Source organism: Musca autumnalis, unplaced genomic scaffold (assembly GCF_047663935.1).
Source record: "Musca autumnalis isolate F117 unplaced genomic scaffold, ASM4766393v1 scaffold_4, whole genome shotgun sequence".
Classification (NCBI taxonomy): Eukaryota; Metazoa; Arthropoda; class Insecta; order Diptera; family Muscidae; genus Musca; species Musca autumnalis.
This window is the reverse complement of record NW_027411977.1, coordinates 222,623,278-222,684,225: the sequence shown is the minus strand read 5'-3', so window position 1 is coordinate 222,684,225 and position 60,948 is coordinate 222,623,278. Positions and strand designations below refer to the sequence as shown.

At 37.0% G+C, this 60,948-nt stretch overlaps 2 protein-coding genes across 12 annotated transcripts; both read right to left on the bottom strand.

The window, feature by feature from the left end:
• Nucleotides 1-7,601: 7,601 nt before the first annotated feature.
• LOC141401578 (uncharacterized) lies at nt 7,602-9,100 on the bottom strand. Its single transcript, XM_073981890.1, has 3 exons — nt 8,641-9,100; nt 7,912-8,578; nt 7,602-7,853 (listed from the first exon to the last, which is right to left on the bottom strand). The coding sequence occupies exons 1-3, from the start codon at nt 9,010-9,012 to the stop codon at nt 7,618-7,620; spliced, it is 1,275 nt and encodes a 424-aa protein (XP_073837991.1). The 5' UTR covers nt 9,013-9,100; the 3' UTR covers nt 7,602-7,617.
• Nucleotides 9,101-18,690: 9,590 nt separating this feature from the next.
• Ir76b (Ionotropic receptor 76b) lies at nt 18,691-41,723 on the bottom strand. Of its 11 annotated transcripts, none has more exons than XM_073985577.1 (6): nt 41,606-41,723; nt 37,653-38,407; nt 37,251-37,590; nt 32,446-32,639; nt 32,066-32,367; nt 18,691-19,523 (listed from the first exon to the last, which is right to left on the bottom strand). In XM_073985577.1, exons 2-6 carry the CDS (start codon nt 38,100-38,102, stop codon nt 18,848-18,850), a joined length of 1,962 nt encoding a protein of 653 aa, XP_073841678.1. In that variant the 5' UTR covers nt 38,103-38,407; nt 41,606-41,723; the 3' UTR covers nt 18,691-18,847. The 11 variants fall into 11 exon arrangements, with proteins under 11 accessions (XP_073841678.1, XP_073841675.1, XP_073841680.1 ...); XM_073985574.1 differs by having other exon boundaries at nt 41,341-41,704; XM_073985579.1 differs by having other exon boundaries at nt 41,624-41,704.
• Nucleotides 41,724-60,948: the final 19,225 nt, after the last annotated feature.

Here is a 60,948-nt window from a genome sequence, read left to right as displayed (position 1 = left end):
CTTCCTGCAAGAAAGGGTGCTTCTATAGACCCTTCCTTTAAAAAAGGGTGCTTCCATAGTTCCTTCCTTTAAGAAAGGGTGCTTCTTTAGACACTTCCTTTAAGAAAGGGTGCTTCTATAGACCCTTCCTTTAAGAGAGGGTGTTTCTATAGACCCTTCCTTTAAGAAAGGGTGATTCTATAGACCCTTCCTTTCAGAAAGGGTGATTCTATAGACCCTTCCTTTAAGAAAGGGTGCTCCTACAGACCCTTCCTTTCAGAAATGGTGCTTCTATAGACTCTTCCTTTCAAAAAGGGTGCTTCTATAGACCCTTCCTTCAAGAAAGGGTTATTCTATAGACCCTTCCTTTCAGAAAGGGTGATTCTATAGACCCTTCCTTTCAGAAAGGGTGCTTCTATAGACCCTTCCTTTCAGAAAGGGTGATTCTATAGACCCTTCCTTTAAGAAAGGGTGATTCTATAGACCCTTCCTTTAAGAAAGGGTGCTCCTACAGACCCTTCCTTTCAGAAAGGGTGCTTCTATAGACCCTTCCTTTCAGAAAGGGTGCTTCTATAGACCCTTCCTTTAAAAAAGGGTGCTTCTATAGACCCTTCCTTTAAGAAAGGGTGCTTCTATAGACCCTTCCTTTCAGAAAGGGTGCTCCTATAGACACTTCCTGAAAAAAGTGTGCTTCTATAGACACTTCCTGCAAGAAAGGGTGCTTCTATAGACCCTTCCTTTAAGAAAGGGTGCTTCTACAGACACTTCCTTAAAGAATTGGTGCTTCTATAGACCCTTCCTGAAAGAAAGGGTGCTTCTATAGACCCTTCCTGAAAGAAAGGGTGCTTCTATAGACCCTTCCTGAAAGAAAGGGTGCTTCTATAGACCCTTCCTGAAAGAAAGGGTGCTTCTATAGACCCTTCCTGAAAGAAAGGGTGCTTCTATAGACCCTTCCTGAAAGAAAGGGTGCTTCTACAGACACTTCCTTAAAGAATTGGTGCTTCTATAGACCCTTCCTGAAAGAAAGGGTGCTTCTACAGACACTTCCTTAAAGAATGGTGCTTCTATAGACCCTTCCTGAAAGAAAGGGTGCTTCTATAGACCCTTCCTAAAATAAAGGGTGCTTCTACAGATACCTCCTGAAAGAAAGGGTGCTTCTATAGACCCTTTCTGAAAGAATGGGTGCTTCTATAGACACTTCCTGAAAGACAGGGTGCTTCTATAGACCCTTCCTGAAAGAAGGGATGTTTCTATAGACCCTGCCTGAAAGAAAGGGTGCTTCTATAGACCCTTCCTGAAATAAAGGGTGCTTCTATGGTCCCTTTCTGAAAGAAAGGGTGCTTCTTTATACCCTTCCTGAAAGAAAGGGTGCTTCTATATACCCTTCCTAAAAGAAAGGGTGGTTCTATAGACCCTTCCTTTCAGAAAGGGTGCTTCTATAGACCCTTCCTTTCAGAAAGGGTGCTTCTATAGACCCTTCCTTTCAGAAAGTGTGCTTCTGTAGACCCTTCCTTTCAGAAAGGGTGCTTCTATAGACCCTTCCTTTCAGAAAGGGTGCTTCTATAGACCCTTTCTTTCAGAAAGGATGCTTCTATAGACCCTTCCTTTCAGAAAGGGTGCTTCTATAGACCCTTCCTTTCAGAAAGGGTGCTTCTATAGACCCTTCCTTTCAGAAAGGGTGCTTCTATAGACCCTTCCTTTCAGAAAGGGTGCTTCTATAGACCCTTCCTTTCAGAAAGGGTGCTTCTATAGACCCTTCCTTTCAGAAAGGGTGCTTCTATAGACCCTTCCTTTCAGAAAGGGTGCTTCTATAGACCCTTCCTTTCAGAAAGGGTGCTTCTATAGACCCTTTCTTTCAGAAAGGGTGCTTCTATAGTCCCTTCCTTTCAGAAAGGGTGCTTCTATAGACCCTTCCTTTAAGAAAGGGTGCTTCTATAGACCCTTCCTTTCAGAAAGGGTGCTTCTATAGACCCTTCCTTTCAGAAAGGGTGCTTCTATAGACCCTTCCTTTCAGAAAGGGTGCTTCTATAGACCCTTCCTTTCAGAAAGGGTGCTTCTATAGTCCCTTCCTTTCAGAAAGGGTGCTTCTATAGACCCTTCCTTTAAGAAAGGGTGCTTCTATAGACCCTTCCTTTCAGAAAGGGTGCTTCTATAGACCCTTCCTTTCAGAAAGGGTGATTCTTTAGACCCTTCCTTTAAGAAAGGGTGCTTCTATAGACCCTTCCTTTCAGAAAGGTTGCTTCTATAGACCCTTCCTTTCAGAAAGGGTGCTTCTATAGTCCCTTCCTGAAAGAAAGGGTGCTTCTATAGTCCCTTCCTGAAAGAAAGGGTGCTTCTATAGTCCCTTCCTTTCAGAAAGAGTGCTTCTATAGTCCCTTCCTTTCAGAAAGGGTGCTTCTATAGACCCTTCCTTTCAGAAAGGGTGCTTCTATAGACCCTTCCTTTCAGAAAGGGTGCTTCTATAGACCCTTCCTTTCAGAAAGGGTGCTTCTATAGACCCTTCCTTTCAGAAAGGGTGCTTCTATAGACCCTTCCTTTCAGAAAGGGTGCTTCTATAGACCCTTCATTTCAGAAAGGGTGCTTCTATAGACCCTTCCTTTCAGAAAGGGTGCTTCTATAGACCCTTCCTTTCAGAAAGGGTGCTTCTATAGACCCTTCCTTTCAGAAAGGGTGCTTCTATAGACCCTTCCTTTCAGAAAGGGTGCTTCTATAGACCCTTCCTTTCAGAAAGGGTGCTTCTATAGACCCTTCCTTTCAGAAAGGGTGCTTCTATAGACCCTTCCTTTCAGAAAGGGTGCTTCTATAGACCCTTCCTTTCAGAAAGGGTGCTTCTATAGACACTTCCTTTCAGAAAGGGTGCTTCTATAGACCCTTCCTTTCAGAAAGGGTGCTTCTATAGACCCTTCCTTTCAGAAAGGGTGCTTCTATAGACACTTCCTTTCAGAAAGGGTGCTTCTATAGACCCTTCCTTTCAGAAAGGGTGCTTCTATAGACCCTTCCTTTCAGAAAGGGTGCTTCTATAGACCCTTCCTTTCAGAAAGGGTGCTTCTATAGACCCTTCCTTTCAGAAAGGGTGCTTCTATAGACCATTCCTTTCAGAAAGGGTGCTTCTATAGACCATTCCTTTCAGAAAGGGTGCTTCTATAGACCCTTCCTTTCAGAAAGGGTGCTTCTATAGACCCTTCCTTTCAGAAAGGGTGCTTCTATAGACCCTTCCTTTCAGAAAGGGTGATTCTTTAGACCCTTCCTTTAAGAAAGGGTGCTTCTATAGACCCTTCCTTTCAGAAAGGTTGCTTCTATAGACACTTCCTTTCAGAAAGGGTGCTTCTATAGACCCTTCCTTTCAGAAAGGGTGATTCTTTAGACCCTTCCTTTAAGAAAGGGTGCTTCTATAGACCCTTCCTTTCAGAAAGGTTGCTTCTATAGACCCTTCCTTTCAGAAAGGGTGCTTCTATAGTCCCTTCCTTTCAGAAAGGGTGCTTCTATAGTCCCTTCCTGAAAGAAAGGGTGCTTCTATAGTCCCTTCCTGAAAGAAAGGGTGCTTCTATAGTCCCTTCCTGAAAGAAAGGGTGCTTCTATAGTCCCTTCCTGAAAGAAAGGGTGCTTCTATAGTCCCTTCCTGAAAGAAAGGGTGCTTCTATAGTCCCTTCCTGAAAGAAAGGGTGCTTCTATAGTCCCTTCCTAAAAAAAAGGGTGCTTCTATAGTCCCTTCCTTAAAGGAAAGGGTGCTTCTATAGTCCCTTCCTGAAAGAAAGGGTGCTTCTATAGTCCCTTCCTGAAAGAAAGGGTGCTTCTATAGTCCCTTCCTAAAAGAAAGGGTGCTTCTATAGTCCCTTCCTGAAAGAAAGGGTGCTTCTATAGTCCCTTCCTGAAAGAAAGGGTGCTTCTATAGTCCCTTCCTGAAAGAAAGGGTGCTTCTATAGTCCCTTCCTGAAAGAAAGGGTGCTTCTATAGTCCCTTCCTTTCAGAAAGGGTGCTTCTATAGTCCCTTCCTGAAAGAAAGGGTGCTTCTATAGTCCCTTCCTGAAAGAAAGGGTGCTTCTATAGTCCCTTCCTGAAAGAAAGGGTGCTTCTATAGTCCCTTCCTGAAAGAAAGGGTGCTTCTATAGTCCCTTCATGAAAGAAAGGGTGCTTCTATAGTCCCTTCCTGAAAGAAAGGGTGCTTCTATAGTCCCTTCCTAAAAAAAAGGGTGCTTCTATAGTCCCTTCCTTAAAGGAAAGGGTGCTTCTATAGTCCCTTCCTGAAAGAAAGGGTGCTTCTATAGTCCCTTCCTGAAAGAAAGGGTGCTTCTATAGTCCCTTCCTGAAAGAAAGGGTGCTTCTATAGTCCCTTCCTGAAAGAAAGGGTGCTTCTATAGTCCCTTCCTGAAAGAAAGGGTGCTTCTATAGTCCCTTCCTGAAAGAAAGGGTGCTTCTATAGTCCCTTCCTGAAAGAAAGGGTGCTTCTATAGTCCCTTCCTGAAAGAAAGGGTGCTTCTATAGTCCCTTCCTGAAAGAAAGGGTGCTTCTATAGTCCCTTCCTGAAAGAAAGGGTGCTTCTATAGTCCCTTCCTGATAGAAAGGGTGCTTCTATAGTCCCTTCCTTTCAGAAAGGGTGCTTCTATAGACCCTTCCTTTCAGAAAGGGTGCTTCTATAGACCCTTCCTTTCAGAAAGGGTGCTTCTATAGACCCTTCCTTTCAGAAAGGGTGCTTCTATAGACCCTTCCTTTCAGAAAGGGTGCTTCTATAGACCCTTCCTTTCAGAAAGGGTGCTTCTATAGACCCTTCCTTTCAGAAAGGGTGCTTCTATAGACCCTTCCTTTCAGAAAGGGTGCTTCTATAGACCCTTCCTTTCAGAAAGGGTGCTTCTATAGACCCTTCCTTTCAGAAAGGGTGCTTCTATAGACCCTTCCTTTCAGAAAGGGTGATTCTTTAGACCCTTCCTTTAAGAAAGGGTGCTTCTATAGACCCTTCCTTTCAGAAAGGTTGCTTCTATAGACCCTTCCTTTCAGAAAGGGTGCTTCTATAGTCCCTTCCTGAAAGAAAGGGTGCTTCTATAGTCCCTTCCTGAAAGAAAGGGTGCTTCTATAGTCCCTTCCTGAAAGAAAGGGTGCTTCTATAGTCCCTTCCTGAAAGAAAGGGTGCTTCTATAGTCCCTTCCTTTCAGAAAGAGTGCTTCTATAGTCCCTTCCTTTCAGAAAGGGTGCTTCTATAGACCCTTCCTTTCAGAAAGGGTGCTTCTATAGACCCTTCCTTTCAGAAAGGGTGCTTCTATAGACCCTTCCTTTCAGAAAGGGTGCTTCTATAGACCCTTCCTTTCAGAAAGGGTGCTTCTATAGACCCTTCATTTCAGAAAGGGTGCTTCTATAGACCCTTCCTTTCAGAAAGGGTGCTTCTATAGACCCTTCCTTTCAGAAAGGGTGCTTCTATAGACCCTTCCTTTCAGAAAGGGTGCTTCTATAGACCCTTCCTTTCAGAAAGGGTGCTTCTATAGACCCTTCCTTTCAGAAAGGGTGCTTCTATAGACCCTTCCTTTCAGAAAGGGTGCTTCTATAGACCCTTCCTTTCAGAAAGGGTGGTTCTATAGACCCTTCCTTTCAGAAAGGGTGCTTCTATAGACCCTTCCTTTCAGAAAGGGTGCTTCTATAGACCCTTCCTTTCAGAAAGGGTGCTTCTATAGACCCTTCCTTTCAGAAAGGGTGCTTCTATAGACCCTTCCTTTCAGAAAGGGTGCTTCTATAGACCCTTCCTTTCAGAAAGGGTGCTTCTATAGACCCTTCCTTTCAGAAAGGGTGCTTCTATAGACCCTTCCTTTCAGAAAGGGTGCTTCTATAGACCCTTCCTTTCAGAAAGGGTGCTTCTATAGACCCTTCCTTTCAGAAAGGGTGCTTCTATAGACCCTTCCTTTCAGAAAGGGTGCTTCTATAGACCCTTCCTTTCAGAAAGGGTGCTTCTATAGACCCTTCCTTTCAGAAAGGGTGCTTCTATAGACCCTTCCTTTCAGAAAGGGTGCTTCTATAGACCCTTCCTTTCAGAAAGGGTGCTTCTATAGACCCTTCCTTTCAGAAAGGGTGCTTCTATAGACCCTTCCTTTCAGAAAGGGTGCTTCTATAGACCCTTCCTTTCAGAAAGGGTGCTTCTATAGACCCTTCCTTTCAGAAAGGGTGCTTCTATAGACCCTTCCTTTCAGAAAGGGTGCTTCTATAGACCCTTCCTTTCAGAAAGGGTGCTTCTATAGACCCTTCCTTTCAGAAAGGGTGCTTCTATAGACCCTTCCTTTCAGAAAGGGTGCTTCTATAGACCCTTCCTTTCAGAAAGGGTGCTTCTATAGACCCTTCCTTTCAGAAAGGGTGCTTCTATAGACCCTTCCTTTCAGAAAGGGTGCTTCTATAGACCCTTCCTTTCAGAAAGGGTGCTTCTATAGACCATTCCTTTCAGAAAGGGTGCTTCTATAGACCATTCCTTTCAGAAAGGGTGCTTCTATAGACCCTTCCTTTCAGAAAGGGTGCTTCTATAGACCCTTCCTTTCAGAAAGGGTGCTTCTATAGACCCTTCCTTTCAGAAAGGGTGATTCTTTAGACCCTTCCTTTAAGAAAGGGTGCTTCTATAGACCCTTCCTTTCAGAAAGGTTGCTTCTATAGACCCTTCCTTTCAGAAAGGGTGCTTCTATAGTTCCTTCCTTTCAGAAAGGGTGCTTCTATAGTCCCTTCCTGAAAGAAAGGGTGCTTCTATAGTCCCTTCCTGAAAGAAAGGGTGCTTCTATAGTCCCTTCCTGAAAGAAAGGGTGCTTCTATAGTCCCTTCCTGAAAGAAAGGGTGCTTCTATAGTCCCTTCCTGAAAGAAAGGGTGCTTCTATAGTCCCTTCCTGAAAGAAAGGGTGCTTCTATAGTCCCTTCCTGAAAGAAAGGGTGCTTCTATAGTCCCTTCCTGAAAGAAAGGGTGCTTCTATAGTCCCTTCCTGAAAGAAAGGGTGCTTCTATAGTCCCTTCCTGAAAGAAAGGGTGCTTCTATAGTCCCTTCCTAAAAAAAAGGGTGCTTCTATAGTCCCTTCCTAAAAAAAAGGGTGCTTCTATAGTCCCTTCCTTAAAGGAAAGGGTGCTTCTATAGTCCCTTCCTGAAAGAAAGGGTGCTTCTATAGTCCCTTCCTGAAAGAAAGGGTGCTTCTATAGTCCCTTCCTGAAAGAAAGGGTGCTTCTATAGTCCCTTCCTGAAAGAAAGGGTGCTTCTATAGTCCCTTCCTGAAAGAAAGGGTGCTTCTATAGTCCCTTCCTGAAAGAAAGGGTGCTTCTATAGTCCCTTCCTGAAAGAAAGGGTGCTTCTATAGTCCCTTCCTGAAAGAAAGGGTGCTTCTATAGTCCCTTCCTGAAAGAAAGGGTGCTTCTATAGTCCCTTTCCTGATAGAAAGGGTGCTTCTATAGTCCCTTCCTGAAAGAAAGGGTGCTTCTATAGTCCCTTCCTGAAAGAAAGGGTGCTTCTATAGTCCCTTCCTTTCAGAAAGGGTGCTTCTATAGACCCTTCCTTCCAGAAAGGGTGCTTCTATAGTCCCTTCCTTTCAGAAAAGGTGCTTCTATAGTCCCTTCCTTTCAGAAAAGGTGCTTCTATAGACCCTTTTTAGTTCTTAAGCCCACAAATAATATCTCAGTTAATTTTTTCCTAATTTATTTTTTATCATCTTGAGGCAGAGATATATCACAACTTCCTGCTGATGATACGGAAGAATTTGGGCGTGATGAGTTCAGTGAATTTGCACTGGAATAGTTTGAACTGTCGGAGGAAACCCAGGCATTGATGGGTGGTTGATGTTTGCGGCGTTGTCTTTGACGGGCCACTGATAACACGGATCCCATGACTGGCGAACCCGAGGATAGGGAACTGGAGCGGGAAGATAAGCTAACTGAAATTATATATTTTATTAAAATCTCCTCACTCAATGTGACCTTTGAATAACCTACCTGAATTTGGTCTGGTTACAGAAGTTGGTGAAGAAACCGTATTAGCCACTGCCACCGGAGCTGTGGCTGGCCTTGAAGTATTTGCCGAGGTCATGGGCAAAGAAATCGAAGCACTTGACAACGACGATACATCATCGGTATCTATGGAACTCAGTTGTTGCCCTCCACCATCTGCATTGATTGGCCTACCATCCAATATCTCCAGACTGGTTATGTTACGCTGCAAGGTCTGCCTATACAGAGGCAGATGACAGACCGGATTTCCTCTCAAGTCCAGTTCCAATATACTTGCATTCATTCCCAAAAATGTCAGGATACCCAGTTCACTAATGCGATTATTTCGGACACTTAAATGCTGTAGCAATGGCAAATCGGTAAGGGTTCCCGGACGTTGAATCATATTATCATCTGCCACCAGGACACGTAAGCCGGGAAAGCCACTGGTGCCATCAAAGCTATTTAAGCCACAATTGCTGACATTTAAGTGGGTCAGTTGGATTAGACCATAACCCAGGTCTCGTAAAGTGCACAAAACCGAACCGCTGAGGTCCAAGTGCTGCAGGCGTGGCAGAAACATGGCCAAGTGTGACAAGCTCAGGGTATAGGATATGACACGCAATCTAACCGTTTCCACATTGTGCAGATCCGTGCGATTTGTGACACGTCGCTGGAAGGAAACAAAATATGTTTTAGAGGTTTCCAGGTGTAGGTCCCCTTACTGGGACTTACCAGTAATTCATCCAGCGTGGGCTCTGGTGCCTGGGCTGGTGGCAATACCACCGGCAACATATGAACATAGGCTGGCATATAATTATCCTCTTCATTTTCAATAATATCCGGATCGAACTGCAAGGCTGGCAAATTCCTTAGCAGATTTTGGTTGTTCTGTTGCTGGACAGCCAAATCAATTCGTTGCGGAAACCTGGGCTCTGGAGTTGGCAAACGTATCTGGGCTGCTGCCACTGGTGCTATGGGCAAAGGTAACTGCAGCTGCTGTTGCTGTTGTTGGGCATTTGGTCCTTGATTGGGTAGAAACTCTTGATTCAAAGAAATATCTGGTGAAGATTCACTTAAATCCTGAGGAGCCTCCAAATGGGGCATTTTTCACAAATCTGGAGATTTCTTTACTTCGTTTTGAAATGTTATTACGTATTTTTTGTAAATAAACAGTTATCGATAAAACCAAAACGAAGCGTTACCATGGTAACGATAAAGGGTGGATGTCTTTGGTAGACCGCAGTAATCGGCACCCTGTTGCTATTTCCAACACTAAACAACAAAACAAACAACAATCCTACGACATCGGGTTCTTTCGTACCAGATTGACCCGAAACCATGGTGTTTCGGCCAGCGGCTACCAACTCAGCATAAGACTATGCTTCTACGTAGCGTTATATGCTGCTACAACAACAACACCCGCATGTAGATGGATTTCCATAGGAAATCGGCAATTCAGCCATATTCTCTCCTTCACAAAAATCCACATTTATTAAAAAAATCTTAATAAAATATTTTTTTTAAAAAATCAAGTTTATTAAACAAATATTTTTAAAAAATCTTAAAAAATATTTTTTGAAAATATGTATTAAAAAAACTACTTTTTGAATCCACGTTTGTTGGAAAATATTAAAAACATATATTTTTAAGAAATCCAAGTTCATTAAACAATTATTTAAAACTCCACATATTTTTAAAAATCCACGTTTATTCAAAAATATTTTTAAAAACAATCCACGTTTATTTAAAAATATTTTAAAAAAAAATCCACCTTTATTTAAAAATATTTTTAAAAAAATCCACGTTTATTTATAAATATTTAAAAAAAATCCACGTTTCTTGAAAAGTATTAAAAATCAACTCCACATTTATTGGAAAATATTTAAAAAATAAAAATCCATGTTTATTGAATAAAAATCCGCTTTTATTGAAAAAATATTTAAAATAATACTCGTTTATTGAAAAATAAAAAAAAAAAATTAAAAAATCCAAGTTTATTGAAAAATATTAAAAAATCCAAAAAATTAAAAAATCCAAGTTTACTGATAAATATTTAAAAAAAATTAAAAATCCACGTTTATTGAAAAATATTTTCAAAAAATACACGTTTATTGAAAAATATTGAAAAAAAAAAACATAAAAAATCCTCGTTTATTGAAAAATATTAAAAAAAAACATAAAAATCCACGTTTATTGAAAAATGTTTAAAATAAATTAAACAAATAAAGAATATTTTTTAAAAATATTTTCAATACTAACAAATATTTAAAAAAAAAAAACAACGTTTATTGAAAAATATTTTTAAAAAACCAAAATTTTTGAAGAAATATTTAAAAAAATAGTTTTAAAAATCTACGTTTTTTGAAAAATATCTTTAAAAACCAACTTTTTTGAAGAAATATTAAAAAAAAAACAATTTACTATTATTTCACTTTTATTAAAAAATATGTCTAAAACAGTTTTAAAAAATCCAATTTTATTGTAAAAAACTTTCTTTTTTAAATCCGCTTTTATTGAAAAATATTTCAAAAATAGTTTTAAAATGTCCACTTTTATTGAAAAAAATTACATTTTTTTAAATCCACCTTTATTGAAAAAATTAAAATTTTTTTATATCCACGTTTATTGAAAAAAATTTTAAAAATAATTTAAAAATATCCACGTTTATTAAAAAATATCTATAAAACCAACATTTTTGAAGAAATATTAAAAAAAATAGTCTTAAAAAATATCTTTAAAACCCCAAATTTTTTGATGAAAAAAATAGTTTTAATAAATCTACGTTATTTGAAAAGTATCTTTAAAAAACCAACTATTTTGAAGAAATATTTAAAAAAAAATAGTGTTGCAAATTCACTTTTATTGAAAAATATTAAAAAAAAATGTTTTAAAAAATCCAACTTTATTGAAAATAATTTAATTTTTTTTAAATCCACGTTTATCGAAAAATATTTTAAAAGATAGTTTTAAAATTTCCACTTTTATTGAAAAAAATTCAATTTTTTATTAACGTTTATTGACAAAAACATAAAATAAATCCACGTTTACTGAAAAGAAAAATTAAATTTTTTTAATCCACATTTATTAAAAAAATAAAAATTTTTTAAATCAACATTTATTGAAAAATATTTAAAAAATAGTTGTAAAAAATTCACGATTATTGAAAATATTCAAATAATAGTTGTAAATAAATCCACGTTTATTGAAAAACATTTAAAAAGTAGGTTTAAAAAATTCACGCTTATTGAAAAAATTTAAGAAATAATTTTTAAAATACATGTATTAAAAAATATTTTTAAAAGATCAACTTTTTTTATTAAAAAATCCACGTTTATTAAAAAAAAATTTAAAAAATTATTTTTAAAAACACTCTTTTATTGAAAAATATTAAAAAGGTGTTTTGTTTCATCAAAAATAGTTATAAAATAGTTTTAAAAAATCCAAGTATATTGAACAAATACTTAAAAAAGTATTTTCGATTGCTTGAGTGGAGTATTCCCCCATTGGCTCAACTTCATTTATTACCCTCTATTACAGAGAGTAATGTTTTTCAAAACGAACTGACAGTGTTGCAAATTTTTACTGATCGCTACCAATATCATGATTTCATCCCGGCGAAGGGAATTATCAATTGGCTTCTCAGTTTTTGAAATGATGCCTTTTTAGCGAAAAACCGAACTCTTTAAGTGTCTAGTATTCCCAAATGAATGAGAATCACACTCACTTTCGATCAGTAAAATTTTGCAACACTGTCAGTTCGTTTTGAAAAACATTACTCTCTGTAATAGAGGGTAATAAATGAAGTTGAGCCAATGGAGGAATGGAAATCAGAGCGATTAGAGAGATGGCCCTAAACTGAACTTTTCCGAAATTTTGTGTGGAGGTACCCGAAGGAGTGGGCCGATTGAGTCTATATTGAAACATTATCTAAGTTTGGTACACTTTTACGAAGGGTAAAGTATGGACCAAATCGGTTACTCCCTTCAAGAGTTATCGTGTGCACAAATTGTCCGAAAATTTTCAAACTTTTGTGGGGGAGGTACCGGAAGGAGTGGACCGATATAGCCCATCTTCGAAATTAAACTAAGTTTGGGAAAAATATTACGAAAGCCAAAATTTGAACCGAATCGGTTTATCCGTTCGAGAGTTATCGTGCGCTCCAGCCAGGCAGACAGATAGACAGACGGACGGACATTGCTCAATCGACTCCAAATTGTCTAAAACACATTTCGTCCAAGCATACTTGGGGTCTAAAACCATTATTTCGATGAGGAACATTTAGCCCGAATGGGTATATACCCTCGTTAGCATAAATGATGAGGGTATAAAAATGACTGCTTTTTATCAAAAAATCGGGCACAATTTTTTTTAAAAATCTGCCTCGCTTAATGACAAGGTTTTAATGTATTTAATAAGCTCACCAAGCTATATGAACATCGGTCAGTTCGGTTTCCACCTTTCGCGTTTATAGTTTTTCCGTGGTTATCGAGTTTGCAGTAATGCAGCAAGGTAAAGCTGTGTACACATTATGTGTGTTCGTTTACTGAAAATTTGTACAAATTGTTACTGGATGTTGTTCGTTTACTCTACAGTACAATGCAAAATAGCTTAGTCCTTTGCAAGAAGTTACTGGACTTGTACAAATTTGTGCAAATTATTGAGTAAACGAACACACCTATTGCCAGTTTTGAATGACAGATTAGCTCAAACATCGCTTCCTTGACAGTGTGACCATCCATGCTTGTCGGGTACACGTACATTTGGTTAATGGGCAGTCGAAAATCGACAAAAACTCTCATTTCAGAGCACATCGGTATTTTATCTTAAAAAATTTTCAAGGAAGATTTTCATCCATTAACAGGCCAACATATAAATTTTAAGCTGACGTAAATCCAAGATGAGGCAAAAACTATGAAAATACCTCTATTCCAGATATGTGCCTAAATAAAGCTAAACCGTGTCGAAATTGTTTAAAAACATTAAAAAGAATCATAAAATCGAGTTTCGAAAATTGCTTTACTTAAAGTCTTTCGTGAAATTCTGGTCAAAATATAGTTACCGTCTTTTATTTCATGCAATTCGGGATTACGTGAAAAATCGTCATTTTGGACCATAAAATCGTCAAATCGTAATTTTTCAATTTTGGGCCAAAAAATCGTCAAAATGACGATAAATCGTCAAATTCGGCAACACTGCCTCCATACCAACGATCGGTCTATAATTGCGGCCTGGAGTTTGATTACAATTTATAATGGACAGACGGACACACGGACGGATGGACGGACACACATCTCAAAATCGCTTTATCTCGCCGAGATATGAAGACTGGTATACCACATTGGGGGTCTCCGACGAATATTTCGCGGTGTTACATGAATTTTTCCCAAAACAAACTTATAATACCCTTTCCACATAGTGGTGTAGGGTATAATAAAAATCCACTTTCATTGAAAAAATATTTAAAAAGAAAAAAATCCAATTTTATTGAAAAAAATATTTAAAATAATCCATGTTTATTGAAAAATATTTAACAAAAAATTAAATAACAAAAATTAAAAAAAATTCGCGTTTATTGAAAAATATTTTAAAAATTAAAAATTCCACGTTTATTGAAAAATATTTAAAAAAAATTAAAAAAAAATCCATTTTAATTGAAAAATATTTGTACAAAATCCACGTTTATTGAATAAAATACTTCAAACAAATATTTTTAAACAATCCACGTTTATTGAAAAATATCTTTAAAAATCCAAATTTTTTGAAGAAATATTAAAAAAAAGTTTTAAACAATCTAGGTCTTTTGAAGAAATATTTAAAAAAAAAATTAAAAAATTCACTTTTATTGAAAAAATTTATTTTTTTTTAAATCCACGTTTATTGAAAAATATTTAAAAAATAGTTTTAAACAAGTAAAAAGTCGTAAGATCGGCCGGGCCGAACTTGTTATACCCTCCACCACGAGTTGTATGGAAGTAATGTGGAACAATTAGTTTCCTTTCGTTTATGAAGAAGACTAAAACTATGGGTCTAACTTTCAAAGTAGCGAAAATTCGGAGGCACCGCTCTATGGGGGCTATATGAAGGCGTGGAGCTATACATACAAAATTCTGGGGAAAAGTTGTATACCACAAACGAAGACTAAGTAACAAATTTCAGAAATTCCGGGGGAATATTGAGGCCACAACCTTCAAACTACCGGAAATCGGGAGTAATCGTTCTATGGGGGCTATATGAAGGCGTGGACCTATACAGACAAAATTCTGGAGGAAAGTTGTATACCTACGAAGACTACGAGCCAAAATTCAGCCATTTCGGTGAAATAATGAAGCTAAAACCTTCAAAATACCGAAAACGTGAGGTACCGTTCTATGGGGGCTATATAAAGGTGTGGACTTATACAGACAAAATTCTGGGGGAATGTTTTGTAGCCCCAACGAAGACTAAATACCAAATTTCAGCCATTTCGGTGGAATAATGAAGCTATAAACTTGAAAATACAGAAAATCGGGAGGTACCGTTTTATGGGGGCTATATAAAGGCGTGGACCTATACAGACAAAATCTCGGGGGAATGTTTTGTAGCCACAACGAAGACTAAATACCAAATTTCAGCCATTTCGGTGGAATAATGAAGCTATAAACTTGAAAATACCGAAAATCGGGAGGTACCGTTCTATGGGGGCTATATCAAAACGTGGACCGATATAGCCCATTTGCAATACCAAACATCCTAGGAGTAATAGAAACTACTATACCAAATCACAAAGCTCTATCTAAAAAATTGCGAGCTGTATCTTGATTTCAACAGACAGACAGACGGACGGACATGGTCAGATCGACTTAGAATTTTACCCTAATCAAGAATATATATACTTTATAGGGTCTCCGACGAATATTTCGATGTGTTACAAATGGAATGACAAATTTAATTATACCCTCCATAGTATGGTGGAGGGTATAAAAATACACGTTTATTGAAAAATATTTTTAAAATTTCCACTTTTATTGAAACATATTAAATTATTTTTAAATCCACTTTTTTTGAAAAATATTTAAAAAATAGTTTTAAAAAATCCACGTTTATTGAATAATATTTAAAAAATAATTGTAAAAAAATCACGTTTATTGAAAAACATTTAAAATAAATTATACAAATGCACGTTTACTGAAAAATATTTAAAAAAAATAAAAATCCACGTTTTTTGAAATAAATCCACGTTTATTAAATAAATAACTCAAAAAAATTTTAAAAAATCAAGTTTATTGAAAGATATTTAAAAAAAAAAAACAGAATTTTTGAAGAAATATTTTAAAAAATCTATGTTTTTTGAAAAATATTAAAAAAATAGTTTTAAAAATCCACATTTATTGAAAAAATTTAATTTTTTTAAATCCACGTTTGTTGGAAAATATTTAAAAATTAGTTTTAAAATTTCCATTTTTATTAAAAAAAAGTATTTTTTTTTAAATCCACGTTTATTAAAAAAAAATTAATTTTTTTTAAATCCACGTTTATGAAAAAAAATCAATTTTTTTTAATCCATGTTAATTGAAAAATATTTAAAAAATAGTTGTGAAAAATCAACGTTTATTGAAAAATATTTAAAAAATAGTTGTAAAAAAATCCACGTTTATTGAAAAATATTTAAAAAATAGTTGCAAAAAATTCGCGTTTATTGAAAAATATTTTAATTTCCACTTTTATTGAAACAAAAATTATTTTTTTTTTAAATTCACGTTTATTGAAAAATATTAAAATTATTTTAAATCCACGTTTATTATGAAAAATATTTAAAAAATAGTTTAAAAAATTCACGTTTATTAAAAAATTTTTAAAAATAGTTTTAAAAAATCCATGTTTATTGACAAATATTTTAAAAATATTTAAAAAAATAGTTGTAAAAAATTCTCGTTTATTGAAGAATTTTAAAAAAATAGTTGTAAAAAATCCATGTTTATTGAAATATATTTAAAAAATCCATGTTTATTTATAAAACATTTTTTAAAAAATCCATGTTTATTGAAATGTATAAAAGAAATAACAATTCACGTTTATTGGAAAATATTTAAAAAAAATCCACGTTTATTGAAAAACATTTTAAAAAAATAAAAATCCACTTTTATTAAAAAAATATGTTTATTGAAAAATATTTAACAAAAAATTAAAAAATCCGCGTTTATTGAAAAATATTAAAAAAAAATAAAAACCACGTTTATTGCAAAATATTTAAAAAAAAAATTAAAAATCCAGGTTTATTGAAAAATATTTAAAATAAATTAAACAAATCCACTTTTACTGAAAAATATTTAAAAAAAAATAAAAAATCCACATTTATTGAAAAATATTTAAAAAAATTCAAAAAAAAAATATGTTTAAAAATCCACGTTTATTGAAAAATATTTTTAAAAGAAGAAATATTTAAAAAAAAGTTTTAAAAATTCTACGTTTTCTGAAAAATATCTAAAAAAAAACAACTTTTTGAAGAAATATTAAAAAATAGTTTATTGAAAAATATTTAACAAAAAATTAAAAAATCCGCGTTTACTGAAAAATATTTAAAAAAAATTAAAAAATCCACGTTTATTGAAAAGTATTTATAAAAAACTAAAAAACCTCCGTTTATTGAAAAAATACTTTAAAAAATCCACGTTTATTGAAGAATAGTTTAAAATTTCCATTTTTACTAAAAAAATATATTTTTTTCAAATCCACGATTATTGAAAAAAATTAGTTTTTTTTTAATCCACGTTTATGAAAAAAAAATTAATTTTTTTAATCCATGTTTATTAAAAATATTTAAAAAAATAGTTGTAAAAAAATCCACATTTATTGAAAAATATTTAAAAAATATTAAAAAAAATACTTTTAAAAAATCTACGTTTATTGAAAAACCTTTAAAAATAGTTTTAAAAAATCCATGTTTATGAATTTTTTTTTATTAATCCATGTTTATTGAAATGTATAAAAGAAATAACAATTCACGTTTATTGAAAAATATTTAACAAAAAATTAAAAAATCCGGGTTTATTGAAAAATATTAAAAAAAAAAAATTAAAAAACCCACGTTTATTGAAAAATATTTAAAAAAAATTAAAAATCGAGGTTTATTGAACAATATTTAAAATAAATTAAGCAAATCCTCGTTTACTGAAAAATATTAAAAAAAAAAATAAAAAATCCACATTTATTGAAACATATTTAAAAAAATATTTCAAAAAAATATGTTTAAAACATCCAAAAGTTTTAAAAAATCTTCGTTTTCTGAAAAATATCTAAAAAAACAACTTTTTGAAGAAATATTAAAAAAAATAGTTTATTGAAAAATATTTAACAAAAAATTAAAAAATCCACGTTTATTGAAAAGTATTTAAAAAAAAACTAAAAAATCTATTAAAATTTCCATTTTTATTAAATCCATATTGAAAAAAATTAAAAAAAATAAAAATCCACTTTTATTGAAAAAATATTTAAAATTATCTATGTTCATTGAAAAATATTTAACAAAAAATTAAAAAATCCACGTTTATTGAAAAATATTAAAAAAAATTAAAAATCCAGGGTTATTGAAAATATTTGAAATAGATTAAACAAATCTATGTTTACTGAAAAGTATTTAACAAAAATAAATAAAAAATCCACATTTATTGAAATTTTAAAAAATTCAGAAAAAATAGTAATCGTCCGAATCCCATTACCATATAGGACTTAAAATTTTTGTAATTGAACGTAGTTTAATACAAAAAAATTTAAAGAAAATCGAAGGGGTCGAACATCTTTAAAAATTGATTTTAAATATTAAATCGCGAAAATAGCATCCAAGCCCACTGTGCACATTTTTTTGCTATTTTTTATTTAACAGCTGATAGAACAACAAAACATACAAAACAAGATTTTTTCAAATTGGGCCAATATTAAAGAAGTTATGAGTATTTCTTTGCATGTAGTTTTTACAGAATTTGACTTTTTCAAGGCGCGATATCCCTGGAACCGTTAGCCCAAAAAAATCTGAAAATATACTAAAATGTTTTGCTAATGAGCAGGATCACCGCAGCAAAAAATAAAGGAAATCAAAAACCTCATCTTGAAAAAGTGTCCGATTTCACTCAGAAATCCCCATATGTATTATAAATTAAATTTACAATTCAATATATATTCCTTCTAATGAGGAGAGATTTCCATAGGTAATCGGCAATTCAGTCTGGCTGAATAGTATTTGCCATAGGTAAACTTCAATTCAGTCTGGCTGAATAAGGATTTCTACAGGAAATCTTCAATTCATTATCCAACAATCTCCAAGTTCTGTTTAATTATAGACCATTCATTTTCGTTGTATTCAAATATAATTTATTAAATGTCACCTTTAACAAGATTGTTGATGATTGTTAGAGATTGTGTTGGTGTGATAAATATTTAGGTAGGTGTAACTGTGTGCGTCACACGCACACACATTTACGCCCGCATACAATTCTGACCATTACTTAATTAATCACAGTAACCAAAATTCAACCATCAACAACAACTCCTCTGCTGGTCAATCAATCAATTCCATGGAATAACCATAATTGTGTTGTGAAACAGGACATTAATTAGTTGGTGTTTTGTAATGCTGCCTACACCTACGATTACTGGGTGGTAGTAGCCAATTAGAGACAGAATAAAAAATAAATTCTGTGATTTTAAGGGGTATAAGAGAGGTGTTGATTGTCCTATATATTGATGGGCTAATGAGAATTATATTGCGATGCCCTTAACAAGGACCTACCCCCTGAGGAAATACTCAAGTTTTAACACATCTACGATTTTTATTTTTCACAAATAAAATGACACAGAAAAAAATCGGACTTAAACCTAGACAAGACACAAAACACACCAAAAAAATATTAAAAAATATTTTTCTCACAAATTCCTCGCATCTCTCTCCTCGTCTCCTGCCATGCCTTCATTCTGTATAGGTATATTGAAACAACGCTGCTGAGGGTACCCTCACCGGTACCAACTGATTCAAACCATCCGGTGTACGATAAACCATATATTCTCGACCATTAATGAATTTCCGGAGACCCGTCGATTCCAAGGCTCCAGAATTCGTTGAACTACCAGCCCCGGCCACCTCATTGCCATAGTAATTTCCCACGGGTCGCAACACCCCAAATCCTCCAGCTCCATTGGCCCCATAATTGGCAGCATGATGCCATCGCCGCATACTGGTATTCTCCTGGAAACCTTTGCCATTATTGAATATGCTCTGATACGGTGGAGGTGGGGTAATATTATTCGAATGCGAGCTACCCAACAGCTGTTTATTTGATTCGCTGCTACGTCGCCAAAACCATTTAGACGGCTTAAGCATTGCCCCATTGGGTGTGCGACCCACACCATGGGTGGCCCATTGATTCGATTCTCGGCGATTGTTGAGATAACGAAACACCATTTCGGTGGAAAAGACCACAATGGACGTAGCAAAGCCGGCAAACATAATGTAATACGTCATCATGAGATCGCCGTTGCGCAACTGACGTTCCGTGCCACCCAAGTTCTGAGGACAAATTTCAGCATTTGGTAAATCTTTGGCGGAGAGATGCTTTATTATGCCCGATTCCACAAGGTTGAGGAGCCTAAAAAATAAAAGAATATTTTAATTAAAAATTAACAAATAGAAACTTGATTCAGCAAGGCTGAATTAAGGTTTACCTATGAAAACCTCCATTCAGGTCAGCTCAATTGTGATTTCCATAGGAAATCCTCAATTCAGCCAGGCTGAATAGAGGTTTCCATAGGTAAACTTCAATTCGGCCTGGCTGAATAGAGGTTTCCATAAGTAAACTTCAATTCAGCCTGGCTGAATAGAGGTTTCCATAAGTAAACTTCAATTCAGCCTGGCTGAATAGAGGTTTCCATAAGTAAACTTCAATTCAGCCTGGCTGAATAGAGGTTTCCATAGGTAAACTTCAATTCAGCCTGGCTGAATAGAGGTTTCCATAGGTAAACTTCAATTCAGTCTGGCTGAATAGAGGTTTCCATAGGTAAACTTCAATTCAGCCTGGCTGAATAGAGGTTTCCATAGGAAAACTTCAATTCAGCCTGGCTGAATAGAGGTTTCCATAGGAAAACTTCAATTCAGCCTGGCTGAATAGAGGTTTCCATAGGAAAACTTCAATTCAGCCTGGCTGAATAGAGGTTTCCATAGGAAAACTTCAATTCAGCCTGGCTGAATAGAGGTTTCCATAGGTAAACTTCAATTCAGCCTGGCTGAATAGAGGTTTCCATAGGTAAACTTCAATTCAGCCTGGCTGAATAGAGGTTTCCATAGGTAAACTTCAATTCAGCCTGGCTGAATAGAGGTTTCCATAGGTAAACTTCAATTCAGCCTGGCTGAATAGAGGTTTCCATAGGTAAACTTCAATTCAGCCTGGCTGAATAGAGGTTTCCATAGGTAAACTTCAATTCAGCCTGGCTGAATAGAGGTTTCCATAGGTAAACTTCAATTCAGCCTGGCTGAATAGAGGTTTCCATAGGTAAACTTCAATTCAGCCTGGCTGAATAGAGGTTTCCATAGGTAAACTTCAATTCAGCCTGGCTGAATAGAGGTTTCCATAGGAAAACTTCAATTCAGCCTGGCTGAATAGAGGTTTCCATAGGTAAACTTCAATTCAGCCTGGCTGAATAGAGGTTTCCATAGGTAAACTTCAATTCAGCCTGGCTGAATAGAATTTCCATAGGTAAACTTCAATTCAGCCTGGCTGAATAGAGGTTTCCATAGGTAAACTTCAATTCAGCCTGGCTGAATAGAGGTTTCCATAGGTAAACTTCAATTCAGCCAGGCTGAATAGAGGTTTCCATAGGTAAACTTCAATTCAGCCTGGCTGAATAGAGGTTTCCATAGGTAAACTTCAATTCAGCCTGGCTGAATAGAGGTTTCCATAGGTAAACTTCAATTCAGCCTGGCTGAATAGAGGTTTCCATAGGTAAACTTCAATACAGCCTGGCTGAATAGAGGTTTCCATAGGAAATCCTCAATTCAGCCTGGCTGAATAGAGGTTTCCATAGGAAATCCTCAATTCAGCCTGGCTGAATAGAGGTTTCCATAGGAAATCCTCAATTCAGCCTGGCTGAATAGAGGTTTCCATAGGAAATCCTCAATTCAGCCTGGCTGAATAGAGGTTTCCATAGGAAATCCTCAATTCAGCCTGGCTGAATAGAGGTTTCCATAGGAAATCCTCAATTCAGCCTGGCTGAATAGAGGTTTCCATAGTAAATCCTCAATTCAGCCTGGCTGAATAGAGGTTTCCATGGGAAATCCTCAATTCAGCCGGGCTGAATAGAGGTTTCCATGGGAAATCCTCAATTCAGCCTGGCTGAATAGAGGTTTCCATAGGTAAACTTCAATTCAGTCTGGCTGAATAGAGGTTTCCATAGGTAAACTTCAATTCAGCCTGGCTGAATAGAGGTTTCCATAGGTAAACTTCAATTCAGCCTGGCTGAATAGAGGTTTCCATAGGAAAACTTCAATTCAGCCTGGCTGAATAGAGGTTTCCATAGGAAAACTTCAATTCAGCCTGGCTGAATAGAGGTTTCCATAGGAAAACTTCAATTCAGCCTGGCTGAATAGAGGTTTCCATAGGTAAACTTCAATTCAGCCTGGCTGAATAGAGGTTTCCATAGGTAAACTTCAATTCAGCCTGGCTGAATAGAGGTTTCCATAGGTAAACTTCAATTCAGCCTGGCTGAATAGAGGTTTCCATAGGTAAACTTCAATTCAGCCTGGCTGAATAGAGGTTTCCATAGGTAAACTTCAATTCAGCCTGGCTGAATAGAGGTTTCCATAGGTAAACTTCAATTCAGCCTGGCTGAATAGAGGTTTCCATAGGTAAACTTCAATTCAGCCTGGCTGAATAGAGGTTTCCATAGGTAAACTTCAATTCAGCCTGGCTGAATAGAGGTTTCCATAGGTAAACTTCAATTCAGCCTGGCTGAATAGAGGTTTCCATAGGAAAACTTCAATTCAGCCTGGCTGAATAGAGGTTTCCATAGGTAAACTTCAATTCAGCCTGGCTGAATAGAGGTTTCCATAGGTAAACTTCAATTCAGCCTGGCTGAATAGAATTTCCATAGGTAAACTTCAATTCAGCCTGGCTGAATAGAGGTTTCCATAGGTAAACTTCAATTCAGCCTGGCTGAATAGAGGTTTCCATAGGTAAACTTCAATTCAGCCTGGCTGAATAGAGGTTTCCATAGGTAAACTTCAATACAGCCTGGCTGAATAGAGGTTTCCATGGGAAATCCTCAATTCAGCCGGGCTGAATAGAGGTTTCCATGGGAAATCCTCAATTCAGCCTGGCTGAATAGAGGTTTCCATAGGTAAACTTCAATTCAGCCTGGCTGAATAGAGGTTTCCATAGGTAAACTTCAGTTCAGCCTGGTTGAATAGAGGTTTCCATAGGTAAACTTCAATTCAGCCTGGCTGAATAGAGGTTTCCATAGGTAAACTTCAATACAGCCTGGCTGAATAGAGGTTTCCATAGGAAATCCTCAATTCAGCCTGGTTGAATAGAGGTTTCCATAGGGAATCCTCAATTCAGCCTGGCTGAATAGAGGTTTCCATGGGAAATCCTCAATTCAGCCGGGCTGAATAGAGGTTTCCATGGGAAATTCTCAATTCAGCCGGGCTGAATAGAGGTTTCCATGGGAAATCCTCAATTCAGCCTGGCTGAATAGAGGTTTCCATAGGTAAACTTCAATTCAGCCTGGCTGAATAGAGGTTTCCATAGGTAAACTTCAATTCAGCCTGGCTGAATAGAGGTTTCCATAGGTAAACTTCAATTCAGCCTGGCTGAATAGAGGTTTCCATAGGTAAACTTCAATTCAGCCTGGCTGAATAGAGGTTTCCATAGGTAAACTTCAATTCAGCCTGGCTGAATAGAGGTTTCCATAGGTAAACTTCAATTCAGCCTGGCTGAATAGAGGTTTCCATAGGTAAACTTCAATACAGCCTGGCTGAATAGAGGTTTCCATAGGAAATCCTCAATTCAGCCTGGCTGAATAGAGGTTTCCATAGGAAATCCTCAATTCAGCCTGGCTGAATAGAGGTTTCCATAGGAAATCCTCAATTCAGCCTGGCTGAATAGAGGTTTCCATAGGAAATCCTCAATTCAGCCTGGCTGAATAGAGGTTTCCATAGGAAATCCTCAATTCAGCCTGGCTGAATAGAGGTTTCCATGGGAAATCCTCAATTCAGCCGGGCTGAATAGAGGTTTCCATGGGAAATTCTCAATTCAGCCGGGCTGAATAGAGGTTTCCATGGGAAATCCTCAATTCAGCCTGGCTGAATAGAGGTTTCCATAGGTAAACTTCAATTCAGCCTGGCTGAATAGAGGTTTCCATAGGAAATCCTCAATTCAGCCTGGCTGAATAGAGGTTTCCATAGGAAATCCTCAATTCAGCCTGGCTGAATAGAGGTTTCCATAGGAAATCCTCAATTCAGTCTGGCTGAATAGAGGTTTCCATGGGAAATCCTCAATTCAGCCGGGCTGAATAGAGGTTTCCATGGGAAATCCTCAATTCAGCCGGGCTGAATAGAGGTTTCCATGGGAAATCCTCAATTCAGCCGGGCTGAATAGAGGTTTCCATGGGAAATCCTCAATTCAAACTTCAATTCAGCCTGGCTGAATAGAGGTTTCCATAGGTAAACTTCAATTCAGCCTGGCTGAATAGAGGTTTCCATAGGTAAACTTCAATTCAGCCTGACTGAATAGAGGTTTCCATAGGTAAACTTCAATTCAGCCTGACTGAATAGAGGTTTCCATAGGAAATCCTCAATTCAGCCTGGCTGAATAGAGGTTTCCATAGGAAATCCTCAATTCAGCCTGGCTGAATAGAGGTTTCCATAGGTAAACTTCAATTCAGCCTGGCTGAATAGAGGTTTCCATAGGTAAACTTCAATTCAGCCTGGCTGAATAGAGGTTTCCATAGGAAATCCTCAATTCAGCCGGGCTGAATAGCGGTTTCCATAGGAAATCCTCAATTCAGCCGGGCTGAATAGAGGTTTCCATAGGAAATCCTCAATTCAGCCTGGCTGAATAGAGGTTTCCATGGGAAATCCTCAATTCAGCCGGGCTTCCATGGGAAATCCTCAATTCAGCCGGGCTGAATAGAGGTTTCCATGGGAAATCCTCAATTCAGCCTGGCTGAATAGAGGTTTCCATGGGAAATCCTCAATTCAGCCTGGCTGAATAGAGGTTTCCATAGGTAAACTTCAATTCAGCCTGGCTGAATAGAGGTTTCCATAGGTAAACTTCAATTCAGCCTGGCTGAATAGAGGTTTCCATAGGTAAACTTCAATTCAGCCTGGTTGAATAGAGGTTTCCATAGGTAAACTTCAATTCAGCCTGGCTGAATAGAGGTTTCCATAGGAAAACTTCAATTCAGCCTGGCTGAATAGAGGTTTCCATAGGAAAACTTCAATTCAGCCTGGCTGAATAGAGGTTTCCATAGGTAAACTTCAATTCAGCCTGGCTGAATAGAGGTTTCCATAGGTAAACTTCAATTCAGCCTGGCTGAATAGAGGTTTCCATAGGTAAACTTCAATTCAGCCTGGCTGAATAGAGGTTTCCATAGGTAAAATTCAATTCAGCCTGGCTGAATAGAGGTTTCCATAGGTAAACTTCAATTCAGCCTGGCTGAATAGAGGTTTCCATAGGTAAACTTCAATTCAGCCTGGCTGAATAGAGGTTTCCATAGGTAAACTTCAATTCAGCCTGGCTGAATAGAGGTTTCCATAGGTAAACTTCAATTCAGCCTGGCTGAATAGAGGTTTCCATAGGTAAACTTCAATTCAGCCTGGCTGAATAGAGGTTTCCATAGGTAAACTTCAATTCAGCCTGGCTGAATAGAGGTTTCCATAGGAAAACTTCAATTCAGCCTGGCTGAATAGAGGTTTCCATAGGTAAACTTCAATTCAGCCTGGCTGAATAGAGGTTTCCATAGGTAAACTTCAATTCAGCCTGCCTGAATAGAATTTCCATAGGTAAACTTCAATTCAGCGTGGCTGAATAGAGGTTTCCATAGGTAAACTTCAATTCAGCCTGGCTGAATAGAGGTTTCCATAGGAAATCCTCAATTCAGCCGGGCTGAATAGCGGTTTCCATAGGAAATCCTCAATTCAGCCGGGCTGAATAGAGGTTTCCATAGGAAATCCTCAATTCAGCCTGGCTGAATAGAGGTTTCCATGGGAAATCCTCAATTCAGCCGGGCTTCCATGGGAAATCCTCAATTCAGCCGGGCTGAATAGAGGTTTCCATGGGAAATCCTCAATTCAGCCTGGCTGAATAGAGGTTTCCATGGGAAATCCTCAATTCAGCCTGGCTGAATAGAGGTTTCCATAGGTAAACTTCAATTCAGCCTGGCTGAATAGAGGTTTCCATAGGTAAACTTCAATTCAGCCTGGTTGAATAGAGGTTTCCATAGGTAAACTTCAATTCAGCCTGGCTGAATAGAGGTTTCCATAGGTAAACTTGAATTCAGCCTGGCTGAATAGAGGTTTCCATAGGAAAACTTCAATTCAGCCTGGCTGAATAGAGGTTTCCATAGGTAAACTTCAATTCAGCCTGGCTGAATAGAGGTTTCCATAGGTAAACTTCAATTCAGCCTGGCTGAATAGAGGTTTCCATAGGTAAACTTCAATTCAGCCTGGCTGAATAGAGGTTTCCATAGGTAAACTTCAATTCAGCCTGGCTGAATAGAGGTTTCCATAGGTAAACTTCAATTCAGCCTGGCTGAATAGAGGTTTCCATAGGTAAACTTCAATTCAGCCTGGCTGAATAGAGGTTTCCATAGGTAAACTTCAATTCAGCCTGGCTGAATAGAGGTTTCCATAGGTAAACTTCAATTCAGCCTGGCTGAATAGAGGTTTCCATAGGAAAACTTCAATTCAGCCTGGCTGAATAGAGGTTTCCATAGGTAAACTTCAATTCAGCCTGGCTGAATAGAGGTTTCCATAGGTAAACTTCAATTCAGCCTGGCTGAATAGAATTTCCATAGGTAAACTTCAATTCAGCCTGGCTGAATAGAGGTTTCCATAGGTAAACTTCAATTCAGCCTGGCTGAATAGAGGTTTCCATAGGTAAACTTCAATTCAGCCTGGCTGAATAGAGGTTTCCATAGGTAAACTTCAATACAGCCTGGCTGAATAGAGGTTTCCATGGGAAATCCTCAATTCAGCCGGGCTGAATAGAGGTTTCCATGGGAAATCCTCAATTCAGCCTGGCTGAATAGAGGTTTCCATGGGAAATCCTCAATTCAGCCTGGCTGAATAGAGGTTTCCATAGGTAAACTTCAATTCAGCCTGGCTGAATAGAGGTTTCCATAGGTAAACTTCAATTCAGCCTGGTTGAATAGAGGTTTCCATAGGTAAACTTCAATTCAGCCTGGCTGAATAGAGGTTTCCATAGGTAAACTTCAATACAGCCTGGCTGAATAGAGGTTTCCATAGGAAATCCTCAATTCAGCCTGGTTGAATAGAGGTTTCCATAGGAAATCCTCAATTCAGCCTGGCTGAATAGAGGTTTCCATGGGAAATCCTCAATTCAGCCGGGCTGAATAGAGGTTTCCATGGGAAATCCTCAATTCAGCCTGGCTGAATAGAGGTTTCCATAGGTAAACTTCAATTCAGCCTGGCTGAATAGAGGTTTCCATAGGTAAACTTCAATTCAGCCTGGCTGAATAGAGGTTTCCATAGGTAAACTTCAATTCAGCCTGGCTGAATAGAGGTTTCCATAGGTAAACTTCAATTCAGCCTGGCTGAATAGAGGTTTCCATAGGTAAACTTCAATTCAGCCTGGCTGAATAGAGGTTTCCATAGGTAAACTTCAATTCAGCCTGGCTGAATAGAGGTTTCCATAGGTAAACTTCAATTCAGCCTGGCTGAATAGAGGTTTCCATAGGTAAACTTCAATTCAGCCTGGCTGAATAGAGGTTTCCATAGGAAATCCTCAATTCAGCCTGGCTGAATAGAGGTTTCCATAGGAAATCCTCAATTCAGCCTGGCTGAATAGAGGTTTCCATAGGAAATCCTCAATTCAGCCTGGCTGAATAGAGGTTTCCATAGGAAATCCTCAATTCAGCCTGGCTGAATAGAGGTTTCCATAGGAAATCCTCAATTCAGCCTGGCTGAATAGAGGTTTCCATTGGAAATCCTCAATTCAGCCTGGCTGAATAGAGGTTTCCATTGGAAATCCTCAATTCAGCCTGGCTGAATAGAGGTTTCCATAGGAAATCCTCAATTCAGCCTGGCTGAATAGAGGTTTCCATAGGAAATCCTCAATTCAGCCTGGCTGAATAGAGGTTTCCATAGGAAATCCTCAATTCAGCCTGGCTGAATAGAGGTTTCCATAGGAAATCCTCAATTCAGTCTGGCTGAATAGAGGTTTCCATGGGAAATCCTCAATTCAGCCGGGCTGAATAGAGGTTTCCATGGGAAATCCTCAATTCAGCCGGGCTGAATAGAGGTTTCCATGGGAAATCCTCAATTCAGCCTGGCTGAATAGAGGTTTCCATAGGTAAACTTCAATTCAGCCTGGCTGAATAGAGGTTTCCATAGGTAAACTTCAATTCAGCCTGGCTGAATAGAGGTTTCCATAGGTAAACTTCAATTCAGCCTGGTTGAATAGAGGTTTCCATATGTAAACTTCAATTCAGCCTGACTGAATAGAGGTTTCCATAGGTAAACTTCAATTCAGCCTGGCTGAATAGAGGTTTCCATAGGAAATCCTCAATTCAGCCTGGCTGAATAGCGGTTTCCATAGGAAATCCTCAATTCAGCCGGGCTGAATAGAGGTTTCCATGGGAAATCCTCAATTCAGCCTGGCTGAATAGAGGTTTCCATAGGTAAACTTCAATTCAGCCTGGCTGAATAGAGGTTTCCATAGGTAAACTTCAATTCAGCCTGGCTGAATAGAGGTTTCCATAGGTAAACTTCAATTCAGCCTGGTTGAATAGAGGTTTCCATAGGTAAACTTCAATTCAGCCTGACTGAATAGAGGTTTCCATAGGTAAACTTCAATTCAGCCTGGCTGAATAGAGGTTTCCATAGGAAATCCTCAATTCAGCCTGGCTGAATAGAGGTTTCCATAGGAAATCCTCAATTCAGCCTGGCTGAATAGAGGTTTCCATAGGAAATCCTCAATTCAGCCTGGCTGAATAGAGGTTTCCATGGGAAATCCTCAATTCAGCCGGGCTGAATAGAGGTTTCCATGGGAAATCCTCAATTCAGCCTGGCTGAATAGAGGTTTCCATGGGAAATCCTCAATTCAGCCTGGCTGAATAGAGGTTTCCATAGGTAAACTTCAATTCAGCCTGGCTGAATAGAGGTTTCCATAGGTAAACTTCAATTCAGCCTGGCTGAATAGAGGTTTCCATAGGAAATCCTCAATTCAGCCGGGCTGAATAGCGGTTTCCATAGGAAATCCTCAATTCAGCCGGGCTGAATAGAGGTTTCCATGGGAAATCCGCAATTCAGCCGGGCTGAATAGAGGTTTCCATGGGAAATCCTCAATTCAGCCGGGCTGAATAGAGGTTTCCATGGGAAATCCTCAATTCAGCCGGGCTGAATAGAGGTTTCCATGGGAAATCCTCAATTCAGCCGGGCTGAATAGAGGTTTCCATGGGAAATCCTCAATTCAGCCTGGCTGAATAGAGGTTTCCATAGGTAAACTTCAATTCAGCCTGGCTGAATAGAGGTTTCCATAGGTAAACTTCAATTCAGCCTGGTTGAATAGAGGTTTCCATAGGTAAACTTCAATTCAGCCTGACTGAATAGAGGTTTCCATAGGTAAACTTCAATTCAGCCTGGCTGAATAGAGGTTTCCATAGGAAATCCTCAATTCAGCCTGGCTGAATAGCGGTTTCCATAGGAAATCCTCAATTCAGCCGGGCTGAATAGAGGTTTCCATGGGAAATCCTCAATTCAGCCTGGCTGAATAGAGGTTTCCATAGGTAAACTTCAATTCAGCCTGGCTGAATAGAGGTTTCCATAGGTAAACTTCAATTCAGCCTGGCTGAATAGAGGTTTCCATAGGTAAACTTCAATTCAGCCTGGCTGAATAGAGGTTTCCATAGGTAAACTTCAATTCAGCCTGGTTGAATAGAGGTTTCCATAGGTAAACTTCAATTCAGCCTGGCTGAATAGAGGTTTCCATAGGAAATCCTCAATTCAGCCTGGCTGAATAGCGGTTTCCATAGGAAATCCTCAATTCAGCCGGGCTGAATAGCGGTTTCCATAGGAAATCCTCAATTCAGCCGGGCTGAATAGAGGTTTCCATGGGAAATCCTCAATTCAGCCTGGCTGAATAGAGGTTTCCATAGGAAATCCTCAATTCAGCCTGGCTGAATAGAGGTTTCCATAGGTAAACTTCAATTCAGCCTGGCTGAATAGAGGTTTCCATAGGTAAACTTCAATTCAGCCTGGTTGAATAGAGGTTTCCATAGGTAAACTTCAATTCAGCCTGACTGAATAGAGGTTTCCATAGGTAAACTTCAATTCAGCCTGGCTGAATAGAGGTTTCCATAGGAAATCCTCAATTCAGCCTGGCTGAATAGAGGTTTCCATGGGAAATCCTCAATTCAGCCTGGCTGAATAGAGGTTTCCATGGGAAATCCTCAATTCAGCCTGGCTGAATAGAGGTTTCCATGGGAAATCCTCAATTCAGCCTGGCTGAATAGAGGTTTCCATGGGAAATCCTCAATTCAGCCTGGCTGAATAGAGGTTTCCATGGGAAATCCTCAATTCAGCCTGGCTGAATAGAGGTTTCCATGGGAAATCCTCAATTCAGCCTGGCTGAATAGAGGTTTCCATGGGAAATCCTCAATTCAGCCTGGCTGAATAGAGGTTTCCATGGGAAATCCTCAATTCAGCCTGGCTGAATAGAGGTTTCCATAGGTAAACTTCAATTCAGCCTGGCTGAATAGAGGTTTCCATAGGAAATCCTCAATTCAGCCTGGCTGAATAGCGGTTTCCATAGGAAATCCTCAATTCAGCCGGGCTGAATAGCGGTTTCCATAGGAAATCCTCAATTCAGCCGGGCTGAATAGAGGTTTCCATAGGAAATCCTCAATTCAGCCGGGCTGAATAGAGGTTTCCATAGGAAATCCTCAATTCAGCCTGGCTGAATAGAGGTTTCCATAGGAAATCCTCAATTCAGCCTGGCTGAATAGAGGTTTCCATAGGAAATCCTCAATTCAGCCTGGCTGAATAGAGGTTTCCATAGGAAATCCTCAATTCAGCCTGGCTGAATAGAGGTTTCCATAGGAAATCCTCAATTCAGCCTGGCTGAATAGAGGTTTCCATAGGAAATCCTCAATTCAGCCTGGCTGAATAGAGGTTTCCATAGGAAATCCTCAATTCAGCCTGGCTGAATAGAGGTTTCCATAGGAAATCCTCAATTCAGCCTGGCTGAATAGAGGTTTCCATAGGAAATCCTCAATTCAGCCTGGCTGAATAGAGGTTTCCATAGGAAATCCTCAATTCAGCCTGGCTGAATAGAGGTTTCCATAGGAAATCCTCAATTCAGCCTGGCTGAATAGAGGTTTCCATAGGTAAACTTCAATTCAGCCTGGTTGAATAGAGGTTTCCATAGGTAAACTTCAATTCAGCCTGACTGAATAGAGGTTTCCATAGGTAAACTTCAATTCAGCCTGGCTGAATAGAGGTTTCCATAGGAAATCCTCAATTCAGCCTGGCTGAATAGAGGTTTCCATAGGAAATCCTCAATTCAGCCTGGCTGAATAGAGGTTTCCATAGGAAATCCTCAATTCAGCCTGGCTGAATAGAGGTTTCCATAGGAAATCCTCAATTCAGCCTGGCTGAATAGAGGTTTCCATAGGAAATCCTCAATTCAGCCTGGCTGAATAGAGGTTTCCATAGGAAATCCTCAATTCAGCCTGGCTGAATAGAGGTTTCCATAGGAAATCCTCAATTCAGCCTGGCTGAATAGAGGTTTCCATAGGAAATCCTCAATTCAGCCTGGCTGAATAGAGGTTTCCATAGGAAATCCTCAATTCAGCCTGGCTGAATAGAGGTTTCCATAGGAAATCCTCAATTCAGCCTGGCTGAATAGAGGTTTCCATAGGAAATCCTCAATTCAGCCTGGCTGAATAGAGGTTTCCATAGGAAATCCTCAATTCAGCCTGGCTGAATAGAGGTTTCCATAGGAAATCCTCAATTCAGCCTGGCTGAATAGAGGTTTCCATAGGAAATCCTCAATTCAGCCTGGCTGAATAGAGGTTTCCATAGGAAATCCTCAATTCAGCCTGGCTGAATAGAGGTTTCCATAGGAAATCCTCAATTCAGCCTGGCTGAATAGAGGTTTCCATAGGAAATCCTCAATTCAGCCTGGCTGAATAGAGGTTTCCATAGGAAATCCTCAATTCAGCCTGGCTGAATAGAGGTTTCCATAGGAAATCCTCAATTCAGCCTGGCTGAATAGAGGTTTCCATAGGAATTCCTCAATTCAGCCTGGCTGAATAGAGGTTTCCATAGGAAATCCTCAATTCAGCCTGGCTGAATAGAGGTTTCCATAGGAAATCCTCAATTCAGCCTGGCTGAATAGAGGTTTCCATAGGAAATCCTCAATTCAGCCTGGCTGAATAGAGGTTTCCATAGGAAATCCTCAATTCAGCCTGGCTGAATAGAGGTTTCCATGGGAAATCCTCAATTCAGCCGGGCTGAATAGAGGTTTCCATGGGAAATCCTCAATTCAGCCGGGCTGAATAGAGGTTTCCATGGGAAATCCTCAATTCAGCCTGGCTGAATAGAGGTTTCCATAGGTAAACTTCAATTCAGCCTGGCTGAATAGAGGTTTCCATAGGTAAACTTCAATTCAGCCTGGTTGAATAGAGGTTTCCATAGGTAAACTTCAATTCAGCCTGACTGAATAGAGGTTTCCATAGGTAAACTTCAATTCAGCCTGGCTGAATAGAGGTTTCCATAGGTAAACTTCAATTCAGCCTGGCTGAATAGAGGTTTCCATAGGAAATCCTCAATTCAGCCTGGCTGAATAGCGGTTTCCATAGGAAATCTTCAATTCAGCTCAGCTGAATTGTGATTTCTATATGAAATCGTCGAGTCAGTCGGAAGTTTTCCTTTGTATCTTTCTGTTATACTCACTCTCTATCAAATAATTCACTCAAATTACTATTCCTCGGATAGGCAAATGAACGTTTCTTCTTCAAGAACGGCTCCTTGGCCTTGGCAAATGGACAGTGGATCTTCTCATTGTCATAACTAATGGTTTTGCGATACAAATAATCCTCATACAGGACATGGGTAATGGCTGGGCGATCTCGTACAAACACATAACCATATTTCTCTACATATTTACGCAAATTCAGCGTATCATTGGTATCATCGGTGAAAACGGCCAGGTTACGTGATGCCATGCCACTTAACATGGACAGGCTTTCATTGGTCTGCAAGGATAAATTCACATTGATAACGGTAACACATTTGAGTCTTCGACCTTCCTTGCCCCTCCCTTTACTACTTACCAATTTAATGGCATATTCTATGCCACTGCCCCGCTGCGATACAAAATGTTTATTTTTGGCTAAAATATCGTTGACCGTATTGAATGGCAACGTGAACTGGGATAGCGTGAGAAAAGCGGTTAAATTGGCCGTATAGAACGATGTTAATATGGTTATAAATATCCACCAGGTAGCGAATAGTAAACGTGTCGAATCTACAAATGACCAATAATAAAAATTATATTAAAAACCAGTCAGAGAATGTGTCAATATTTGTGTGTGTGTGTCCTGTAGGGCCCAATGGATTCCAACAGACCAAACACACACCCACTCATATCTGTATTAGTGTTGTTGTTCTGTAGGGACCTATGATGTTCGATGTGACCTCCGCAAAGCTAACTGTTATTTGTTTAAAATTTATCGATTTCATTTCAAATGCAAATATTTATTCTATTCATCAAAACTAATTTCCCGTTGATGTCATTACGATAATGTAATAATAGTTTAGCAAACATGTAATTGATCCTCCCGACAGATAACAAACAGCAGTCAGGGGGAGGAGTTGAACAAAATACAGTAGCAATTAAGGAAAATTTTAAACTGAAACTAAAAGGATGGCAAATGGAGTGAGTAATAATTCAGCTAAGTTGAATTGCATAATTCCCAAGAGAAACCTTATTCAGCTAAGCTGAATTGCATGGAAACATCTATTCAGCCAGGCTGAATTGAAGTTTACCTATGGAAACCTCTATTCAGCCTGGCTGAATTGGAGATTTCCTATGGAAACCTCTATTCAGCCTGGCTGAATTGGAGATTTCATTGTCATAACTAATGGTTTTGCGATACAAATAATCCTCATACAGGACATGGGTAATGGCTGGGCGATCTCGTACAAACACATAACCATATTTCTCTACATATTTACGCAAATTCAGCGTATCATTGGTATCATCGGTGAAAACGGCCAGGTTACGTGATGCCATGCCACTTAACATGGACAGGCTTTCATTGGTCTGCAAGGATAAATTCACATTGATAACGGTAACACATTTGAGTCTTCGACCTTCCTTGCCCCTCCCTTTACTACTTACCAATTTAATGGCATATTCTATGCCACTGCCCCGCTGCGATACAAAATGTTTATTTTTGGCTAAAATATCGTTGACCGTATTGAATGGCAACGTGAACTGGGATAGCGTGAGAAAAGCGGTTAAATTGGCCGTATAGAACGATGTTAATATGGTTATAAATATCCACCAGGTAGCGAATAGTAAACGTGTCGAATCTACAAATGACCAATAATAAAAATTATATTAAAAACCAGTCAGAGAATGTGTCAATATTTGTGTGTGTGTGTCCTGTAGGGCCCAATGGATTCCAACAGACCAAACACACACCCACTCATATCTGTATTAGTGTTGTTGTTCTGTAGGGACCTATGATGTTCGATGTGACCTCCGCAAAGCTAACTGTTATTTGTTTAAAATTTATCGATTTCATTTCAAATGCAAATATTTATTCTATTCATCAAAACTAATTTCCCGTTGATGTCATTACGATAATGTAATAATAGTTTAGCAAACATGTAATTGATCCTCCCGACAGATAACAAACAGCAGTCAGGGGGAGGAGTTGAACAAAATACAGTAGCAATTAAGGAAAATTTTAAACTGAAACTAAAAGGATGGCAAATGGAGTGAGTAATAATTCAGCTAAGTTGAATTGCATAATTCCCAAGAGAAACCTTATTCAGCTAAGCTGAATTGCATGGAAACATCTATTCAGCCAGGCTGAATTGAAGTTTACCTATGGAAACCTCTATTCAGCCTGGCTGAATTGGAGATTTCCTATGGAAACCTCTATTCAGCCTGGCTGAATTGGAGATTTCCTATGGAAACCTCTATTCAGCCTGGCTGAATTGGAGATTTCCTATGGAAACCTCTATTCAGCCTGGCTGAATTGGAGATTTCCTATGGAAACCTCTATTCAGCCTGGCTGAATTGGAAATTTCCTATGGAAACCTCTATTCAGCCTGGCTGAATTGGAGATTTCCTATGGAAACCTCTATTCAGCCTGGCTGAATTGGAGATTTCCTATGGAAACCTCTATTCAGCCTGGCTGAATTGGAGATTTCCTATGGAAACCTCTATTCAGCCTGGCTGAATTGGAGATTTCCTATGGAAACCTCTATTCAGCCTGGCTGAATTGGAGATTTCCTATGGAAACCTCTATTCAGCCTGGCTGAATTGGAGATTTCCTATGGAAACCTCTATTCAGCCTGGCTGAATTGGAGATTTCCTATGGAAACCTCTATTCAGCCTGGCTGAATTGGAGATTTCCTATGGAAACCTCTATTCAGCCTGGCTGAATTGGAGATTTCCTATGGAAACCTCTATTCAGCCTGGCTGAATTGGAGATTTCCTATGGAAACCTCTATTCAGCCAGGCTGAATTGAAGTTTACCTGTGGAAACCTCTATTCAGCCAGGCTGAATTGAAGTTTACCTATAGAAACCTCTATTCAACCAGGCTGAATTGAAGTTTACCTATGGAAACCTCTATTCAACCAGGCTGAATTGAAGGTGACCTATGGAAAACTCTATTCAGCCAGGCTGAATTGAAATTTACCTATGGAAACCTCTATTCAGCCAGGCTGAATTGAAGTTTACCTATGGAAACCACTATTCAGCCAGGCTAAATTAAAGTTTACCTATGGAAACCTCTATTCAGCCTGGCTGAATTGGAGATTTCCTATGGAAACCTCTATTCAGCCTGGCTGAATTGGAGATTTCCTATGGAAACCTCTATTCAGCCTGGCTGAATTGGAAATTTCCTATGGAAACCTCTATTCAGCCTGGCTGAATTGGAGATTTCCTATGGAAACCTCTATTCAGCCTGGCTGAATTGGAGATTTCCTATGGAAACCTCTATTCAGCCTGGCTGAATTGGAGATTTCCTATGGAAACCTCTATTCAGCCTGGCTGAATTGGAGATTTCCTATGGAAACCTCTATTCAGCCTGGCTGAATTGGAGATTTCCTATGGAAACCTCTATTCAGCCTGGCTGAATTGGAGATTTCCTATGGAAACCTCTATTCAGCCTGGCTGAATTGGAGATTTCCTATGGAAACCTCTATTCAGCCAGGCTGAATTGAAGTTTACCTGTGGAAACCTCTATTCAGCCAGGCTGAATTGAAGTTTACCTATAGAAACCTCTATTCAACCAGGCTGAATTGAAGTTTACCTATGGAAACCTCTATTCAACCAGGCTGAATTGAAGGTGACCTATGGAAAACTCTATTCAGCCAGGCTGAATTGAAATTTACCTATGGAAACCTCTATTCAGCCAGGCTGAATTGAAGTTTACCTATGGAAACCACTATTCAGCCAGGCTAAATTAAAGTTTACCTATGGAAACCTCTATTCAGCCAAGCTGAATTAAAGTTTTCCTGTGGAAACCTCTATTCAGCCAGGCTGAATTGAAGTTAACCTATGGAAAACTCTATTCAGCCAGGCTGAATTGAAGTTTACCTATGGAAACCTCTATTCAGCCAGGCTGAATTGAAGTTTACCTATGGAAACCTCCATTCAGCCAGGCTGAATTGAAGTTTACCTATGAAAACCTCTATTCAGCCAGACTGAATTGAAGTTTAGCTATGGAAACCTCTATTCAGCCAGGCTGAATTGAAGTTTACCTATGGAAACCTCTATTCAGCCAGGCTGAATTGAAGTTTACCTCTGGAAACCTTTATTCAGCCAGACTGAATTGAAGTTTACCTCTGGAAACCTCTATTCAGCCAGGCTGAATTGAAGTTTACCTATGGAAACCTCTATTCAGCCAGGCTGAATTGAAGTTTATCTATGGAAACCTCTATTCAGCCAGGCTGAATTGAAGTTTACCTATGGAAACCTCTATTCAGCCAGGCTGCATTGAAGTTTACCTATGGAAACCTCTATTCCGCCAGGCTGAATTGAAGTTTACCTATGGCAACCTCTATTCGGCCAGGCTGAATTGAAGATTTCCTATGAAAGCCTTAATTCAGCTGGGCTGAATTAATGATTTAGTATGTAAACCACAATTCAACCTGGCTGAATTCAGCTTAGCTGAATTGTGATTTCTATAGGAAATCTTTAATACAGCATAGCTGAATTGTGATTTATCTAGGAAATCTTTAATTCAGCCTAGCTGAATTGTGATTTATCTAGGAAATCTTTAATTCAGCCTAACTGAATTGAGATTTCTATAGGAAATCTTTAATTCAGCCTAGCTGAATTGTGAATTCTATAGGAAATCTTTAATTCAGCCTAGCTGAATTGTGATTTCTATAGGAAATCTTTAAGTCAGCCTAGCTGAATTGTGATTTCTATAGGAAATCTTTAATTCAGCCCAACTGAATTGTGAATTTTATAGGAAATCTTCAATTCAGCCCTGCTGAATTAAGGTTGCTATAGGAAATCTATAAACCAGCTTAGCTGAATTGTGATTTCTATAGGAAATCTTTAATTCAGCCTAGCTGAATTGTGATTTATCTAGGAAATCTTTAATTCAGCCTAGCTGAATTGAGATTTCTATAAGAAATCTTTAATTCAGCCTAGCTGAATTGTGAATTCTATAGGAAATCTTTAATTCAGCCTAGCTGAATTGTGATTTCTATAGGAAATCTTTATTTCAGCTTAGCTGAATTGTGATTTCTATAGGAAATCTTTATTTCAGCTTAGCTGAATTGTGATTTCTTTAGGAAATCTTTAATTCAGCTTAGCTGAATAGAAGTTTCCATAGGAAATAATTTTTCTAAACATTTTTTTTTTTTGTTAAGATTGTTACTTACCTGCCACCGGTGACAAAATACTGCCCTGCTTCATAAGAGCTCCATACACAAACCAGGCACAATGCCCTAAGGAATATGGCTTTTGACTATTATCCCCGGTCAGTTTGTTGCGCAAAATAATCAAAAAGTAAATTATGGGACCCACAGCCAATAACGAAACCAATATCAAGATCCACACCCAAAATTCAAATGGTGCCAACAGGCCTGAACCCGAGGCCGATTCTCTGGGACGCTGCATAACCATTATCCATTCTCCCTCATCCAAGGTAGTGGTGGAATAAAATATATAAGAACGCTGTTCGGATAGCAAAGGCAAGAAAGCTGCGGCCATATCAACTTCCTGCAAAATAAAGGAGGCACATTTTTTCGTCTACCACACTTCCCTTCCCCTTCAATACTTACCGATGCATTCAGCATTTGTATTAAGCTGCCCTTAAAGTCTTGGCTGGACCCAATAATATTGCCCTTGGGCACATGTACCTCATAGGTGAAGTTGAATTTTTCCATGAGGAAATCCAGAAGTATAAATGACACACCCATGCCCTTTTTGCTGCCATCCTTTTGGGTCTCCGTGTAACTCAAGGGATAATCTTCCAAGGTGGCAATCTTCAGATGGCGTCCATTTAACCAAGTCCTGAGTTTTTGCAATTTTTCCGCCTTTTCCAAAATGGTGTTCAAAGTTTCGGGCGGGGCATCGTCTAACGACTTATCCAAGACTTCGGATATGGGAGCCTCTGTCACCACTTCATAATTTTCATCTACCAACAACAAACCCTGGGGATAGGTTATGGTCTCATTGGCACAGCTCACGCATAAGGCTGCAGCCAAAATCAATTCAATACCCGTTGCCATTTTCTCTGCTGTCTCCCTCTCTCTCTCTTTCCGTTACACAATGAAGCTTCCTTAAGATTAATTGGTGTGGATGTAAGCAACGCGTGCTGCTAAACAATTCGAAGTCGGATTTCGCTTCGAATTACTTTTATATTTTTACTATAATTGCCAGTAGTAGTGAAATTTTGCGTGCCAACTGTTGCAATTGGTTTTCGGTAAAAAATTCAGGCCACTGTTTCCTCTTTGCCTTTCGCCTCGGCATAATGTCCGGTGTTTAGCATGCAACTTGTGGCATGCAAGGCTTGACCGCTTGAACTTTTGCAAATCTGTAAATGTGGAAATGTCAGCGGGATTTGTGTGCCATTTAAATTATCAATCTTTCATATAAATGGTCGCCCTTTGTCGCCTCCGATGCTAATTGAATCGTTTATAATCACTTTTCGAATGATTCGACAAAGTTGCACGTGCTCGGTGGACTTGGCTATGAAACAAAGTGTTAAATTGTGGGTCTATATTTTGTTGTTGTTGCCTTTTTTGGCTAATGGATTTCTGTCAGACATTTAAGCAATTATTTTTTTGCAAACACTCAACACAAAAAATGCAATTCAGCATAGCTGAATGCAATTCAGCCAGGCTGAATAGAGATTTCCATAAGAAATTTGCATATTCAGCTAAGCTGAATTAAAGATTTCCTATAGAAATCCCAATTCAGCTAAACTGAATTGAAAATTTCCTATAGAAATCACAATTCGGCCGGGCTGAATTGAAGATTTTCTATAGAAATCTCATTTCAGCTAAGCTGAATTAGGATTTCTATAAGAAATCTTCAATTCAGCTCAGCTGAATTAGGACTTCTTCAAAAAATTTCAATTCAGCCTGGCTGAATAAGGTTTCCTTTAGGAAAACTTCAATTCAGCCTGGCTGAATAAGGTTTCCTTTAGGAAAACTTCAATTCAGCCTGGCTGAATAAGGTTTCCTTTAGGTAAACTTCAATTCAGCCTGGCTGAATAAGGTTTCCTTTAGGTAAACTTCAATTCAGCCTGGCTGAATAAGGTTTCCTTTAGGTAAACTTCAATTCAGCCTGGCTGAATAAGGTTTCCTTTAGGAAAACTTCAATTCAGCCTGGCTGAATAAGGTTTCCTTTAGGAAAATTCAATTCAGCCTGGCTGAATAAGGTTTCCTTTAGGAAAACTTCAATTCAGCCTGGCTGAATAAGGTTTCCTTTAGGAAAACTTCAATTCAGCCTGGCTGAATAAGGTTTCCTTTAGGAAAACTTCAATTCAGCCTGGCTGAATAAGGTTTCCTTTAGGAAAACTTCAATTCAGCCTGGCTGAATAAGGTTTCCTTTGGCTAAATAATGTTTCCTTTAGGAAAACTTCAATTCAGCCTGGCTGAATAAGGTTTCCTTTAGGAAAACTTCAATTCAGCCTGGCTGAATAAGGTTTCATTTAGGAAACCTTCAATTCAGCCTGGCTGAATAAGGTTTCATTTAGGAAGCCTTCAATTCAGCCTGGCTGAATAAGGTTTCCTTTAGGAAAACTTCAATTCAGCCTGGCTGAATAAGGTTTCCTTTAGGAAAACTTCAATTCAGCCTGGCTGAATAAGGTTTACTTTAAGAAAACTTCAATTCAGCCTGGCTGAATAAGGTTTCCTTTAGGAAAACTTCAATTCAGCCTGGATGAATAAGGTTTCCTTTAGGAGAACTTCAATTCAGCCTGGCTGAATAAGGTTTCCTTTAGGAAAACTCTAATTCAGCCTGGCTAAATATGGTTTCCTATAAGAAAACTTCAATTCCGCCTGGCTGAATAAGGTTTCCTTTAGGAAAACTTCAATTCAGCCTGGCTGAATAAGGCTGAATAAGGTTTCCTTTAGGAAAACTTCAATTCAGCCTGGCTGAATAAGGTTAAATTTAGGAAAACTTCAATTCAGCTTGGCTGAATAAGGTTAAATTTAGGAAAACTTCAATTCAGCCTGGCTGAATAAGGTTTCCATTAGGAAAACTTTAATTCAGCCTGACTGAATAAGGTTTCCTTTAGGAAAACTTCAATTCAGCCTGGCTGAATAAGATTTCCTTTAGGAAAACTTCAATTCAGCCTGGCTGAATAAGATTTCCTTTAGGAAAACTTCAATTCAGTCTGGCTGAATAAGGTTTCCTTAAGGAAAACTTCAATTCAGCCTGGCTGAATAAGGTTTCCTTTAGGAAAACTTCAATTGAGCCTGGCTGAATAAGGTTTCATTTAGGAAAACTTTTCATTCAGCCTGGCTGAATAAGGTTTCCTTTAGGAAAACTTCAATTCAGCCTGGCTGAATAAGCTTTCCTTTAGGAAAACTTCAATTCAGCCTGGCTGAATAAGCTTTCCTTTAGGAAAACTTCAATTCAGCCTGGCTGAATAAGATTTCCTTTAGTAAAACTTCAATTCAGCCTGGCTGAATAAGATTTCCTTTAGGAAAACTTCAATTCAGCCTGGCTGAATAAGATTTCCTTTAGGAAAACTTCAATTCAGTCTGGCTGAATAAGGTTTCCTTAAGGAAAACTTCAATTCAGCCTGGCTGAATAAGGTTTCCTTTAGGAAAACTTCAATTGAGCCTGGCTGAATAAGGTTTCATTTAGGAAAACTTTTCATTCAGCCTGGCTGAATAAGGTTTCCTTTAGGAAAACTTCAATTCAGCCTGGCTGAATAAGCTTTCCTTTAGGAAAACTTCAATTCAGCCTGGCTGAATAAGCTTTCCTTTAGGAAAACTTCAATTCAGCCTGGCTGAATAAGCTTTCCTTTAGGAAAACTTCAATTCAGCCTGGCTGAATAAGCTTTCCTTTAGGAAAACTTCAATTCAGCCTGGCTGAATAAGCTTTCCTTTAGGAAAACTTCAATTCAGCCTGGCTGAATAAGGTTTCCTTTAGGAAAGCTTCAATTCAGCCTGGCTGAATAAGGTTTCCTTTAGGAAAACTTCAATTCAGCCTGGCTGAATAAGCTTTCCTTTAGGAAAACTTCAATTCAGCCTGGCTGAATAAGCTTTCCTTTAGGAAAACTTCAATTCAGCCTGGCTGAATAAGGTTTCCTTTAGGAAAACTTCAATTTACCCTCGCTGAATTGAGATTTCTATAAGAAATTTTGAAAATCTTTTAAGATGTATCCACTTTTGATTGCTGATTTGTTTTTTTTGTTTTTCAAAAATGTAGTTTTTAATTCCAAAAATCCCAATTTTTTTGTTGTTGCCGTTGCTTAAATATTTTCTTTTTTCGCTAAAATTAATGATTCACCTTTTTATTTTTTTTTTTTTTAATTTTAAGTATATATTTTTTGTCTTAACTCCAAATTCTTCACTTCCCGACCAATAGCTGTCCCGCTCGTTATTATTTTTTATCCTTTTTTTAATTTTTCCCGATTTATTTTTTTATTGTCGAACCGTCAGCGTTTAAAGTTATGCAGCAACTAATCAAATGTTGATTTAACTGCCAGCAACCTAAAGTCACTTGCCGAGGGCAATTCAAATGTTACCCAGGGGTATTTGTCGATTATTATTACCACGTATTGTCAACTGACTTGGTCTGACCTGGAGGTGGAGAAGTTACACGACACAACCGATAGACATGTCAACAAACAATGACAGAATAGACTACATGTGTTTTCTACACGATTCACACCCCATGTTGTACAGCGCAGTGCAGAAGTTATTAAAGTTGTGGTCAAGGTAATAGCTGATCTCAGGGGAGATGGAATTGAAAATGGGCTTTTTAGGAAATTAAATGAAAAGTTTTTCTCTAAAAGGATAACTCAGGTTTTAGAGTGCAATTTAGTAATCAAATGGAATTTTGAACTGGAACTGGAAAGAAGAAAGCCTTACTGGATTGCCGAAGGGCTTGAATTAATTGCGAATAAGTAATTTAAAGGGTAGAGAGAGGCAGAATGATTTTAAAAAACTGCATCCGGCTGGCTGTAAGTTAAATTGCTTTTGGATATGTTGACCCACTTAAGTGGCTTAAGATCCAAGTAACCTCTTTCTGTGGGTCTTTTGTTAATGTTCTTATACTGCTCTTTAATTGCCCCCACCTGTCCACCTGCGGAAAATGATAAATGTAAATAAAGTTAATAAATGCATAGAACTCTCTAATAATCACGTTAATAATGGTCAACCCAACCGAACACACACACACACCAGGCGAATTGAGTTGTAAACGACATGCACCTATACAAAGATAGAAGCACTGACACATAGAGATACATGTCTAATATACATTCATAAGTCCAATTTACTTAATATTATTGCTGCCCGAATACCAGCGCAGATTATTTGTTTTATAACATACTAGCAAATGCCCGCTACTTCGTATGCGGAAAGGGAACAGAATATATAATCAATATTTAATACGGGAATGGTGAATGCTGGAGATTCTGTTGTACTAAGACCTATTTTTATTACCAATATTTTTTTTCGATTGTAGCCAGAATTTACAAAAAAAAAAAAAAAAAAATCTGCCGTATATTTCGAATTTCCAAAACTACGTATCATATTGCAAATTTCAGATTTGACTCCTGGTTTTAACCCTTGTAACATATATTCAAACTCCAATTCACTTTTCCAGCTTTATCTTTTCCCCTGAAACCCATTATAGTACTATTAAGTACTTTTTGTATAAATAAGTACGAATTTTAAAAGCCTCCTCCCTACCTCCACTCTAAACACGAATTGCTAATCTAATGCCAAATTTCAAAATTCCAGTTCTACCCCTTACAAAATCACAAATTGTACAAAATTCTATACCATATAGCCAATACCAAAAGGTGCCAAATTTTGTACCATTTAGCACTTTTCGTACACGATTTTCCAAAATGTACTTTCATATCTATCCGTTCACCTAAACCCAATTTATAGCCAATGTAGTTCCATTTAGCACTTTTCCATAAGTACGAATTTCCAAAACTACCTCAATCACACACACCAATAGTAATCTGTTCACGCAAATAGAAATTGTAGCGAATTCTGTACCATTTAGTACTGCTTCGTGCACGTTAGTACGATTTTCCAAAGCTACGTCTATATCTCAATTCTATATTCCAACAGTAATCTTAATTCCATATTTCAGGATTCCAGCTCTTCAAATCCAAATCATACTAAGCTCACTACCATTCAGGACTTTTCGACCTTTGGTACATCTTTCTTACTCTTCGTCAGTGACCCCCATTCCAAATTTCAGGATTCCAACTCTATCCGTTCACCCAAATCCAAATTGTACTAAATTTAGTACCATTAAGAACTTTTCGTGCACTTATGTATAGTTCGAATTTCCAAAAACCTTTCCTTGTTACTCTCCACCAGTGACCCTAATTTCAAATTTCAGGATTCCAGCTCTATCCGTTCACCCAATTCAAAATTGTATTAAATTTAGTACCATTTAGTACTTTTCGTACCCTTATAGTTCGAATTTCCAAAAACCTTTCATTGTTACTATTCATCAGTGACCCTCATTGCAAATGTTTGTATTCCACCTCTATCCGTTCACCCAAATCCAAATTGTACTATATTTAGTACCATTAAGTACTTTTCGTATACTTTTAATTCGAATTTCCAAAACCTTTCTTTTTTACTCTCCATCAGTGACCTTAATTCCAAATTTCAGGATTCCAGCTCTATCCGTCCACCCAAACTCAAATTGTACTAAATTTAGTACAATTTATTACTTTTCGTACACTTATAGTTCGAATTCCAAAAACCTTTAATTTTTACTCTTCATCAGTGATCCTCATTCCAAATTCCAGGAATCCGGCTCTATCCGTTCACCCAAATCTAAATTGTACTAAATTTAGTACCATTTAGTACTTTTCGTGCATTTATAGTTCGAATTTCTAAAAACCTTTCTTTGTTACTCTCCACCAGTGACCCTAATTTCAAATTTCAGGATTCCAGCTCTATTCGTTCACCCAAATCCAAATTGTACTAAATTTAGTACCATTTAGAACTTTTCGTGCACTTATAGTTCGGATTTCCAAAAACCTTTCTTTGTTACTCTCCACCACTGACCCTAATTTCAAATTTCAGGATTCCAGCTCTATCCGTTCACCCAAATCCAAATTGTACTAAATTTAGCACCATTTAGTACTTTTCGTGCACTTATAGTTCGAATTTCTAAAAACTTTTCTTTGTTACTCTCCATCAGTGACCCTCATTATAAATTTCAGGATTCCAGCTCAATCCGTTCACCCAAATCCAAATTGTACTAAATTTAGTACCATTTAGTACTTTTCGTACCCCTATAGTTCGAATTTACAAAAACCTTTCATTGTTACTCTTCATCAGTGACCCTCATTCCAAATGTCTGTATTCCAGCTCAATCTGTTCACCCAAATCAAAATTGTACTAAATTTAGTACCATTTAGTACTTTTCGTACCCTTATAGTTCGAACTTCCAAAAACCTTTCATTGTTACTCTTCATCAGTGACCCTCATTCCAAATGTTTGTATTCCAGCTCTATCCGTTCACCCAAATCCAAATTGTACTAAATTTAGTACCATTTAATACTTTTCGTACCCCTATAGTTCGAATTTACAAAAACCTTTCATTGTTACTTTTCATCAGTGACCCTCATTCCAAATGTTTGTATTTCAATCTGTTCACCCAAATCAAAATTGTACTAAATTTAGTACCATTTAGTACTTTTCGTACCCTTATAGTTCGAATTTCCAAAAATCTATCATTGTTACTCTTCATCAGTGACCTTCATTCCAAATGTTTGTATTCCAGCTCTATCCGTTCACCCAAATCCAAATTGTACTAAATTTAGTACCATTTAGTACTATTCATGCACTTATAGTTCGAATTTCCAAAAACCTTTCTTTTCTACTCTCCATCAGTGACCTTAATTCCAAATTTCAGGATTCCAGCTCAATTCGTTCACCCAAACCCAAATTGTACTAAATTTAGTACAATTTATTACTTTTCGTACACTTATAGTTCGAATTCCAAAAACCTTTAATTTTTACTCTTCATCAGTGATCCTCATTCCAAATTTCACGATTCCAGCTCTATCCGTTCACCCAAATCCAAATTGTACTAAATTTAGTACCATTTAGTACTTTTCGTGTACTTATAGTTCGAATTTCTAAAAACCTTTCTTTGTTACTCTCCATCAGTGACCCTTATTACAAATTTCAGGATTCAAGCTCAATCCGTTCACCCAAATTCAAATTGTACTAAATTTAGTACCATTTAGAACTTTTCGTGCACTTATAGTTCGGATTTCCAAAAACCTTTCTTTGTTACTCTCCACCACTGACCCTAATTTCAAATTTCAGGATTCCAGCTCTATCCGTTCACCCAAATCCAAATTGTACTAAATTTAGTACCATTAAGTACTTTTCGTGCACTTATAGTTCGAATTTCTAAAAACTTTTCTTTGTTACTCTCCATCAGTGACCCTCATTACAAATTTCAAGATTCCAGCTCAATCCGTTCACCCAAATCAAAATTGTACTAAATTTAGTACCATTTAGTACTTTTCGTACCCTTATAGTTCGAACTTCCAAAAACCTTTCATTGTTACTCTTCATCAGTGACCCTCATTCCAAATGTTTGTATTCCAGCTCTATCCGTTCACCCAAATCCAAATTGTACTAAATTTAGTACCATTTAATACTTTTCGTACCCCTATAGTTCGAATTTACAAAAACCTTTCATTGTTACTTTTCATCAGTGACCCTCATTCCAAATGTTTGTATTTCAATCTGTTCACCCAAATCAAAATTGTACTAAATTTAGTACCATTTAGTACTTTTCGTACCCTTATAGTTCGAATTTCCAAAAATCTATCATTGTTACTCTTCATCAGTGACCTTCATTCCAAATGTTTGTATTCCAGCTCTATCCGTTCACCCAAATCCAAATTGTACTAAATTTAGTACCATTTAGTACTATTCATGCACTTATAGTTCGAATTTCCAAAAACCTTTCTTTTCTACTCTCCATCAGTGACCTTAATTCCAAATTTCAGGATTCCAGCTCAATTCGTTCACCCAAACCCAAATTGTACTAAATTTAGTACAATTTATTACTTTTCGTACACTTATAGTTCGAATTCCAAAAACCTTTAATTTTTACTCTTCATCAGTGATCCTCATTCCAAATTTCACGATTCCAGCTCTATCCGTTCACCCAAATCCAAATTGTACTAAATTTAGTACCATTTAGTACTTTTCGTGTACTTATAGTTCGAATTTCTAAAAACCTTTCTTTGTTACTCTCCATCAGTGACCCTTATTACAAATTTCAGGATTCAAGCTCAATCCGTTCACCCAAATTCAAATTGTACTAAATTTAGTACCATTTAGAACTTTTCGTGCACTTATAGTTCGGATTTCCAAAAACCTTTCTTTGTTACTCTCCACCACTGACCCTAATTTCAAATTTCAGGATTCCAGCTCTATCCGTTCACCCAAATCCAAATTGTACTAAATTTAGTACCATTAAGTACTTTTCGTGCACTTATAGTTCGAATTTCTAAAAACTTTTCTTTGTTACTCTCCATCAGTGACCCTCATTACAAATTTCAAGATTCCAGCTCAATCCGTTCACCCAAATCCAAATTGTACTAAATTTAGTACCATTTAGTACTTTTCGTACCCCTATAGTTCGAGTTTCCAAAAACCTTTCATTGTTACTCTTCATCGGTGACCCTCATTCCAAATGTTTGTATTCCAGCTCTATCCGTTCACCCAAATCCAAATTGTACTAAATTTAGTACCATTTAGTACTTTTCGTACCCTTGTAGTTCGAATTTCCAAAAACCCTTTGGTACATCTTTCTAACTCTCCATCAGTTACCCTCATTGCAAATTTCAGAATTCTAGCTCTTCCCGTTTGCCTAATACCAAGGGTACCATATTTAGTACCTTTTAGTACTTTTCGTACACTTCTAGGTCGAATTTCCAAAAACCCAGCCTTATCTCACCCCTACACACCAACAGCAACCTACACCCAAAATTTCAAGTTTCTAGCTTCAGCGGTTTCGTCTGGGCGTTGATGAATCAGTCAGTCAGTCAGTCAGTCACTCACCTCACTACTCTTTTATATATATAGATTTACATTTGTTATAAAACTTAATAAGGTTTCTTTTTATTTTATGGCTATTAATTAACTTGGCGAAGCAGAGTAGAGTATTTATGTTATAAAACAAAAAGCGTATTAAGAAATTCAAATTTTTTATGGGAGTAATTGGAGGCGTATAACTTCTGTCGTTACTTATAAGTAAGTGGGGACAATGTACCACAATTTCATTAAGCAATAGGAATTTTTCCTATCAACTAAAGATTTTATTTCGTAATTTTTTCCTGAGTGACCCATTCTAACTGAACGGAAGGGTGCTTCTATAGACACTTTCTAAAAGAAAGGTGCCTTCTATAGAAGCTTTCTGAAAGAAAGGTGCCTTCTATAGAAGCTTTCTGAAAGAAAGCGTGTCTCTATAGACCCTTCCTCAAAGAAAAGGTCTTTCTATAGACCCTTCCTCAAAGAAAGGGTCTTTCTATAGACCCTTACTCAGAGATAGTGTGCTTCTAGAGACCCTTCCTCAAATAAAGGGTGTTTATATAGGCACTTCCTCAAGGAAAAGGGGCTTCTATAGACCCTTCGTCAAAGAAAGGGTACTTCTATAGACCCTTCATCGAAGAAAGGGTACTTCTATAGAGACTTCCTCAAAGAAAGGGTGCTTCTATAGACCCTTCCTCGAAGAAAGGTTGCTCCTATAGACCCTTCTGGAAAAAGGGAGCTTCTATAGATCCCTTCTGAAAGTGGCTCCTATAGAAACTTTCTGAGAAAAAGGATGCTTCTACATACCCTTTCTGAAAGAAAGCGTGTTTCTATAGACCCTTCCTCAAAGAAAGGGTCTTTCTATAGACCCTTACTCAGAGAAAGGGTGCTTCTAGAGACCCTTCCTCAAAGAAAGGGTGCTTATATAGGCACTTCCTCAAGGAAAGGATGCTTCAATAGACCCTTCCTCAAAGAAAGGGTATTTCTATAGACCCTTCTATGCTTCTAGAAAGGGTGCTTCAAAGAAAGAATCCTTCTGTAGACCCTTTCTGAAAGAAGGGTTGCTTCTATAAACCCTTCCTGAAAAAAATGGTGCTTCTATTGACCCTTCCTCAATGAAATGGTGCTTCTAGACCTTTTCCTTGAAGAAAGGGTGCTTCTATAAACCCTTCCTGAAAGAAAGGGTGCTTCTATAGACCCTTCCTGAAAGAAAGGGTGCTTCTATAAACCCTTCCTGAAAGAAAAGGTGCTTTTATAAACCCTTCCTGGAAGAAAGCGTGCTTCTATAAACCCTTCCTGAAAGAAAGGGTGCTTCCATAGACCCTTCCTGAAATAAGGGCTGCTTTTATAGACCCTTCCTCGAAGAAAGGGTGCTTCCATACACCCTTAATCGAAGAAATGGTACTTCTATAGACCCTTCCTGACAGAAAGGGTGCTTCTATAGACTCTTCCTGAAAGACAGAATGCTTCTATTGACCCTTTCTCGAAGAAATGGTGCTTCTATTGACCCTTTCTCGAAGAAATAGTGCTTCTATAGACCCTTCATGAAAGAAATTGTGCTTCTATAGGCCCTTCATGAAAGAAATCGTGCTTCTATAAACCCTTCCTTAAAGACGTGTGCTTCTATAAACCCTTCCTTAAAGACGTGTGCTTCTATAAACCCTTCCTGAAAGAAAGGGTGCTTCTATAAACCCTTCCTGAAAGAAAGGGTGCTTCTATAGACCCTTCCTGAAAGAATGTGTGCATCTCTAAACCCTTCCTGAAAGAAATGGTGCTCCTATAAACCCTTCCTGAAAGAAAGGGTGCTTCTATAAACCCTTCCTGAAAGAAAGGGTGCTTCTATAAACCCTTCCATAAAAAAGGGTGCTTCTATAAACCCTTCCATAAAAAAGGGTGCTTCTATAAACCCTTCCATAAAAAAGGGTGCTTCTATAAACCCTTCCATAAAAAAGGGTGCTTCTATAAACCCTTCCATAAAAAAGGGTGCTTCTATAAACCCTTCCTGAAAGAAAGGGTGCTTCTATAAACCCTTCCATAAAAAGGGTGCTTCTATAAACCCTTCCTGAAAGAAGGGTTGCTTCTATACACCCTTCCTGAAAGAAAGCGTGCTTCTATAAACCCTTCCTGAAAGAAAGGGTGCTTCTATAAACCCTACCTGAAAGAAAGGGTGCTTCTATAAACCCTTCCTGAAAGAAAGGGTGCTTCTATAAACCCTTCCTGAAAGAAAGGGTGCTTCTATAAACCCTACCTGAAAGAAAGGGTGCTTCTATAAACCCTTCCTGAAAGAAAGGGTGCTTCTATAAACCCTTCCTGAAAGAAAGGGTGCTTCTATAAACCCTTCCTGAAAGAAAGGGTGCTTCTATAAACCCTTCCTGAAAGAAAGGGTGCTTCTATAAACCCTTCCTGAAAGAAAGGGTGCTTCTATAAACCCTTCCTGAAAGAAAGGGTGCTTCTATAAACCCTTCCTGAAAGAAAGGGTGCTTCTATAAACCCTTCCTGAAAGAAAGGGTGCTTCTATAAACCCTTCCTGAAAGAAAGGGTGCTTCTATAAACCCTTCCTGAAAGAAAGGGTGCTTCTATAAACCCTTCCTGAAAGAAAGGGTGCTTCTATAAACCCTTCCTGAAAGAAAGGGTGCTTCTATAAACCCTTCCTGAAAGAAAGGGTGCTTCTATAAACCCTTTCTGAAAGAAAGGGTGCTTCTATAAACCCTTCCTGAAAGAATGGGTGCTTTCCTGAAAGAAAGTTTGCTTCTATAGACCCTTCCTGAAAGAAAGGGTGCTTCTATAAACCCTTCCTGAAAGAAAGGGTGCTTCTATAAACCCTTCCTGAAAGAAAGGGTGCTTCTATAAACCCTTCCTGAAAGAAAGGGTGCTTCCATAAACCCTTCCTGAAAGAAAGGGTGTTTCTATAAACCCTTCCTGAAAGAAAGGGTGCTTCTATATTCCCTTCCTGAATGAGAGGGTGCTTCTATAAACCCTTCCTGAAAGAAAGGGTGCTTCTATAAACCCTTCCTGAAAGAAAGGGTGCTGCTATATACCCTTCCTGAAAGAAAGGGTGCTTCTATAAAGCCTTCCTGAAAGAAAGGGTGCTTCTATAAAGCCTTCCTGAAAGAAAGGGTGCTTCTATAAACCCTCCCTGAAAGAAAGTGTGCTTCCATGGACCCTTCCTGAAAGAAAGAATGCTTCTATAGACCCTTCCTCGAAGAAAGGGTGCTTCTATAAACCCTTCCTGAAAGAAAGAGTGCTTCTATGGACCCTTCCTGAAATAAAGAATGGTTCTATAGACCCTTCCTCGAAGATTGGGTGCTTCTCCTGAAAGAAAGGGTGCTTCTATAAACCCTTCCTGAAAGAAAGGGTGCTTCTATAAACCCTTCCTCAAAGGAAGAGTGCTTCTATGGACCCTTTCTGAAAGAAATGATGCTTCTATAGACCCTTCTTGAAAGAAAGGGTGCTTTTATAAACCCTTCCTGAAAAAAAGGGTGCTTCTATAAACCCTTCCTGAAAGAAGGGGTGCGTCTATAAACCCTTCCTGAAAAAAGGGTGCTTCTATAGACCCTTCCTGAAAGAAAGAATGCTTCTATAAACCCTCCATGAAAGAAAGAGTGCTTCCATGGACCCTTCCTGAAAGAAAGAATGCTTCTATAGACCCTTCCTCGAAGAAAGGGTGCTTCTATAAACCCTTCCTGAAAGAAAGAGTGCTTCTATGGACCCTTCCTGAAATAAAGAATGCTTCTATAGACCCTTCCTCGAAGATTGGGTGCTTCTCCTGAAAGAAAGGGTGCTTCTATAAACCCTTCCTGAAAGAAAGGGTGCTTCTATAAACCCTTCCTCAAAGGAAGAGTGCTTCTATGGACCCTTCCTGAAAGAAATGATGCTTCTATAGACCCTTCTTGAAAGAAAGGGTGCTTTTATAAACCCTTCCTGAAAAAAAGGGTGCTTCTATAAACCCTTCCTGAAAGAAGGGGTGCGTCTATAAACCGTTCCTGAAAAAAGGGTGCTTCTATAGACCCTTCCTGAAAGAAAGAATGCTTTTATAGACGCTTCCTGAAAGAAAGGGTGCTTCTATAGACCCTTCCTGAAAGAAAGGGTGCTTCTATAGACCCTTCCTGAAAGAAAGGGTGCTTCTATAGACCCTTCCTGAAAGAAAGGGTGCTTCTATAGACCCTTCCTGAAAGAAAGGGTGCTTCTATAGACCCTTCCTGAAAGAAAGGGTGCTTCTATAGACCCTTCCTGAAAGAAAGGGTGCTTCTATAGACCCTTCCTGAAAGAAAGGGTGCTTCTATAGACCCTTCCTGAAAGAAAGGGTGCTTCTATAGACCCTTCCTGAAAGAAAGGGTGCTTCTATAGACCCTTCCTGAAAGAAAGGGTGCTTCTATAGACCCTTCCTGAAAGAAAGGCTGCTTCTATAGACCCTTCCTGAAAGAAAGGCTGCTTCTATAGACCCTTCCTGAAAGAAAGGGTGCTTCTATAGACCCTTCCTGAAAGAAAGGGTGCTTCTATAGACCCTTCCTGACAGAAAGGGTGCTTCTATAGACTCTTCCTGAAAGAAAGAATGCTTCTATAGGCCCTTCCTCGAAGAAAGGGTGCTTCTATAAAGCCTTCCTGAAAGAAAGGGTGCTTCTATAAACCCTCCCTGAAAGAAAGAGTTCTTCCATGGACCCTTCCTGAAAGAAAGAATGCTTCTATAGACCCTTCCTCGAAGAAAGGGTGCTTCTATAAACCCTTCCTGAAAGAAAGAGTGCTTCTATGGACCCTTCCTGAAAGAAAGAGTGCTTCTATAGACCCTTCCTCGAAGAAAGGGTGCTTCTATAGACCCTTCCTGAAAGAAAGAATGCTTCTATAAACCCTTCCTCGAAGAAAGGGTGCTTCTATAGACCCTTCCTGAAAGAAAGGTGCTTCTTTAGACTCTTCCTGAAAGAAAGGGTGCTTCTATAAACCCACCCTGAAAGAAAGAGTGCTTCTATGGACCCTTCCTGAAAGAAATGGTGCTTCTATAGACCCTTCTTGAGAGAAAGGCTGCTTTTATAAACCCTTCTTGAGAGAAAGGCTGCTTTTATAAACCCTTCCTGAAAGAAAGGGTGCTTCTATAAACCCTTCCTCAAAGGAAGAGTGCTTCTATGGACTCTTCCTGAAAGAAATGGTGCTTCTATAGACCCTTTATGAAAGAAAGGGTGCTTTTATAAACACTTCCTGAAAAAAGGGTGCTTCTATAAACCCTTCCTGAAAGGAGGGGTGCGTCTATAAACCCTTCCTGAAAGAAAGGGTGCTTCTATAAACCCTTAATGAAAGAAAGGGTGCTTCTATAAACCCTTCCTGAAAGAAAGGGTGCTTCTATAAACCCTTCCTGAAAGAAAGGGTGCTTCTATAAACTCTTCCTGAAAGAAAGGGTGCTTCTATAAACCCTTCCTGAAAGAAAGGGTGCTTCTATAAACCCTTCCTGAAAGAAAGGGTGCATCTATAAACACTTCCTGAAAGAAAGGGTGCTTATATACGTACTGTCCTTCGATCGTAGGAGAAGTAGAGGTGTTGGATTTGTATTCCGACTGCACCAGTCTGTCCAGTACAGACATACATATCTCGCTTAAGCTTGGCCATAACCATATTTGTAGTGTGTGGTGGTAGCGGTGAACAGCTGTGTCCTGTCTGTGTCTGTCAGGCCACTGTTGGAAAGCGATAAGCAACTGGTCCTATTGGATTTTAATGCTGCGCATCATGTGCTTTGGCCTTCAATTCTTGTAAATGACTGGATGGGCATTGTGCTGACCTAGTTGATACTAGATAGCTCCACATGTTGCTCCTTGAACGAGGTGAACAAGAATTGAGCCCCAGGAATAGCGGGGACTGGCATATTTCGACTGACATATCCATCGTGTCACTATGATCTGACGAAGGACGTGTTGCCAAAACTAGGGAAGAATAATCTCCCTATCCTCATCCCCAGCACCGATCCCGAACGCCGTACTTTTCTTAACCTTGGGAAATCAAATTTTCAAGGAGTCAGAGAATTCACCAATCAACGCTTGAGACCACTGTCCCTATCCCTCTGATATTCGGTCAGTAATTTCCGGGCAGCATTACTGCTGCACCACTCTCCATATTCCTGCTGGTCGAATATTCTAAGAAAGACCTTATTTCCCAGCAGAGGCGATGGGATTGGCGAATGACAGTTAACCCTTCGAACCCTAGTGAACCCAGAGTCAGAGAATTGACATTAGTAGTGAATAGGTAATTCGGTGAACATAAGCCAAAAAAGAGGCTAGAGAATCTGAAGCCCTGCAACGGTAGTAGTAAATTGTGGAACTTACCTGTAGTTAATCAACTGTGGGAAAACGGATGAACAGACATCTGTCCTGTTTAACGGTCCAAATATTCATTAGAAATTCTTTAAAAAAATCCACGCTGACTGTGGTCGACATTTAATTAATTTTTTTTTTTTAAATCCACGCTGACTGTGGTCGACATATTCATTAAAAATTATTTACAAAATCCACCCTTATGGTTGTGCAAATATTCATTAAAAATCCTTTAAAAATACACGCTTTTAGTGGTCCACATATTCATTAGAATTCTTTAAAAAATCCACGCTTAAAAATTCTGGTAAAAAATGCACGCTATGGTGGTCCATGTATTAATTAAAATTCTTAAAAAAATCCACGCAATGGTGGTCCAAATATTAATTAAAAATTCTTTAAAAAATCCACGCTTATGTTGGTCCAAATATTAATTAAAAATTCTTTAAAAAATCCACGCTTAAAATTCCTTAAAAATTAATCATCGCTCATGGTGATCCAAACATTCATTAAAAATTCTTCAAAAAAATCCACGCTTATGGTGGTCCAAATATTCATTAAAAATTCTTTAAAAATTCCACGCTTAAAAATTCTTTTAAAAAATGCAGGCTTATGGTGGTCCAAATATTCATTAAAAATTCTTTAAAAAATCCTCGCTTATGGTGGTCCAAATATTTATTAAAAATTCTTAAAAAAAAACACGCACGGGCCCAGAATTGATGGGGTAACGCAGAACATCTACCTAGCATACAAGAACTGTCCGCATGATACGCTGCATATAACTGCCCAGATAAAAGAACTCATCCACTTCTCGGATTGTTTTAAAAATTTTAATAGCGGAAAGTCCTTCTGCAACAGTTACTCTTGGCCTAGAGTTTTCGAAGTTTTTGTCGCAGAGCTATAATTATACTTCCTTAATAATGGCCCTAATTTTCCAAAAACCTTTGCAATATAAGGAGAATTATGTTTTTGTGGAGTAGACAGTGCTGATTGGGTCTGCCAGTGGAATAGTTAGGCCCATTGTTTGTAATTCCCACCCCATAAAGGCCTAAAAAATGCTAATTATTTTTAATATTTGGTATCTCTCCATAGAACATTTAGGTAATAGGCTGAGGGTATTTAGCTGTCCGAAAAGACTACTTGTTTTAATATGTATTCGCTACGGTGGATAAATCACAGAGAAACAACTGAAACATTGCAACTACATATGTAGCAATATTTAAGGCGTATAATTTATGTGTCATAATTATCACCTATACGCTACCACAATTATGACCACAATTTCAACATTGTTCTATGTTGAACAAAATTTCCATTAAATTTTAATTTCATATCGCTTTTGTCGATACACTTCTAACAAATCTCAAAATCACAAATCCCTCATTAAAACCACCTTCATTTGCATTGAACACGTGTACGTACCTAAAAAACAGGATTTCAATACAAATTCGTGATTTGCAGTATTTCAGAATACTCCCGAAGTAATGATTAATGGTTATTTGTTAATTGAATGATTTTTGAATGAACAAACGCATCTGTAGAGCCAAAGCAAAGCCCTCTATTAACGAAACAAAAGAGCCACTCCAAATGTAATACATACAAATGTACATACATACACATGAATGTATCAATGGAAATGAAAGTTAATGCGGTAGGTGGTTGTTACATATTTTCAACAATCGCCTGGCATGTAATTGCCCTTGTTGTTGTTGCTGTTTTGACATATGGTCCGTCTTATGCTACAAAATAACCGAAAACTAATAAAGCCAAGTAGTAATATGGGTTAGATAAACAAAGACAATAATATATGTGTAACAACAACAAGAACAGTAAATAATATAAATAACAAAAGATTAATAGAATAAGTTGTCATTGAAATATTTGATAATAAGGAAATTTCGAGGGGGTGTAAAAAGTGGGAAGACTTTCTAAGAATAAAGAAGTTATGGAATTTCTTGTAATGACAAGAGACAACACGTTTTATGTCTTTTGGTGTAGAAATAAATTCATGGTCACCAAATGTTTAGAGGAATGGAGGATATGGAGGGAGATGTGCAGCGATTGGTGTACTGAAAATCTGGAACAAGTGTCGTTTAGAGACACCTATTGGATCGATTGATATTCATTAAAAATTCTTTAAAAAATCCACGCTTATGGTGGTTCAAATATGCATTAAAAATTCTTTAAAAAATCCACGCTTATGGTGGTTCAAATATGCATTAAAAATTCTTTAAAAAATCCACGCTTATGATGGTTCAAATATGCATTAAAAATTCTTTAAAAAATCCACGCTTATGATGGTGCAAATATTCATTAAAAATTCTTTAAAAAATCCACGCTTATGGTGGTTCAAATATGCATTAAAAATTCTTTAAAAAATCCACGCTTATGGTGGTTCAAATATGCATTAAAAATTCTTTAAAAAATCCACGCTTATGGTGGTTCAAATATGCATTAAAAATTCTTTAAAAAATCCACGCTTATGGTGGTTCAAATATGCATTAAAAATTCTTTAAAAAATCCACGCTTATGGTGGTTCAAATATGCATTAAAAATTCTTTAAAAAATCCACGCTTATGGTGGTTCAAATATGCATTAAAAATTCTTTAAAAAATCCACGCTTATGGTGGTTCAAATATGCATTAAAAATTCTTTAAAAAATCCACGCTTATGATGGTGCAAATATTCATTAAAAATTCTTTAAAAAATCCACGCTTATGGTGGACCAAATATTCATTAAAAATTCTTTAAAAAATCCACGCTTATGGTGGTTCAAATCTGCATTAAAAAATCCACACTTATGGCCGTGCAAATATTCATTAACAATTCTTAAAAAATTCCACGCCTATGGTGGTCCAAATATTCATTAAAAATTCTTTAAAAAATCCACGATTATGTTGGTCCAAATATTCATTAAAAATTCTTTAAAAAATCCACGCTTATGTTGGTCCAAATATTCATTAAAAATTCTTTAAAAAATCCACGCTTATGTTGGTCCAAATATTCATTAAAAATTCTTTAAAAAATCCACGCTTATGTTGGTCCAAATATTCATTAAAAATTCTTTAAAAAATCCACGCTTATGTTGGTCCAAATATTCATTAAAAATTCTTTAAAAAATCCACGCTTATGTTGGTCCAAATATTCATTAAAAATTCTTTAAAAAATCCACGCTTACGTTGGTCCAAATATTCATTAAAAATTCTTTAAAAAATCCACGCTTATGTTGGTCCAAATATTCATTAAAAATTCTTTAAAAAAACCACGCTTATGTTGGTCCAAATATTCATTAAAAATTCTTTAAAAAATCCACGCTTATATTGGTCCAAATATTCATTAAAAATTCTTTAAATAATTCACGCTTATGGTGGACCAAATATTCATTACAAATTCTTTAAATAATTCACGCTTATGTTGGTCCAAATATTCATTAAAAATTCTTTAAAAAATCCACGCTTATGTTGGTCCAAATATTCATTAAAAATTCTTTAAAAAATCCACGCTTATGTTGGTCCAAATATGCATTAAAAATTCTTTAAAAAATCCACGCTTATGTTGGTCCAAATATTCATTAAAAATTCTTTAAAAAATCCGCGCTTATGTTGGCCCAAATATTCATTAAAAATTCTTTAAAAAATCCACGCTGATGTTGGTCCAAATATTCATTAAAAATTCTTTAAAAAAATCCACGCTTATGTTGGTCCAAATATTCATTAAAAATTCTTTAAAAAATCCACGCTTATGTTAGTCCAAATATTCATTAAAAATTCTTTAAAAAATCCACGCTTATGTTGGTCCAAATATTCATTAAAAATTCTTTAAAAAATCCACGCTTATGGTGCTCCAATTATTCATTAAAAATTCTTTAACAAATCCACGCTTATGGTGGTCGAAATATTTCATTAAAGATTCTTTAAAAAATCCACGCGTATGGTGGTTCAAATAATCATTAAAAATTCTTTAAAAATCCACGCTTATGGTGGTTCAAATATGCATTAAAGATTCTTTAAAAAATCCACGCGTATGGTGGTTCAAATAATCATTAAAAATTCTTTAAAAATCCACGCTTATGGTGGTTCAAATAATCATTAAAAATTCTTTAAAAAATACACGCTTATGTTGTTCCAAATATTGATTAAAAATTCTTTAAAAAATCCACGCTTATGTTGGTCCAAATATTGATTAAAAATTCTTTAAAAAATCCACGCTTATGTTGGTCCAAATATTGATTAAAAATTCTTTAAAAAATCCACGCTTATGGTGCACCAAATATGCATTAAAAATTCTTTAAAAAATCCACGCTTATGTTGGTCCAAATATTCATTAAAAATTCTTTAAAAAATCCACGCTTATGTTGGTCCAAATATTCATTAAAAATTCTTTAAAAAATCCACGCTTATGTTGGTCCAAATATTCATTAAAAATTCTTTAAAAAATCCACGCTTATGTTGGTCCAAATATTCATTAAAAATTCTTTAAAAAATCCACGCTTATGTTGGTCCAAATATTCATTAAAAATTCTTTAAAAAATCCACGCTTATGTTGGTCCAAATATTCATTAAAAATTCTTTAAAAAATCCACGCTGATGTTGGTCCAAATATTCATTAAAAATTCTTTAAAAAATCCGCGCTTATGTTGGCCCAAATATTCATTAAAAATTCTTTAAAAAATCCACGCTGATGTTGGTCCAAATATTCATTAAAAATTCTTTAAAAAAATCCACGCTTATGTTGGTCCAAATATTCATTAAAAATTCTTTAAAAAATCCACGCTTATGGTGGTCCAAATATTCATTAAAAATTCTTTAAAAAATCCACGCTTATGGTGGTCTAAATATTCATTAAAAATTCTTTAAAAAATCCAAGCTTATGTTGGTCCAAATATTGATTAAAAATTCTTTAAAAAATCCACGCTTATGGTGCACCAAATATGCATTAAAAATTCTTTAAAAAATCCACGCTTATGGTGCACCAAATATGCATTAAAAATTCTTTAAAAAATCCACGCTTATGTTGGTCCAAATATTCATTAAAAATTCTTTAAAAAAATCCACGCTTATGTTGGCCCAAATATTCATTAAAAATTCTTTAAAAAATCCACGCTGATGTTGGTCCAAATATTCATTAAAAATTCTTTAAAAAATCCACGCTTATGTTGGTCCAAATATTCATTAAAAATTCTTTAAAAAATCCACGCTTATGTTGGTCCAAATATTCATTAAAAATTCTTTAAAAAATCCGCGCTTATGTTGGTCCAAATATTCATTAAAAATTCTTTAAAAAATCCACGCTTATGTTGGTCCAAATATTCATTAAAAATTCTTTAAAAAATCCACGCTTATGTTGGTCCAAATATTCATTAAAAATTCTTTAAAAAATCCGCGCTTATGTTGGCCCAAATATTCATTAAAAATTCTTTAAAAAATCCACGCTGATGTTGGTCCAAATATTCATTAAAAATTCTTTAAAAAAATCCACGCTTATGTTGGTCCAAATATTCATTAAAAAGTCTTTAAAAAATCCACGCTTATGGTGGTCCAAATATTCATTAAAAATTCTTTAAAAAATCCACGCTTATGGTGGTCTAAATATTCATTAAAAATTCTTTAAAAAATCCACGCTTATGTTGGTCCAAATATTCATTAAAAATTCTTTAAAAAATCCACGCTTATGTTGGTCCAAATATGCATTAAAAATTCTTTAAATAATTCACGCTTATGGTGGACCAAATATTCATTACAAATTCTTTAAATAATTCACGCTTATGTTGGTCCAAATATTCATTAAAAATTCTTTAAAAAATCCACGCTTATGTTGGTCCAAATATTCATTAAAAATTCTTTAAAAAATCCACGCTTATGTTGGTCCAAATATGCATTAAAAATTCTTTAAAAAATCCACGCTTATGTTGGTCCAAATATTCATTAAAAATTCTTTAAAAAATCCGCGCTTATGTTGGCCCAAATATTCATTAAAAATTCTTTAAAAAATCCACGCTGATGTTGGTCCAAATATTCATTAAAAATTCTTTAAAAAAATCCACGCTTATGTTGGTCCAAATATTCATTAAAAATTCTTTAAAAAATCCACGCTTATGTTGGTCCAAATATTCATTAAAAATTCTTTAAAAAATCAACGCTTATGTTGGTCCAAATATTCATTAAAAATTCTTTAAAAAATCCACGCTTATGGTGCTCCAATTATTCATTAAAAATTCTTTAACAAATCCACGCTTATGGTGGTCGAAATATTTCATTAAAAATTCTTTAAAAAATCCACGCTGATGTTGGTCCAAATATTCATTAAAAATTCTTTAAAAAATCCACGCTTATGTTGGTCCAAATATTCATTAAAAATTCTTTAAAAAATCCGCGCTTATGTTGGCCCAAATATTCATTAAAAATTCTTTAAAAAATCCACGCTTATGGTGCTCCAATTATTCATTAAAAATTCTTTAACAAATCCACGCTTATGGTGGTCGAAATATTTCATTAAAAATTCTTTAAAAAATCCACGCTTATGGTGCACCAAATATTCATTAAAAATTCTTTAAAAAATCCACGCTTATGGTGATGCAAATATTCATTAAAAATTCTTTAAAAAATCCACGCTTATGTTGGTCCAAATATTCATTAAAAATTCTTTAAAAAATCCACGCTTATGTTGGTCCAAATATTCATTAAAAATTCTTTAAAAAATCCACGCTTATGTTGGTCCAAATATTCATTAAAAATTCTTTAAAAAATCCACGCTTATGTTGGTCCAAATATTCATTAAAAATTCTTTAAAAAATCCACGCTTATGTTGGTCCAAATATTCATTAAAAATTCTTTAAAAAATCCACGCTTATGTTGGTCCAAATATTCATTAAAAATTCTTTAAAAAATCCACGCTGATGTTGGTCCAAATATTCATTAAAAATTCTTTAAAAAATCCGCGCTTATGTTGGCCCAAATATTCATTAAAAATTCTTTAAAAAATCCACGCTGATGTTGGTCCAAATATTCATTAAAAATTCTTTAAAAAAATCCACGCTTATGTTGGTCCAAATATTCATTAAAAATTCTTTAAAAAATCCACGCTTATGGTGGTCCAAATATTCATTAAAAATTCTTTAAAAAATCCACGCTTATGGTGGTCTAAATATTCATTAAAAATTCTTTAAAAAATCCAAGCTTATGTTGGTCCAAATATTGATTAAAAATTCTTTAAAAAATCCACGCTTATGGTGCACCAAATATGCATTAAAAATTCTTTAAAAAATCCACGCTTATGGTGCACCAAATATGCATTAAAAATTCTTTAAAAAATCCACGCTTATGTTGGTCCAAATATTCATTAAAAATTCTTTAAAAAAATCCACGCTTATGTTGGCCCAAATATTCATTAAAAATTCTTTAAAAAATCCACGCTGATGTTGGTCCAAATATTCATTAAAAATTCTTTAAAAAATCCACGCTTATGTTGGTCCAAATATTCATTAAAAATTCTTTAAAAAATCCACGCTTATGTTGGTCCAAATATTCATTAAAAATTCTTTAAAAAATCCGCGCTTATGTTGG

What these genes read in the sequence shown, in the direction of transcription:
- LOC141401578 (XM_073981890.1), bottom strand. Translation starts at nt 9,012, where the DNA reads ATGCCCCATTTGGAGGCTCCTCAGGATTTAAGTGAATCTTCACCAGAT. An exon ending in CCACGCTGGATGAATTACTG is followed by an intron (nt 8,579 to 8,640) that starts GTAAGTCCCAGT and finishes GTTTCCTTCCAG; the next exon opens with CGACGTGTCACAAATCGCAC. An exon ending in TGTAACCAGACCAAATTCAG is followed by an intron (nt 7,854 to 7,911) that starts GTAGGTTATTCA and finishes ATATAATTTCAG; the next exon opens with TTAGCTTATCTTCCCGCTCC.
- Ir76b (XM_073985577.1), bottom strand. Translation starts at nt 38,102, where the DNA reads ATGGCAACGGGTATTGAATTGATTTTGGCTGCAGCCTTATGCGTGAGC. An exon ending in TACAAATGCTGAATGCATCG is followed by an intron (nt 37,591 to 37,652) that starts GTAAGTATTGAA and finishes TTTATTTTGCAG; the next exon opens with GAAGTTGATATGGCCGCAGC. An exon ending in TATTTTGTCACCGGTGGCAG is followed by an intron (nt 32,640 to 37,250) that starts GTAAGTAACAAT and finishes GGTCATTTGTAG; the next exon opens with ATTCGACACGTTTACTATTC.